The sequence below is a fragment of the Anser cygnoides genome, chromosome 5 (assembly GCF_040182565.1).
Source record: "Anser cygnoides isolate HZ-2024a breed goose chromosome 5, Taihu_goose_T2T_genome, whole genome shotgun sequence".
Lineage (NCBI taxonomy): Eukaryota > Metazoa > Chordata > Aves > Anseriformes > Anatidae > Anser > Anser cygnoides.
Genome location: NC_089877.1, coordinates 51,248,604 through 51,320,692, shown reverse-complemented (window position 1 = coordinate 51,320,692; position 72,089 = coordinate 51,248,604). Strand labels below are relative to the sequence as shown.

At 39.3% G+C, this 72,089-nt stretch overlaps 1 protein-coding gene and 2 long non-coding RNA genes across 3 annotated transcripts; 2 read left to right on the top strand and 1 right to left on the bottom strand.

Annotated features, from left to right (window-relative positions):
• The first annotated feature begins 12,044 nt into the window (after nucleotides 1–12,044).
• On the top strand, nucleotides 12,045–14,874 carry LOC106033751 (uncharacterized). Its single transcript, XR_001205533.3, has 3 exons — nucleotides 12,045–12,113; nucleotides 12,545–12,717; nucleotides 14,118–14,874. It is a non-coding gene; the product is annotated as an uncharacterized lncRNA (long non-coding RNA).
• Nucleotides 14,875–36,940: 22,066 nt separating this feature from the next.
• Nucleotides 36,941–40,945, bottom strand: LOC136790974 (uncharacterized). Its single transcript, XR_010831983.1, has 3 exons — nucleotides 40,466–40,945; nucleotides 40,279–40,370; nucleotides 36,941–40,045 (listed from the first exon to the last, which is right to left on the bottom strand). It is a non-coding gene; the product is annotated as an uncharacterized lncRNA (long non-coding RNA).
• Nucleotides 40,946–41,273: 328 nt separating this feature from the next.
• Nucleotides 41,274–42,901, top strand: GSC (goosecoid homeobox). Its single transcript, XM_048070376.2, has 3 exons — nucleotides 41,274–41,743; nucleotides 41,957–42,216; nucleotides 42,581–42,901. The coding sequence occupies exons 1-3, from the start codon at nucleotides 41,416–41,418 to the stop codon at nucleotides 42,731–42,733; spliced, it is 741 nt and encodes a 246-aa protein (XP_047926333.1). The 5' UTR covers nucleotides 41,274–41,415; the 3' UTR covers nucleotides 42,734–42,901.
• Nucleotides 42,902–72,089: the final 29,188 nt, after the last annotated feature.

The window sequence follows — 72,089 nt, the reverse complement described above, 5'->3', positions numbered from 1 at the left end:
TTTTTGTGGTACACACTGAACACCAGATAGAAGAAGAAAGCTAGTTTATCTCTGGAAGTGCATTGCGTAATTGGCACAAGCATATCTTGTTTGTTCCTGAATTAGTATCCATAGCTGGGTCACAGATAGAACGTCAAATTAGTTGGAGGGATGCTCTGTTTTGGTTTGCATTTTGACTGAGATTTTCAAAGGCACTCAGTCACACTGTCTTGTGCAGCCCCTCTGGAAATCCCAGCTGTCAGTTCAACCACATTTATGGAGGCAAGAAGCTCTCTGTGGTGCAGTCCAAGTGCACTCATCAGTAACTACAGTTCTTGGTGGAATTCAGCAACAAAGCATGAACCTCAGTGAGAAATGTAGATGTCCTTATCCTGAGACAGGGCATCTGGAGGTACCTTCCTTCTCTCTCTCTCTCTCTCTCTCTCTCTCTCTCTCTCCCCTTTTTTTTTTTTTTTTTTTTTTTTTTTTTTTTTCTTTCCAGAATATGTGGGGGAAAAAGAGCTGAGCAGGCAGGAAAGAGCTGCTTTTCCAGCAGTTACACTCCTCATAGCAGCAGGCAGCTAAACCAATGCAGGTACCCTGGGCAGAGGATTACTGCGAGGAAATCCTGTACTATTTGTTTTGTGAATAATTTTTTTTTTCTTCCTCCAGTGGCGTGTCTTCATGGAGTCTGGAAGTTGCCCAGTTCCTGCGATTTCTGATTTTCACAGGGTGAGTGTGGGATGAATATGAACATCCCCAGGACCCCAAGGGGACCTGTGGGGACATTGCCCAGCAAGTCCCGCCCTCTGCTGTTTACATTTAGATGTCTTTGGGGGAAATGTCCTTGTGAGGAGAGAAGGCGGGTATCTTGGGGCTGAGGGAAGACCAGCCCTACCGGTGCTCTAGCTGGAAAAGGACAAATGCCTGGTATCCAGCTGTGTTTACAACCTTGTCCCATCTTCCCTTGGCTTCTATGAAAACCACAAGTGGAGAAAACCTCCAGGCTCAGCCCAGGAACTGTGTGCTTTTTTTGCATCAATCCTAGCTGAGGGCTGATTGAGAAGCTGCCCTAAAGGTCTGCTCAAGTGCAGTTTCTCCCCTTTGGGCTACACATCACTTTGCTGTGCTCTGAGCTGCTCCTGCGCTTCAGTGCTGGTGAAGCAGAGGTTCAGCTTGCTCCTGGGCAGGGCTCTGAGGGGCTGGGGATCTCAGTGCTGGAGAAATGCCCTCTCCATTTCTGCATGCACATCCTGGTGAGCACTAGGAGAGGTTTCTCCAGAGCTGTGGTGTTAGGTGTCTGCACGCATCAGGCTTGTGAATAATTCAGTATACGAAGCCATGGCTTGCTTACAACATTAAACTGTTGAAACAGACAAATGGAAATAAAATAATAACTTGAGCTTAAACATGTAGGTTGCAGCAACTCAAGAATTTATTATGTTATCTGCTACTGTAGAGCAGAATTTTAAATGGATATGTCATGTCAGAGCCTTTTTATTGTTTTTACTTTTTTTTACATGACTGTTGAAGAACATACTACTGTGGAAGATATCAGCATTCCAGGCCTTTCCTATATTTGATTATAGCTGATAGCAATCAAAGTAATTTTACTGCCAATAATAATGCTGGCAGCAGCTTAATTTAATAGCATGGAGGCTAGATCTTATTTATATCATTCTTCAAATGTTGATAACTTTAAATGTAACTACAAACTATTTCTGCAATGAAAACTTAAAATATGGGATATTTAATTTAGTGGCCTGGCCTCACTGCTTAAAAATATTCAGACTACACAAACACATACTTACACCAGTTATTTTACAGATTATTTTTCCATGAAACATGGGCTTTTTTCGTGACAATCTGAGAACTGCTGATCACTTTATCACTGTAAAACATGTGAAGGCTAAAAACATGACAAAACTTGAAAAATCAGTCTTCTGTGAATAACTTTGCACTTTGCCAAAAGTAAATAAATAACCATGGGAAAAATAAATCCATTAAGTGATTTATTTTTCCACATTCAGTTTGCTTCCCTTACCTCAGTAGTCTCAGAATTGCATTATTGCCACACCAGATTACTACCACCAATTTTGATAACTACGTCAGAGTTACACCACTAGAAAGGACAGAGTTTTATCCCATTATAATTATGGGATTTATGCCACTAACTTCAGATGAAGTGGATGCATTTATAAAAAACAGCAGGTCTTGACCCACAGGCCATGCCATCTCTGAGATGAATGCTGTAGCTGTTAGTGATGTGGTGCATGAGCACTGTTTTTCTTTGATTTATTTAAAAATATTTGCTCATGTATAGTCTCGCAACCACTGCCACTGAGATCTTACTGACATACCCATTTCTCTGTGCTCAGCACTTCCAAGGCTGGAGCAAGCAAGGTGAGGATGGGAATTGCTGAAATTTGCTCTGCTTCCCTTGTCTTCTAGAACGTCTTGAGGTTTAACCAGAGCAGCATTGAAATGGTCTCCTGTCACTTCTAGTTTCTTAAACTCCATGAGCTAATTTTCTGGAAAATTTCATTCACAAACTGACATCAGGTTTAAATGCTGAACAGGAAAACCATGATATTTTCATGCTTTCAGAGCACTTTGACACAGCTGGATAATTCTGTGATAGGAGATAATGTTATATCCTCTGCTACGGAAGAAGAAGCAAAGCCAGAGGAGTCGCATGTGAGATGCTCAGTGGCAAACAGCCCCAGGTGACTCTGGGACTCCAGACCATCTCGGGGTTTGATGCTGTATTCAGGCAGCCGAGACAGGCATCCTCCCCTAGGGGAAAAGAAGTTCAGGGAAAAGAGCAGTCATGCTACCTGTGCATACACAGGGTATGCAATGCTGTGAGATGTCCAAAGTTGCCACCATTTTTCAATATGGGTATATTAGAAACAGTACCGTCCATTGTTGTGGACAGATGATGTAAGCTTGATCAAGGAAAAGGCTTTTCTTTTTTTTTTTTTTTTTTTTAACCTTCTCCTCCACCATTCTCTTCCCTTATTTATTTTTTTTTTCAGTGAGGTTTTTAAGATGACCTGCCTACAGTACCACCTGAAAAACATGCAGCCAAAAACTGGAAAAAGCAAGGGAGAACAACTGGTTTAGAACTGGGATAGAATCATACAATTATCTAGGTTGGAAAAGACCTTCAGGATCACCAAGTCCAACCATCAACCTTACCTACAGAGTCCCATCACTAAACCATGTCCCTAAGTGCTGTGTCCACACATCTCTTAAATACCTCCAGGAATGGGGACTCCACCATTTCCCTGGGCAGCTCATTCCAATGCTTGGCCAACCACTCAATGAAAAAATTCATCCTAATATCCAGTCTAAACCTCTCCTGGTGCAGCTTGAGATCATTTCCTCGTGTCCTACCACTTGTTACTTGAGAAAAGAGACTGACACCCTCCTTGCTTCAACTTTCTTTCATGTAGGGTGATGAGATTTTCCTTCAGACTCCTTTTCTCCCGACTCAACAGACCCAGTTCCCACAGCCACTCCTCATAATTCCTGTTTTCTAGTCCCTTCACCATCTCTGTTGCTCTTCTCTGCACAGTTTTGAGCAACTCAATGTAGTATTGGGTCCAAAACTGAACACAGTATTCAAGGTGCAGCTTCAAGAGAGCCAAGCACAGGGAGACAATCACTTCCCTAGTCCTGCTGGTCACGTTATTTCTGATGCAGGATGCAAGGAGGAGTTACTTATGCCAGCATTGCCAGCAGCACTCTCATGTTGTCCTATAACCTGCCTCTGACGTACCAAGCAGGATTTTTCTGGGGAGTGGTTTGACATCCTCTAGCCAGGATCTGAATGGTAGCTCCTCATGATAACACCACTTCAGATGTTAAAAACAGACAAAAGATCTCCAAAAAATTGACAGGAGGTGGATCAAGGAGTGCAGAGATCATGAGCCAGGGACAGAAGAACTGGAAACCTCGGTCTGCCCAGGGGATGTTTTTGCAGGTAGTCATCTCCCTTTGCACCACTTTTGGAGAAAGTACACCCTTGTCTACACTCCCTGCTCCCAGAAGAAGTTCCTACCTATGTCCATCTCCACACCAGGATGATATACCTAAGGCGGGATGGTCAGTGGGTCTCAGCTCTCTTGCTCTCAGAAAGTCCTCGCCTAAATACAGTATTCAAAAGATCTCACCAAAATAAGTTAAAAACAAACAATAAAAACATCCATGTTCTCACTGTGCAGTGAATTGCTTGTCTGCATTAGTAGACTTTGTGCTAAAAGACAGAAAGAATTGTGTATTTATTTCCAAGATTATTAAATTACATATAGAATATGCTTCCTGAGTATTAGCAGAGTTTATAACTGAATTCATCCTATCCATGCTCTGGTTACGTCTAATGAGGATAATTATTACATGGCTTAACTATAATTCGGTATTGACTCTTTTGTGCATGAAAAGCTTTTATTGGCAAGCATCATCCGAGAGCTTCAACAAAAGACATCTTTAGCTTGTGTAAACATTGTTGTTTGAAGGTCTCACCCTAACCTGCTTTAGGCTAAGTACTTTCTCCTCAATTGAGTTAATATAGCCAAAATGATATAAGGATGGGATTAGATACTGGCTTACACCACAGGAAAAAAATGAAAGTTGGACAGGGAAAAATGCAGCTAATTCCATTCTGTCAGCAGTGGATATTAAAGATTATTAGTTGGCACACTCAATTATGTGTGAATCACAATAGTAGTACTGTTACTTTTTGATTTAATTTTACAGGGGCAGGTAAAAGTGTAAGTTTAGGATCATCTGCAGTGATTGTTTTTTGCTTGCAGGGATTTGAGGAAACATCTATGTGTAATAAAATGTCCCACTGTTTACATGGGTAAATGTAAATGGGTAGAAATGAAAAAGTCTGCCTGTCAGGAGTTTGACTTTGGCTGCCGTTTATGAATATATTTCTTTAGGCAGTAACTAGTTATTCTGTTTAGTAATTGTTAAAATGATAAACCAACAAAAAAGCTCTCTTTTTGCTGCTTCCCTCTGCTGGATAGAGCCAGTAGTGCTTAGCTCTGTGTCAGTCTCATTAACACCAACAGCCACCATAGTCTACGAGCACCTTGAGAATGGAGAAACTGGATTTTCAGGGCAGAGTTAAGTCTGAATCTCCTTCTGAAACTCATGGTGAATTTTTCAGTCTTCAGATTAATCAGCAGTCACAGAAACTCACAACAATATGAAGTCCTTGGGTCAAATAACTCCCAGTCTCCATGCCCCTGGCCCTAGGGTAGGCTGAGAGCAGGGCAAGGAGGTGTACTGCACGAGAAGTCTAATTAATTATTGAATTTACATGTTGAAATTGGTGTGTTTTGTTTGTTTGTTTGCTGGCTTTTTTTTTTTTTTTAACAATATAAACCTCTGAAGTGTTGTTTGTGCTTTGTTTCTTTTTGTAGGTTTTTGATAACCAAAAGAGACCGCTGTGACAATGCACTTTGAATGCTTGACTGCAGTTCCAAGACCAGTAACAACACTAGTTGAACTAGAGCATATATTTTAGGAAAAACAAACAAACCCAACCTTCTAATCTTGGTTTCCAGTTTCCAGTGTCAGAAGGCCTCCCACAGCATGGTGACATTCCCATGCCAGAGTCCCCTTGTACAGTTTACATCCCCTCACATGGCAGATGAGTCTCATTTGAAGATTTTAAATACCCAGATTCCTCTTTCATCCAGTGGATCTTGTACATTTTTTCTCTCCAAAATTGACAAAGCCAGTCATCATATGTGTGTGGCCTGTATGGGTACTTGATGTGAAGCAGCTTGGACAGCTGTGTAGCTGTCTGAGTGCCCAGACGTAGGATTTTACAACCTCTCATTCAGTTGTCCCATCAGTGCCCACTCCAGAGAAGGACTAACACTTCAGAGACAGTGGTGGAGCTGATGTTCATCTGAATATCCACAAAGATCCCCAAGTCTCTTCAGAGATGCCATTTCCCAGACTCATAAGTGAAACCTATGTATTTTGTGCTTAGATGTCTGACTTTTAAAGTTGATTGCACTGAAATGTGTCATTTAGGCTAAATTTACCAATAAATTTAGACTGCTGCTCTATGTTCTTTTAAGAAATGTTTGTCTTAGATTTTACAGCCTGAGCAAGGAGTTCCAAAACAATCTTTTTGTACATTTTTGTCACATGCTGTCCTTCAACCAATAGTTTATTATGGCTGGAGTCATCCTGAGCAGTTGCTTCTACCACTGATGCTAATGCCAAGCAGGAGTGGAGATCCTATTTAACAGAGAGTTCTATTTTATTAACATGTTAGTCTAGTGTCTTTGGTCTAGAGACATGCACAACACTCTTTGGATCATTGAGTTAAAGCCCTCAACTACAGCCAGCTCCCTGGTCTACCAAGCTTCTGCTCCATGTGATCTTCAAAGCAGCAAACCTCAACACTGTGTGAAAAACTGGAGATCTATTGTACAGGAAGAATGGAAATCATAGCTAAAGAAAAGACCACCTCCAATAGCTTTCGTCCCAATGACAACAGAGAATGTCATAACAGAACTGAAGCTCATGGATGCTCCTGGGAAGTAGCCTAAGCTTCAACTGGGTGGACCCATGTTGCAAGCTTCAATAGCTTTTGCTATTGAGCAAAATCAAATTTCCACTATTCCTACAATATTTATCACAGGAAATAATGGTCTGTTGGTCTAATGCTAGTGTGAACACTAAGAGTCTTTGACTATATCTTGTCCCTAGCCGTCAGTTTATTCAGTGCTTCAAGGGTAGGGAAAACCACGATCCAGAAACAACTTGTTCAACTGAAAAGTGGGGGAGGGGAAAAAAAAAAAAAAAAGGTTTCCTGGTCTCCCAAGTAATCAGTGAAAGTCCAGAAATATTGGTTCAGTATTATATAAATGTATAAATGTGTTAAGTATTTACTACCATTCAATCCCCCCTCTATGCCCCCTTTGTAACTGGACATCCAGAGAGCTCTGCTGTAAGTTTAATTCTCTATTTCCAGGAGTTGACTCGTTCTGTGCCTTGGTGGGGTTATCACATTTCTTCTTAAAACTTTTAATGTAACTTTTCCTTAATACCCTGTTTGGAAACCTACACCAAGGCTGAAATCTCCAGATGGGTAGGAAGGAACTTTTTTATTAGGCTTAACACTCTCTAAGTTTTTTTCCTTGATTATTCTCCCCAGGCACCAGAGGGTGTCCAGTAGTATAGCTAACTGTGCCACATTATCACTCTGCTCTTCAGGTTACCACTTCAAGACACCACTAAATCTCTGTTGACATTCCCTGCAGGGAGGATAAAGGCTGCACCAGAGCAGCTTGGACCCTTGTAGGTGAATGGAGCAAATGAGGAGTTTTGAGTGAATGAACCACACACTTGAAGTCATGTTCACATTGACACTCATTGACACATTGACACATGTCGATATGGATCTGGTTTATCATGTCACGTAGACTAAATGTATAGGAGCAGACTCTTGAAATTTAAATAAGTGACCAAAAAAACCCCAACTCATTATCTCCCGGGTAGTTCTGTACATGATTTCAAGTATCTGGTGCTGCTCTCCCAGTAGCATGCAGAGAGTGCTTTGGTTTCAGCAGGGCTGTGGTGGTTGCTGATCAGGCCAGAGAGCTTAGAGCTTCTGTGTCCCAGCAAGGACTTTTGCAGAGATCAGGCCCTGGGAAGGAAGATTTTCTCAGCAGGTGCAGGGTATTGCTTTCTGTTGGCACAGCAATTTTGGCTTGGCTAAAATGTATATTTACTTTATGTAGCTTTGAGTGTAATAAGAATGCTAGCAAAAACCACTTGGAAAAGGAAAAAAGGAAATGTTAAACCTTAACTCTGCATTCTCAATTAAATGATTACTCCTTCAGGATGAAATCGTTCTTGATTCTTATTGTAAACCTTTCAATTTCTTACATAAATAGCATGATTATATTTACATAAATAATTGCACCCTGGAGTACAACAATCCTATTGTACACAAAAATCCTATTAAAATTTTCTGAGAGAAGAACTTTCCTGGTTTGAGCAATGGTCTGTTATGCATGAAACCAGACCTTCTCACTCCTTTCTTCATTCAGAGCCAAATCGTGCCTTTAGATGTGTGCACCCAAATACAGCACTGATCCCTTAGAATTCAGTCCTAGGCTCCAGTATAAGAAAGCATATTCGTAATTGAACTGCTGATATTTCAAAGCAATATAATGCACTCCTGCATTTTTTTGGAGGCTGATTATGTGCATTTAGGGGTGACATAAAAAATATACCCAAAGGTATTTGATTCATCTTTGAAAGAAACAGCTACAACCTAGTCTTCTACCTAAAGAAACGATGATCCAATATCTAGGCAAGAAGGAACCTCTGTCTTAATTCATCTCCCCAGCATTTTGCTGCTCTAAAGAAAAAACCTTACAATAAAATCTAGATAAATATTTTCCCCCTCCGTAGAGCAATGTCAGCATATAAAGCTTTAGTTTTTAAAATGTGATGTAAAGTAAAATATGGCCCAGTGTTCTCTCTCAGCCACTTGGATCAAGACGCACATATCACTGATCCTAATTGCAAAGCAAAACTTTGCCTAAATGGTGTTAGATAAGCAAGTATCTTTGGATCAGTAGCTATTTATTGAATCAGAGAATTCACACTGTAGAACAGCGTATGGATACTGACTGCAACTGTGACTATGCTGACAAGTTGGTTATCGATCCTGCTACTGATATAGTTTGTGTGCATTCTGATATGAGTAGGGAAGGAAAAAAAAAAGTTTCTTCACAATCAAAGAGTATTTGGAAGATATAGAGGGTATAATAATATCTATGAGTGTGTCAAGAGTAATTGGTAGTAGTCTTGATTGCTGAAGTTAAAAAACAAACAAACAAACAAACAAAAAACTAATTGAGGGTTTGACTCAGAAAGACCAAACCTTTTTAATTCTCAGGATCTCTGCACGCATCCTACCAACTTCATTTCAAAGTCAGATAAAAAGTAATTTAATAGTGGGCAAATGTGTCCTTTTTAATTAACCTCCCCCTCTATTTAGCTAATACTCTCTGAAAACATTGCTTTTAAAAATTAAGTCAAAATCTTTATCTACAATCTTTTTATCTACAAATAATCTATCTACAAAATCTTTTTATCTACAATAATGTCTACAAAATAATCCATTTCTACTTTAAAAAAAATGAATAAAAGAAAAGAAAAAGATGGAATGAAAGAGAGAAAGAAAAAGAAAGAAAGAAAGAAAGAAAGAAAGAAAGAAAGAAAGAAAGAAAGAAAGAAAGAAAGAAAGAAAGAAAGAAAGAAAGAAAGAAAGAAAAAGAAAGAAAGAAAAAGAAAGAAAGAAAAAAGAAAGAAAGAAAGAAAGAAAGAAAGAAAGAAAGAAAGAAAGAAAGAAAGAAAGAAAGAAAGAAAGAAAGAAAGAAAGAAAGAAAGAAAGAAAGAAAGAAAGAAAGAAAGAAAGAAAGAAAGAAAGAAAGAAAGAAAGAAAGGAAGAAGGAAGAAAGAAAGAAAGAAAAAGAAAGAAGAGGAAGGAAGGAAGGAAGGAAGGAAGGAAGGAAGGAAGGAAGGAAGGAAACCATGAAACCTCATTCCAAATTTTACCTGAATTTCTGATAAGTTTTTGTTTCACCAAAATTACAAATTTGGCAATCAGTATCCAGCTGAGAAATGTAATCCAAACATCTAGAGAATGAATTTCCTGGTATTGTCAAGTAGCTCTGCAGGAAAGATAACTTTGGGTAGATTCTGTCATGACGGGGAGTACTCACAAGGGTCCTAAAGAATTCTGTAATATATTGAAACCAAGCAGTTGTATGCACAGGAATAAAAGTAAATGAAGCAAAGGTGGTAAAAAGCATTTGTAGTCTGAAATGCATGGATCAAGATGCCCAGCAGGCAGTAACCATAGCAGGTGAGTAGAGCTAATATCCCATGCTACTGCAGTCTGGACACACCATCCAAATTATTTTGTTGAAAGCTGACAAATCTTTGATTTTGAGAGCGATGGCTAGTGACAATATATTTTTTATTTCCTGACGCAGCATGAATCTAAGAATGTTTCTTATTTCATATGGGAATGATTTCAGGATGCTAGCAACATAACATTCAGGGAATGAACAGTCTAAAATTTCTATAAACACCAGAATCAAGGCATTTATGAGTTTTAGTAAAAATTTTATTGAAGTCTGGTCATGTTGGCATATTGTGCATTTTAAATGTAAATTAGATTACTGGCAGTAGATTCAATTTAGTGGTAAAAATGTAAAGAAAACAGTTGGGCTACAGATGAAACAATAATGTAGCTGTTCTTTAGTTAAGAGAACAGTGAAATCCAGAAACAAATGGTGTTTGGGAATATTTATGGTAGAGGAAACATGCTGCATACGATTAACTTTGTCAATTTTATGCAGCACAGTAGTTTTTGTTCAGCTTTGAAGAACAGTTTCTGATAGTGAACATATGATAGGGTGAATGGATGGCTCTAAGGATTTACAATGGAAACTGAAATCCTTTCATCTTCAGCTCACTTGTTAAAATGCAGCCCAGGCTGCGAGAGATCAATGCTGATGGCTTTGTGTGTACAACTTGTTTGACATTACACCAGGTCTCCTCCTTCCTCCATTACAATGTTTCATGTTCAAAGCCTGTGTGACTAAAAAGGACCATACCTCTTTGTATTGCATTGGCAGTTGTAGGGGAAATGCACTGTTGGGGTGTGGGCAGTTGTCTTCTCACCCTGCTTTGTCCCATAGTTCGGATGGGTGGCCCTCTGCACTGCTCTCCAGAGACAATACACTTGCTTATCAAACATGTCATAGTCACCTTTCAAAAGCTTCCATATCTAATGGAGGAAGTTTAGGGTGTGGGCAGAGAATGTGCTGTTTTATTGGACTGTAAAGAAGCTTCAGAATATGTCAGAAAGCAAATCTCATTTGCCTCAAAGATGCAACTGTACTGGAATGTGAAGATTTTGCATGTACAGCAATCAGTGCATCTTGCAAATGGGTAGACTGGTACAGCTAAATGAAAGTTTAAATACTGATATTTAATTAAGTCAAATCTGTTCCAGGTCAAAAGCTATTAAAAAGAATAGCATTCTTTACACACACCTCAAATGTACCCCATTTCCCCGTTGTTATTTCTGCTGTAAATCATGAAATGGTAGGAAAAGAAAAGAGAGCGAATTAGTGAGAAGTCACCCTCCCATACCAAGCCACCAGGGTAAAGGCAAGTGTCAGAGTATTGTCTTGTGAGAAACAGACATTGAGGTTAAAATCCTGTTCTGTGATGAACTAAGCTAAGCTCCCTTTGGAAATGAATGGTTGGAGTAGCAAGAGACTCCCCTTAACCATGGATGAAAGATACCAAAACAAGGCTTGGGCAAAGACCCTGTGGAGGAGGGAGGATGCTTTTTATTTATTTATTTATTTTGTAAACCCTCTGGGGTGTTGCCTGTTTCTCTATGTATTGACTATAGTTAGCATAACTTCTGCTTGATTTTTTACGTAGCAAACTCTCCAACAGAAAATTTAAAGGTGAATACATCTTCCAGTGGTTTGAAAAGATGGACTGGAGATGGTGGGTTACAAGTGCACCTTGAATGAGAGGTGTTCAGGCACTGCAGTGACTGACAGTGTTAAGAAGCTCAAAGTCATGCAGAAACACAAGTAAAATGTGAATAACACAAAATTACTGGTTGATGTTTTTCTGATTGGAATAAGAGTAATTGCATGTCGTACTGAACTTCTGAGATCATAGTGTGACCACAATAAGTGTTTAGAAGATGATAATAAGTTTATTGGCTATGTCGAATAGCTGCTGCCAGACCCCAGTCCTGAAAGACAAGTCTGTAGTCCATCTGTGTCTGTGCTCTGCCCAGTGCTTTGCAAGCCACAGGTGGAGAGAAAGCCTGCCCTGACTGACAACAGAGGGTTTGCTAGTGAGTTCCCCATCTGCTGTAGATGCTCAGGTGTTTTGTATTCTTGAACATCATTTAAAAGTAATGAGGGAGAAGAAGAGGGGGACAGGGAAGTGTTATGACAAAAAGTTCTACAGTGTGCTGAGAGCAGGAGACAGTATACAGTTAGGGGACTTTGAAAAATTTCTCTTGCCTTTAGCAGCCATTAGAGGTATCTTTCTGTTTTAACTTTTGAAGCAATTGTTTTTGAATCAGTTGGGTTCGTAATGAAAAGTTGTATTTTTTGGTACTTTTTGTTATTTAAAATCTCATAGGCAACGTAAGGAGAAAAAAAAATAAGAAAGGAGACTTGCCTCTTAAGTTCGTTTCAAACCCTCTTCCCACAGGATTCATTGGTGGGAGAACAATTTCCTGGTCAGAATGAGAAACAAACATAAGATGTCATGAAAAATGATAAAAAGAAACTTCAAATGAAATAGGAAGTTTTAATGCAAATCATATTTGACCTCATTCTTTTATAAGAGCTCTTCATTCTTGTGTCTCAGGGAGTTAGCATTGCACATTGTTGCAGGACTTCAGAATTAGGATTTTGAAGTACTTGAAAACAACTGTTACAATATTAATTATGGTTATATTTTTAAGGTAAAAATGTGTGCTTTTTAACCTTGATGGGGTAGTGTGACAGATGCATGATGGGGCAAGATAGCACAGATGGTCACCTAGAACTGGTTTTGCCTTTGGATGTGTTATTCTTGTTGTTGGGACCCATGGCTGGGCAGCATCCTGCTCCTCCATTAGCAACACTCTTCTTTTGGGTGGGTATAGCATTTACATGCCTTACCTCTTCTCTTGTGAACTGGTTGTTTTTTGGGGAAGGGCTTCAAACTTGAATATCTCCCTTTGCTTCCCTCCAGTTCCCAACTCTGTAGTTATTAGTCAGCACAACTTTCATTGTTTTCTGTCATGTACAAATTGGAATAGTTTTGGCAAGAGCCTTCAACACCTCCTCTCAAGTGGAAGTTCACTTCAGTGGTTAAACACTAGCTGGAGGTTTGGGAGACTGAATTCAGTGTTTTGCTCTCCCATTGTTTTCTATATGCCTTTGGCTAAATCACTGTAGGAGGAGGAATTCATCTCATCTGGCTTCAGCTGTTATGAATTAGGCATCTAATCTGAGTTTGTTGTCTATGCTCCCTCTGTGGTCAATGGAGGGAGAAGGGCACCTCTAGGGGATGACTCATCCCTTTCAGAGGTGTCTGCTCTATCCAGTGATTACAGGAAGATCAGGCAACTAGCTGAGATTCATACACCTTACTTTCTGACATGTGAAATAAGTCAAATTGAATCCCACACTTAGTCTCTGTTTTCTGGCTGCTATACAAAAAAATGGAATCCATTAAGTCCATTAAAACAATGCAATACTATGTGGTTATTCAAATTACACCAAAAAAAGGGGAGGGGGGGGGGGAAGAAAACCAATCTAGAAAGGAATGAATAATTTTTAGACCAGACCTTTTAAAGACACTTAGGAGTCTAAAGGTGTAGAAAAATGCCTCCTGAGCCTTTAAATCTCCTATGACCTATAGAAATTAGGAGATAATTAATTGAAGATCTCACTAAATGCCTATCTGTACTTGAGGTATATAAACACCTATAAAACCCTGTCTCTAGTATTATTAGGGAGAGCACTATACAAAAAATATATACAGGTCTCCAAACGCCGTTTTCCCCAGCTTCTGCACCCCTGGCCGCTCCTGCTTCCATGCTCCACAGCTCTTGCCCCTGGCAGCAGAGGTAAGCTTGGATGAGGAGCATATGTGACACACAACACTCCAGCTCTCCCCTGCTGGTGGATAATTCATTAGGATGAGAGCTGTGGCAGGGCTGGGGAGAGAATCAGTGAATCATAACCTCTCCTCCTCTTCAGCTGAACTGTGTGGAAACTTGGCATGGTAGAGAATCTCGTACATAAACCATATTTTATTACTTGGAGTTGACAATTCAGCTGTGACTGTGGAACTGGCAAGTTATAGGCATAACACAGAAGATGTGAACTTAATTTGTCCTTTCTTTTGGGCTGCTTTGTGTCTCTCACTCCTTGCTGAGTGTCTCTATCAAGACCAGCACGATAAGAGTTAATGTAAGGTCTGGGAATGAATGTGGTGGAACCCTTCCTCCCTTCTGATTCTCCCTTTCCTTTCCTTTATGTGAACAGACTCACTTGCCATCCCCAAGAGTGCAAGAGGCAAAGGTGAGAGGAAAGCTGACAAACAAGGAAAATAATCCCTTTGCCCACCCCTAGTGGAAACTCTGTTAGCTACAACATGGCAGCTGAGAGAGAACAACTTAACCCAACCAAATCTCTTTTATTATGTTCCTGTGTTTATTTTTCCGCTGTATTTATGACTTTGCATGTTGTTTTTGGTGTGGAAAGGACTCTAAAGCTGTAGATATGTGTTGTAATTATACAAATTCCTCTGCATGGAGTCTGTTAAAAAGATTGATCTATTTTTATGAGGACACACACAAATACTCATTTTGATGGACCTCATTGGCATTTATTGCAGGCCTGCCACTACTAAAATTTAAAGCCAACCTTGTAAATTTTATGGAAACTACATGCTGCAATTATTAGCCCGAAGACCTCCTGTCTCGCAGGAATGAGTCAGATTTTGCTTTCCACGTACATTGTGGTTTACACCTGAAAGAGATTAGTGGGGACCACCAGTAGCTTGAAAACCTAATCTCCAGTATTTTGTTTCCAGTTTAGCTCTGAAAGATACTCCAGGTGTTCTCATTAATTAGTCATTGTAAGTCACTGTGTCACTATTGTGCATAGAACAGCTGTTTTCTCTGTGAACTTTTTCTGCAGGAGTGTTTTAAATTAAAAGTTGTTTTATATACTTTTTAATGTTTAGAAACAATTCTTGTGGCTGCTGAAAATGAACAAAACCAACCCCTAACAAATCAGTTTAGGAAGACAAATTCTTGAGTGTTTCCTGTAATGGTGTAACTTTATAGAGTTCTACCTGAGTGGATGAGACAGCTAAACATCATAAGCAGATCTTGACATTTTTTTCTGTGGCAAAATTCCCACTAATATTAAGAACTGGCTATAAGTATTATAGACTGTACATGTTATACTTCCCCCATTATCTTATTTTATAGTGACAAACACTGAGGTGGACAGAGATGAAGTGGATTAAACCTACCAATCCCACTAATCAAAAGGGAAAAATAAGATTAAGGATAGCTGAATGATAAGTCTTAATAGTATGCAGTTAAGAATAGCTGAATGATAAGTCTTAATAGTATGCAGAGTATAAATACTACTTTGTATACTTTGTGCCTGTATACTGTCCTACACACAGTCTTTGCTAAATCTTTATTCATTGCTTGGAACCTGTAAGTGAGATGGCCTGTTGCAAATGACAGTTCAGTTGACAACAGGCAAAACATTATTAAAGAGGAGAACTTGGGAAGAATCTAAGAACCATGAGTTATGTTTATTATGTGGCCCATTATGGTTTAGACTTCAGAAAAAAAGACATTAATGTCAAGCCTTCTCATCCTTCATTTCAAAATAAGCCTTTGTTGTTTGTCAGATCATTTGGACACCAAAGTAGAAGAAGGGAAATATATTTATGGACCCTTCATCTTGGGATCCTATCTCTCTCCCTTAGAGAGTCAGTGCTGTGCTCCAGAGCTCCTGACCCTGCACCTCCCTGTTCTTAACACAGTAGGCCTGGCCATGTCCACTGCTGCATCCTTTACTGATGGCTATCCAAACATCTTGAGACTGCTTTTGAATGGCAGAGCCTGACCCTTTCTGGCCTTCCAAGTAGCAAAATTCAAACCTCCTTGTTTCAGAGTAGACTCAGAACTGGTACATGCCAGAAGTCTGATTGCAAAACTCCCACCTGCAAGTTGCCAAAAAAAAAGACCAGTATCTATCTGCAGTTACATTGACTGAAATTTAAAATAAAAGAGAATTTCTAAGCTTTTTTTTTTTTTTAATCACAAGAAAATCAGTGAGGAAAAAAATGCTTTGAGCATTGGAGTAATACAAAGCTTGTTGCACTTACTTTGCAGCATCCAGTTTGGGTTGGTTTTGCTGGTTTCAGAGAAAGTATCAGAAGAGAGAACTTTTCTAAAGCACAAAAGTAGCTTGTCAGAAGCCCTCTTGTTAAAGAGATGCAATCTGATGTTGTCTTTTTCACTACTCTGAATCCTACCCAAAAGCAAGAACTCAAAAGAATTTGAGTTGACCACACAAATGAAGGGGAAGATTCTCAGAAGTAAGCTGGGTAACAGGGAGAAAGGGTGACATGGGGTATTGGTGAAGTTATGTTGTGGTTTAGCCCTGGTAGGCAGCTAAGAGCCTTACAGCTGATCACTCACCCTCCCCAGGTGGGATGGGGGAGAGAACTGGAAAGGTAAAAGCAAGAGAACTCATGGGTTGAGATAGGGACAATTTATTAGGTAAAGCAAAAGCTGTGCACACAAGCAAAGCAAACCAAGGAATTCATTTGCTATTTCCCATTGGCAGACAGGTGTTCAGCCACAACCAGAAAAGCAGGACTCATCTGCATAATGGTGTCTTGGGAAGACAAACGCCATCACTCTGAATGTTCCTCTCTTCCTCCTTCTTTATTCCAGGTTTTATTGCTGAGCATGACACCATGTGGTATGGAATATCTCTTTGGCCAGTTTGGGTCAGCTGTCCAGTCTGTGTCCCCTCCCAACTTCTTTGGTACCCTCAGCCTCCTCACTGGCAGGGCAGCATGAGAAGGAAAAAAAAAAAAAAAAAGTCCTTGGTTTTGTGTAACCATTGCTCTGCAACAACTCAAAACATCTATTTTCATCAAAAATCCCAAACAGCATTGTGTGAACCTCTATGAAGAAAATTAACTCTAGCCAAAACTCCAGCCAAAATTATCACAAATTACCACAGAAATGCTTGAAAAAGTTCTTAGCAATATGGAACAGTAAGAGATTTTGTCAGGATTAGAAAAGGACAGTAGTAGTCCATCTCTGCTGTGAGGAGAAAGAGTAACTCAGCAAAGCATTAGTCCACGTAGTACTTAGAAATATATTTGCTGAAGAGCTCAATTCTTGGACACAGCAATGCTAGGATGATAGGTGTAGTAAAGGTATTGCAGTTTCACAAAGGGATATGGGCAACCTGACCTGGTCTTTAGACAAGGAGGTATTAAAAAACCCAACAACTTGAAAAGACATCTTGAGTGTCCCTGACAAATGGTGGGTCTATGTATTTTTGTGAAATGCCTTAGATTAACTAAAATAAATGTCAAAGAAAAAAGGTTTAATGTAAAAAGTTGAAATGGAGATGAGCCTTTGAAGGAGCGTTTTTATTGTTGTCACAACACATATAAAGAGATCTTCAAGAAAATGGAAGCTTAAAATAATGGGCTTTCATGGCCATGCTGGTTTACAGTAGGTTTCCCAAATTAAGCAGTTAGGCCCAAATCTGTACAGGTACTTAAATCTTAGCTGGGGGGTGGTAAGAAAGGGGGGGATGATGTTGATATGAGACTTTTTAAAGAGGGTGTGTCTGCATCTCCACAGAAAGCCCAGTTCTAACACAGGTCTGGCTTTGCGGTCTAAAGCAAGGTGCCGAAGGCCTTGACAGCTGTGAGATTTCAGGTACAGTCTGCTATTGGGTCAGGGTTGGTGGGCTAAGAGGGACAGATGTCCTCAGCACTGCCAGGTGGCTCGATCATGGATGCTTCTCGAATCCAAGTGGCCAATACCTCAGTTCTGAGCTCAGGCCTCATGTTCTCCCAGAGGCCTATCCTGAGTTCTCAGAAGTCATCAATGTGTACTTACACACACACACACACACATACATATATGATGGGTATGGATCTGTTTTCCAGTTCTTCACTTTTCTGACTTTCAAGGTTGGACTTTAAGGGTAACTGCATGCTGTTATGTCAATATAGATAACTCCATAGCATCAAATTACATAACTGCTCTTTTGTTGCATGTCTGCGGTCTCTTGCAGGTGAAGTGGGATTAAGGCAACCTAGTGCCCTCCACTCACAATGCACAAAAACTCCTGTTGGTCGACACAGTGTCCCAGTCCATTCCTTGGACATGTCAGTTGGTCTCATTAGGTCTATAGGTGCAGCCAGCAACTTATTAACAAAAGAAGTTTATCCCTCTTTACTCTAAGTTGTCTTTGTGTTCATGTGTCCCCATACCAACTATTCTACTTATGCCCTTGATCTTTTCCTCACATCCAGAAGAATTATAAACATTTAGCTAAGTAGTATTTAATTTTTCACCTTGCAAATGACAACTCAGATGGGGCCAGACTCAAATTTTCTGCTCAATGAAACATCTACACAGAGATTTATCTCTTCTAAACTGAAATGCAACAAGGCATATGAGGAGAGCCTTTCTTGTATTTTAGGATAAAGCGTATGTAGAGGACATAACAAAGATACCAGCTAACTCGATGTACTGTTGCTGGAAAGAGGGTGATACTCTTCACTTGTCTATAGAGAGATATTGTGCTGATTTATGGTGTCAAGTAAGCAATATTTGCTTTTTCCCCCCCTGTAGTCATGAGGAATAAATAAAACCTTCTCTGACATGTGGGCAGGACTTCAGTACGTGAATTCTTTCCAAGTTTTTTTCAAAATTTTTACTTCACCTTGAGTAGTTTCTCCTTGGAATATGATACTCCTTTCCTTATAAAAGAACGGATAGAGAATCTGTTTGTAATAAACACTCTTCTAATGTAATAAATTTAGCAAGTAGCTTGATTCTAATTGAATACATCATTGTTGCTTTGAAACAAAGCAAGTCATTTGTGCTTTTTCTCTGATTTCAGAAGTAGCTGTGTCTACATAGAATGTCTCTTTAGCTTGTAAGTAGTCAAGATATTAAAATGTGAAAAATGCAAATAGAATTTGCACCATAATGTGCTTTAATTTGATTTGACATTAGATTTCTGCTCCTCATCTTTCATGATAGCTATTGAAAAGATGTAATTTTATTTTGAAGACTTAAATTTTACCTTTGGTATGTTCCAATAGATGGAAATTGAGGAGGGAAAAGTTACAGTGCCGAGTTGTGGACACATGCAAATTAAGTTTTGACTTTGATTATATTTTTTTGCACTTACTATTTGAGATGTGCACTCATTCTATTTTTCTTTTTGGTGAATATTTATCCTGATGGCTATCACTAAATAATTGCTTGGTGTCTAAAGCTCTTTTCATATGACGGGCAATTCAAAACCTTGATCAAGGTCAATTGTTAAGGTGTCGCAATCTGAAAATTTAATCATCACTGAGAGTAAAATGATACTCAGAATTATGCCTTTAAGAAAAGCCACTATTTACCAAGGAAAGTGTTTTTTATATCCAGTGATCATAGTAATTTCTAAAGTGGAGCATCTTAGAATTTTCTTTGACTTATTCACTTGAGAAAAGGGCTGTCTATTCATTCACTCAGGAAATTCTGGACAGCTAGTCAGAAAAAAACAGACAAGATCTGGTCTGATCAAGAGTAACTCAGGTTTTGTCTACAACTTAGACAAACTTGGTGCCCTAACCACAGCTTGGTCTGCTTCATAAACTTACAATACATTTCAAGTCCTTCTCCAAAACTGGCCCCCAGCTGAATACATGAATTCACAACCACATTTGGTAAGACTAGTGTGAAATTATGCAAGCTGGAGTGTGGTCTTCCATGGATCTCCTCACAGATCCAACTTCAGTTCATGTGGGATCACAGTAGCGTCTGGTGATGCGAGTATTTCCCATACAACAGACACTTTTATTTGGTTTGTTTGACAGTTTTCTGAACCCAACTCTGCAATAGCTCAAGATTTCTGATAGTTACTTGCATGCATGAAATAGGTAAATGGGAATCCTATTTGGCATATGTAGCAATTAATTTAGATATACAGGTGACTGACTAACAGCATGACATGTGGGTTTGTTCATCTGGATGACGAGCCTCTTTCTAGCTGGGGAGCTGCACATGATTTGATAATCGTGTTTCAATTGGAGCAGTGCTGTCACTTTTTATGGTGCAGTGTCTCACAAAATGGTGTTCACTGTGGAAAGCACAGAAAGGTCAGCATCCTCATACATGTGATGACATGATTGCTTACCCAGGATCTCAAAAACAGTGCAGACCTCACTTGCTGCAGTTGTCCCAATGCAAATCCAATGCTCCATCCTGTGGAAATTCAAGGTCTGGCATATCTAGAGGATGTGTATTATTTCAACAACAATAACAGCAATTTGTTAGGTTATCTAGTACAGAACAAGGTCCCCAAAACCTTCCTGAAATGATCTCAGGTGCTTCGTGAGTGTATCTCAAGTTCCCCAGATTTTGTTTTTGTTTATTTATATTTGTTATTTTTTTTTTTTAAAGATGTGCTCCCTGATTGTCACGTCAAAAACTTGACAGGAGAATGTTCCTCTGTGGATGTTGAGTCTTCACCCACAGCTCCTGGGCTTCCCAGGGCTTTTCATATCTTTTTTGATTCCTTTTTGATACCTTTGATAGCTCAGAGAAGGCAGGACAGCAGAGCAACAAGATGGCAACTATTGGATAAATACCCAAGATGCCACTGCAAATAGCAAGCAAAACTGAAGACTACATGGAAAGACACTTTACAAAAATAGCACTAATGTATTTGTTCCTAGTGTTTAAGGGTCTGCTTCTGGATAAAGACACAGGAACCTCATCTGTTAGGTACTCTACATAGGACATCTTTATTCAGGCTAGTACCATACCAATTTTGCTAGCACCTTTCAGTCAGATGCATGATTACAGCTTATGGATGTATATCCAAAACAGCTTAGATATTACACTTGGTTGTGGTAGCATGCAATGCAAAATATTTGCAAAATCTTGCATCAAAAATGACATCAAATATTTGAGGAAATTCGTAAATAGTTCCATGCTGTTATAACTTGTTCAGCTAGCAGGTCTTGAAGATGGTAGATTAAAGCTTGCTTATTGTTCCTATCCATAGGAACAACTGTCACACCTTGGGCTGAATGTACACAGTGAAGGCAGGACATTAAATTCAGCAGTAGCACTTAGAATGAAAACCATCATCCTTCTAAAGGAGAAAAAATGTGGAAATTAGATTGCTCTAATGGCATAGAATTAAAAGACAAAAACCTCATCAACCCAGAGACCTCACAAACTTCTATCCTTGGCATGAAAAGGAGACTTGACTCATCATAATCACATCTGATCTAACTCCCCTCTCAAAGTGGGGCCAATTTTACTGTTCGCTTCTTTGCCAAGTTCTGAAGATCAACAGGTATGGAGAAGCTTTAATCTCTCTGGTCAACACATTTCAGTGTTTTGTGAAGATTTTTTTTCTTATATCTAACTGAAGTTTCCCTTGCTGCAACTCATGTTTGTTACCTCTTGTCCTTTTCTGTGCACATCTAGGAAGAGCATACAGTTACTATTCATTGCCTAAAAAATGCTCTTTATATCAAAGGCATCACTTTAAATCTTTTCCTTTCTGCAACGTGCCATTAAATATGTATGAGTGGGAGGGGGCAGAAGAAGGAGGGACAGGAAAATACAAGATTTTTTTAAAATATAGTTTCCTCTAAGGGTCACAAAGTCTATGCTGGGTGCACGTCTGAAAGTAGCGGATCTCTTTGCTTCACAGAAATATGGCATCTCTGTAAAAACTGATGAATAGTAAATCACTTTACTTGCCCAAAGTCACAAAAGAAATTAATCAAATCAAGAGCCCCAATTACCTGCTCCAGTTTTCATTTTATGCTACAAAGTCACCCTTCATTTAAAAGCAATTGAGATCGGAGTATTTGAAATGTTTCTGTGACTGTTTTTTCTTATTGTCCTGCTTCTGAAACATTGCTCCAAATACTTTTAGCTTGAAACCTAAAAACACATCAACAGCTATGAAAGACTTTCTTCTGAAAAAAAAAAAAAAGTGTTTCATTTTCTTTAGGGTTATTTATTTATTTATTTCCCCCTTTGGTAGGCATTCAGCCATTTTTACTAGGTCACTTCTTGCCACCTTAAATTAAATTCATAAAAATGTCAGAACTCAAGTGATCAAAATTCTCTTCTCATCCACACTGTGGTTCTATAGGGATTTTTTCCCCAGATGATGTTATTTAAAGTTGACTATTGACAATAAATTTATTGCTTGCAGCACTCCAAATGTGTGATGTCTTTTCCTTTACTTTCCTGACGTGATGCTTGCAACTTTTTCCCTTTCAGGGAAAATATTGCCACCCACAAAGCACTTTTCTCCATTTAGAAGAAGTTCTGTAGTCCCTCCCATGAGAGGGTCACGTAAGGTAAAGCTTTGAGATGAAAAGTCAGATTATGTCCATAGTAAGTAGGAACAAGAATCATATTTGATTTACTAGTCTGTTTCCTTTCCTTGGTCTTCGAATTATATTGTTTTTTAGCAACTGAATTTTGTTGTCATGGCCCCGTAAATTGTTGTGGTATGAAAAAAGCAGCCATATGACCCTCAGCCTACCATTGTAAGTACAAAATGTAGAGGTATTAATATGAAAATGGTTTTGCATGCACTATTTTGTACTTTACGAGAATTGTTGTATTCTGAAAGCAGGACTATAACAGTGCTTCCAACACTTCTGATTTTATTACAAGTCTCATGACGTTTGGTGTTTTTCTTTCGAACGCCAGCTCCTAGAGACATCTCATTACCTGTGATTCTCAGCTTTCATTGAAAAGGGATGCTTTTAGCTCTTGTGGTTGCAGAGAAAAACATGCAAGTCTGAGCCCCAAAGACTTAAAAAATAGAAGACAAAGGCCAAAAATTCTTAAAATTCCAGTTCTTAAATTAATCTTACAGTCATTGGGTCTGACTGTGTTTCCTGAGTTTTTGAGGCTGGCAGTAGATCTATTAAGTTCATGGATTATTATTTTTTCAATAAATTTCATACCTATTTGTAACTATAAAAGATTTTATAGTCTTTATGTTTGCTATTCTAGATCGAAGGCCTGTAAGATTGACTTGAAAGGTGCTGAGCCTTCACAGAAGCAATCATAGGTGAGCTGGGTGAATAGCGTATTCATATGTCCAGTAGAGATTTCTGCCCCGGAGTATTTCTCTATCTATGAACATAACATATGAAAACATTACCAGGAAGCTTATTTTGAACATAGTAGGTGTTTGTAGCACTTTTTTTTTTTAATAGAAAATTCTGATGTCATATGTTGTGATAGGAGAATCCTTTAATTTTGGCCATGTGTGCACAGCTGCATAGGAATGGCAAAGGAATGGGCGGGGAGAGAGTGATAAGCGTAATGAATTTATTTGCAAGATATTTTGAAATGTTTCAATTCCTTTTCTACAAAAAGTGATTGGAATCATTTGTGCTAATTAGAGGGTTTACAAAATAATAAAAAAATAAAAATAAAAAAAAGAATACATTACAAATATGACGTTCAGTTCCTGAAGGACTCATTTTTTTGTCCTCCAAGAAGAGAAAAAAAACAGTTCCATGTGCCTGAGGTGTTTTGTTATGAGTCATGAACAGCAACCAGCAAGAAATACACAACAAACAGCTTGCAAATGATAAACACTTAGGAGTGTATTTGTCTTCAAATATAAAAATACTTTGGAAATAACTTTGATCGGAAAATTCATAAATTACAACAGTGTGTTACTATTTCAACATTTACTCATCCATCCATGTTTACTCAACCATCCATATAGTTTACCAATCAATATTTAACTCAGCTCACGCTCCCACCACGTTTTATTTATACTTATGTATCTGAATCAACTAAAGCTTTTACAGCTATGTGGTAAATTCCAGTCATGCAGTTTATTTATTTATTTTTATTAGTATTTTTGGTGTGTGTGTGTGTGATTTGCTTGAAGAACCAAGCAACTGAAACAGATGAACAGAAAAAAAAAAAAGTTTAAAAATAATTTCTTGCTAGAAAATGAGACATTCAAATATCTGAATAGAATTGGCTCCAAATAAAGTGTATTTCTTCTTTTCTAGGGTTTTTCTACCAATATAATTATAGCTTGTTTTTTAAAAAAGGACTTGTAGTTTAGGCAATGCCAAACCAAACAGAGCTGGCTACAGTGTTTTGATCATTTTCTCTGGCCCACACAAAAGCCTATCTACTGTATTTATTACAATAGCTCCTCAGGGCTAGTCAGAAATAGTGTGTTCACCATGTAACTCATTTTGTTCCACAAACATCAATTAAGAAGCAGAACTTCACTCCCTGCTACCTCTTTACCTCCTCTCCCTATGAGTTTTACATCTTAAATAAAATGGTCAAGGGAAAAAATGTAGAAGAAAACTTTCTCATATATGCATGCATATATATATGTGTGCATGTATGTATATGTATGTGTACATGTATTTCAGAGAAGTTATGTTACACTTCTGTGTCCCTACTCTCTCCTGTACAGAAAGGCATTGTAAGATGTGGCAGAGTTCTCCCAGCACCATTGCTGGTATTCTCCCAGCACTGGTGCTGATGAAGATGCCGAGCTGCCACCACAGCTCTGTGTACACTGGTTGGGTCAAACATCTGTAGTGACAGCAGACAAAAAGCTTGTAATATTTTCTGTATGGTGCAACCAGGAGGAAGCTCTTCCCCATGCTGTGATTTGACCATACAGCCTCATGTCCTCCCTCCTTCCTCTCCCTCATGGGGTTACCCCTGGGCTCTGTGTGAAGCATCGCTTGCAGTCACCACTCAGGGGAAATCACATTTCAGGATCAAATTCCTACACAACCACTTACACCCAGGTGCAAGAAAATCCCATTGCTTCTCTACTTCTCTGCTTTCCATTTCCCCTTACTAACTTTGTTTTGTGCTCTTAATATATTAACATACTGGGGTTTGCTCTATTAAAATAAACTATTTGACTAAATTTCCAAGCAGTTAATCCCATTATTTTTTTATTGGATTTGAAATGGATTTGTCAAGGAAAGAGTATTGCTGCAATTTATGAACGCACTGCAGTGCATTTAGGAGACAACTGTCTCTGCATTTGGAACAGGAAATGTTAAATGGAAATTGAGAGAGAATTTGTAAGATTTATTTTCCACTACTGCAAGCCTTCAAGAGCTTGATCTGAAAAATAGATTATTCCTTTTTCTCCTTGTGTCTAGGAGACAATGCTATAATTTTTTAATAAAGATCATATAGCCTTGGAAAGCCATTTAACAAGCTTCCTTGGGATATTACAGTGCAAGTAAAGTTCGTCTATGAAAAAATATTAAATGTGGAAAATAATTTTAAATTTTGGACAAGCTGTGGCTCACTTATTTGATTTTTTTCTTTCTTTTTTTTTTTTTTATGAAGTTACAAAATAGATGTTGTCCCCAAATACCCTGATCTGCAGTGATTAAATTCAGTCTTGTGTGGAGGCCTGGCACAAATCCTTTGCATCATAGCTTAATGATTTATTTTGCTTGGAAAGTAACTGTGGTCCTGAACTTGTCCCTATTTAAGTCCAAATGACTTCCATGGTAGCTGGATCAGACCTTATAGATTGTGTGATAAAAAATGAAATCTGCTTTGAATAAACTGTGCTGGGTCCAGGATATGGCTGGGCATGGCTGGGCAGGCATGGATGTAAAATATATTTTTATTTTCAGAGCAGCTGCAACATGCCTTGAGGTAGACCCCAGCCTCATGCCTGCTGTGGGAGGGCTGCAAGACCAGGCAAAAAACAGCCTGGCAGCTTCCGGGCAAAGCTTCTTGTTTCCATCTGTTTGGGCAGGAATCCCTCATGGGGTGGCTGCTGGGGAGGGCAGGAGGGAGGAGAGGGGTGACCAAGTGAAAACCCTAAGGCACCTTGGCTGCAGGGCATGACAGGGGGAGGTGGGAGGCATCAAGGCTCTGTGGCCCACGTGTGCGAGCCAGGCACTGTTTTGGGGATCTTCAGGGGTGATCCAACCTCTGAAGTCTCACGATCCCCTCTGGGCTCCAACAGAGCTGCGCACTACGCACTGATTTACTGTCGGTCACACGTTTTTTCGTTCCCTGTCCTCTGGGTTGGATTATGTCATCGTGCCAGGGCATTAACCTCGGGTTTTTTGCATCTAAATTTATTTTATTTTGGGTTTTTCTTCCCTTCTAATATTACAGCTTTGCCTCTAGTTTATAAATATTCCATTTAAGGAACTATTTAGCAGCAACAACATTCCTGAGTTCAATCCAAGGATTGAGCTAATTATGGCTCCCCTTCAAAAATCCGTCTTTAACTCCCCTCCCCCTCCCACCCTGCCTTCTCTCCGCTGTGGTCAGAGACACTGAAGATAATAAAGAGCAAGAAACTCCTACTTAAATAAACAGATTAATTAATTGGATGCTCTGTCTCTCACAGATTAGCAAATCCCAGTCTTGCAATCCTTATTTATGTGAGTCATCCTGCTGAGTGGAAATACTTGTGTAAGTAATACCCTGATTTTTGAGAATTATATTCAAAACCCATAAAATCCAGGAGGATTTTTTCAGCAGCTTCCATAAATGGTAAAAGGAAGAGTGGTAAGTAATATTTTAGTAATTCCTTAGCTAATCAAAGCATCTGGTGATAAGTATACTAAATAATGTTCCTTCTCTTGCAACCACATAACTGCTGCACTAATTCTTCACTTTTGCATCCAAGAAAAAGCATGTCAAAGTATCCTTGGAAAAAAAAAAGCCCCTTCTGTTTATAGGCAGCACAGTTCCACATTCTTGGTATATGGAACACCAAATGTCCTGGGATAGCCAGCGTCCTGGCAGGGAGCCATGCATCTTATTATATAGTAGGAGAGCCAAATTTCCTCCTGCACAGTATGTCTATAAATAAAGTGCTTCTTCCACAAGCAATTAAATGGAAGCATTTTTCCAACCAGCATGCAAATACCGTTTTTGTTTCTTACTGCAAGTAATAGCCAATTTGTGATATTAGTTTAAGGTCAGAATTATTTTAATGATGATATTAAAATGCCTTCTCCCCGGCTTGTTTGGGGATGATAAAAAAAAAAAAGTAGTGAAAAGTTTTCTTGAAAGGACATTTCTTCACTTTTAAAGGATCTGGCATAAAGAAGGCATCCGTCTACTCTATAGGCTGTCTGCGATTAAAGTGTTATATGTAAGTCTCAGCAGGAATCTGAAGTTAATTGTTAAGGGGTGCCATTCTAGCCTTGAGACTGTTTGCAGTCAGCCTGTAACTTCTTAGGGGCATTTGTGCAATTTATTTACACAGCTTCTTGCAAGATAATCTCATTTTTTTCCAATGTATCTAAGGAGATACTGGAAAATAAATTAATACTATATAATTCTTAATCTAAGATGTGGGTATCAGTAAACTTATTGAGCTGCTCTTCCCTGTCACTTTTATTCAGAACATGAGGTTGCATATTTATGGGACTGGGTAATGAGGTCGTTGGTGTAATGAAGAGAAAAGGTTAGGGCACCTTCATCTGATTGTTTTGGTAGCTTAAATTTAATGGCAACAGTAAGTTTTAGAAGGCATCTTTGTTTTTCAGCAGAATATGGTGGTATTCTGCAGGATAGTGCCACATCACCCCTTTCATGGGTGAGGGCCAAAAGGAATCTGAAATGGTACTGTCTCATTCAGCTTGAAAGACTGACAAAATTAGAATATCCCAACATACAAAGTCTATCTTATTCATGAAAGACTTTGTTTCATTACAAATGGAGAGACCATAGGAAGACAAGGGCTTTCTTTTGTCCCTTGCAAATCTCCAGTCACCATATAAAATAATTATATATTTGGAAATTCTTAGCTTCTTCCTTAGAATCACAGAATGGTTGAGGTTGGAAGGGACCTCTGAAGGTCATCTTCTCCACCCTCTCCTAGCACAAGGAGGGCTACCTTAAGCAGGCTGCTCAGAACCATGGCTTTTGAATATCTACAGGAAGGGAGACTCCACAACCTCTCTGGGCAACAAGTTCTCCTCAGAAGAAAACTCTCTTTCTAATTTTTGTTTGTTATTGTTTGTTATTGTTTGTTTGTTTATATTTTTGTTGAGAAAAAACCATTTCAAGCTACTTTTTTCTTGTCTCTCCCAGAACAAAATCCATGTGGCTCTTCTATTCAACATCCTTTCTTCTCCCTTATGAAAGCTCTTCACATGTAAATGGTATCTCCCACATAGAACTAATTCCAGAAGGAAATGTTTGTAGTAGTGGCATCCCATATAGTAAGAAGGATGAAGAAGTTATGATATTTAATCAGAGCTGGAAATTAGATTTTTCACGTTGCAGTTAGAGGCATTATTAGAAAGAGCTTTGAAAATATGCTGACTATAATACTGAACACTGGAAGAAATTAATATTTTTCTCTCTAATTACTTTCTGATGAAAAAATGTTTTTTGAAGTATTTTGATCTAGTGTGTGTGGAATGGTTTCTCTGTAGCCTTGCCTGTGCCTCACACTTTGAATGGCAGCCAGAAAGGTGTCATACATAGACCTAAATGGGGCCATCTTTTCTTAAGACAAAGTATGTTCTTAAATAATAAATGATCCTGGCAAGTTGTTTATTACCAGCAGTTAATGATCTGTTTATTAGTTAAAGTCTGTGGCTGTTAACACTCTAACAAATCAGTTCACTCTGTTAAACATCAATTTTGAGTACATTATTGGTATTAACCATACAACGAACTAGAACTGTTGCAGACAGTTGATTTTATTGCTACAGCAGAATTGTATAATAGGAGGCAAAGGTGTTCAATAGGATGCCAGTGATCTTGAAAAGAAAAATAGATTAGGTTACAGTTGTTTGTACTGTTTAACAACTGGCTTTTATTCATAGTGAATGTGTATTCTGTTTTCCCAAATGTGTCTCAAGTAGGAACAGTTTGAAGTCCGAGATTCTGTAATTTCCATGTTTTTAAGACTGTAAAGATTACTTTTGTTTATGTGCATATACTTTAGAAAGAAATATTTGATGGGCTTAAAAATTAGTTTCTAGAATGTGTAAGGGATGATCTTTCTTTAAAAGATTGCTCAGAAACCAAATTCTGCTAACACCACTTGTTTGTCTGAACAACTGGCACGAGATCAACTGGTTTTCCAGACTAGTTGTAGCTACTGGGACGAATAGCCAGAGACAGAGTTTGAAGACTCTGGTGTTGGATCTGCATTAAGCTGTGCTTCACTTACATCATGTTAAATTCCCACAAGTGTCTTCAATAAAATAAAGTTCCAAATGGAAGACCTCAACTATTAGGTGATCTTGATGAGAATACTTGGTTTTGAGTGGAACGATGCTGAACACAGTTTTGGCTCTGCCTACTCCCAAACCATAAAATACATGTATTGCAATTTTGCATCTGATCAGGAAACTAAGTTGTAAAAGTAGGTTCACTCCTAGGGCTCAAGTAGTGGTAATAAGTCTGGCAAGGCAGGATAAATAGGTGTGAGAATTACATTCCAACCCACAAATTCAAGAGTTCAAATCTGTTCTTGCAATTTTGGCCCACTTCTCATAAAAAGTAGCTCTGATACTTTCAGCATTTAGAAATAATCCTCTGATACATTAGCAGAAAGTAATCCCCAAAAGCTTTTCTCTAAAATGTTTCAAAAATACTTTTTTTTTCCAATCTGCCTGACAACTAAAATGTTCTTAGTTTTTCTCTAATTTGAATTAATTAAATTGATACAAATCATTATATAGGCCCAAAAGTATTTTTCTCAGTTCTAGAATATCTCGTTCTGATTTGAGTCTTTCTTAAAATGGTTGAACTCAGCTAACATAAACATATTTAAAACAACCATCAGTGTTTCATAGTGCTCGGCTAGTGTAAAAGCTATCTCAAAATAACATTTTAAAATAAATCATGCTGACTTTATACTGATAATCTGCAATTTGCTTGAGGTAGAACAAATTACTTGAAAAAGTATTCAACTACCACAGCTTCAGCAGTAGTGTAAAGGGTCAGTACAGAACAAGGATTCAGTAACAAAAGTGACTCTTTGGACCCTGCACAGCAGGATGTCTAGCAGAGCTTTCTGTAATGGTATTAAAGTGTCTGGCTCTTTTTATGTTTGCCAGCCTATTTACTGCCCCGTTGAACAAGGAATAGGAGGACCTGTGGTTTACCCCTAGTGTCAACAACAAGATAATTTGCCTGAGAGTAAGTACGGATTTCTTGAGAGTTTTAATTCCCCCAGAGGTCCTGTGGTTTCATCTATCCCTGCAATTAACCTGTTATCATGCGGGAAGGTATTTGCAATGTAATCTGAAATAAAACCTGACCCAACACCTGTTAAAATCAAAGGTGCTGAAGATTTGCTGAAATTCTCTTGCTGTCAGTTCGGTGCCAGCATATCTTGTTTGGGGGCTTGAGCTTCTCCCATGCACAGCTGACCTGTCACGGTGGGCTTGTCTGCCCTGGTCCAGAGCAGTCCCAGAGAACAAAGTGACAGCAAAGCAAGAGGGGATGAGCTCAGCTCTCACCCTTGCTAGACGATGGCGCAGACTTTCCCGGCTCCCTCTGGGAACACTGAATCATATTTTAATCTGGCAAAGCATGTGGAGTTTATAGACCAATGATATCAAAGTGATCTTAGCTGGACACACGTCGCTTGCTGTAGCCCTTGAGGATTACTGACTGCAGCCGAAAGTTTCTCTGGTTGGCATTCCGAATTACTTAATTCAAGGGGTGCATTATGGACACAGCATGATTACACAAAGTCCAAATCATCCGAGGAAGAAATCTGTGGCAATGGCCATTTGAGCTGATTTTTAGTGCTATAAATTCAAATGCACTGACACTTGCTTCTTGCCTGAAATGTAACAATCTCTTCTGTATGTATATTTGTACGTGTTTATGTATTACAGCCTTGTGTTGGAGGCATGAATGTTAAATGTGTTTTTTTTTTTCCCTGACCTGAACAACTTTTACTGACCCTTACTCTACCCTATTTATACAGTGCTACATAGCAATGAGTGCTTTTAATAGAAAAACCTCAGAGTTGTTTCTGGTAGTAAGTATTTTTTCTTTTCCATTTATGCATTGCTATACAATGCTTAGCCAAGTGCCAAAACAATAAACTTTCCCTCTACTTTTATTTTCCTTCAAGCTGTAAGATCAAGGCTCCATTTAAATCCCACTGAATGAACACTGCAAATGACACATCAGAGAGAAGCACGTGTTTTACCAGTCAGGCTTGAGAATGTTTGAAATCAGCCCTCAGTTTCAAGTGACAGGCAGACAGCAGCCAGGCTGGGAAAGCAGCAGGGTAAGCGGAGTGTTATGTAGGCTGGGGGGGGTTAATGTGACTTGAAGAAATGCCAAAATTATGTGACTTTATGCCATAATTGGACATAGCATTTAAATAATGACTAGCATCTTTAATATTGCAGAAACCCTCAGAGCACAATGGTGTGGTTTGCTGTAACTTTGGTCATTGAAAGAACCGGACTATTCTATCCCACATTTCATGAACACTCAGCACAAAATCGTTCTGTATTCTATAAATAAGCAGAAAATCCAACTGCAGATTCAGAATTACTTTGCAATTGCTAAAGTTTCTCTTCTGGATTTTCACAGAGAAATATCACCAGTTCAATCAAGGAGTACATTTGTCAGTAGAGCTGCTGTGTGTAGACTGACTCCTGGGTTACCTTGGAAGAGTGAATGTTTCAGTTTTCCTCTTTGGGACCCCAGAATACACAACACAGCAAAGTTTGTTTTACAGTCCAGAAACTTTTAAGACACAATCCAAAGGCTGTCTATATATCACTCTCTCTTTGAGTATAGAGCAAGCAAATGTCATGCTAAGCCAACATTTACATTAACCATAGTCAGTTTTGAAGTCGAGGTACTCTGTGCACAAGATAGTCAATTTCTTTTAACATAGCTCTTTCAAGAGCCTGATGGTCATGTTGAAATCGTCTTTGTATTAAGAATCCAGTTGTTGGGGCCAGAGTATAGGCTGGGGAATATTTGTAGAAAAATATTTAGAGTTATGCGCTGGTTTCCCTAGATTCTGCTAATGTTTCAACACAGGCCAGACATCTTTTGCTAAATTAGGGCAGGCTGAGGTTAAGAGAACCTAAAATTAGTGGGATTTAAACTCTGATTGCTAGACTACAGCATTAGTCATCTGGTGACCAATGACTTCAGAAGTCTTTGTAAAGAAAATATTTTACAATCAAAAGAAACCAGAATACTTTGCTACCTGTTTTGGATGAACGGAGCATATGTATAATGGGGAAACTGTAGGGGTTGCAAATATTCTGAAAGTTTCCCTACCATTCTGCAAATATTCTGAAAGTTTTCCTTTTTACCATTTTTTCCAATGTATATTACAAAATATATACATTCTGGAACTTCACATCACATCCAACATAGGTTTTGCAATGCCTTAAGATATTCAGACAGATAAGATTTCAGATAGATGTACAAAATAGCAATGAAAACAAACAGACATTGCTGCCACCAACTGCTGTTTCAAATCCATCTTCATGCCCTGTTCAAAACAGCAAATTTTGTAACCAACATCAAGTTTAAAGGTCTGGAGCAACAAAACTGAGGCACAGACAGACACTGTGACAGCTGTCACTGAATTCTGAAAAGTCACCTCAGTAAGATCATTGCTACTAAAATGCATTTCCTTATCTTCAGGTAATTTCTGATAGTCAAGTAATCCAGAAGCCCACAACTTTACCTTAAGGTAGGTCTTCTCACCTTCAGTGAAACTGTGGACTTTCTTTAGGAGCACACAGTAAGATTTGGATATAAGTTTGCAGCTCATTGTCTTCATCATGATGGCTGTGCAGGTGCTCATGGCATGCATGAAATGTGATGGCTGAAAGGTTCAAGGTATTCTCAGTCGGAAAAAACTTTTCCATGTGCAAATATAGTGTAGACTGAGAGAGCTCTATAAATTCACATTCTATGTACACTTACTTTCTTTATTAGGTCTGCCCCTGCATGTTTTGTGCCCTTTGGATTTTCTCAACGTGGTGGCTAGTGCATATATACTACCCTGAGGTTAAAGCATATTAAAGAAGTGGCCTAAGAAATGTTGATATCAATCTGTCAGAGTTTTGAGCACATTTAATTCGCAAATGAGTTGCTGATATATGCTGATGTATCCACTGCAAGAAGCAGAGTGGGAAGGAGTCAGTATTCCCTCTCTGAAAATATCTTACCAACGGCAAAAATCATGTAACAATTCATCTTTACTCTCAAAAGCATATGTTATATCATGTTGGGACATAAACAAAGAAAATGTCCTTGGTAAAACTTCTGAAATATGAACTATTCTTGACTTTTGGCTGCTGCACCAAGTTCTCAGCTAAGTTCATGGTCCATCTACACACCACACCAACCTCCTAAAACAGGCAACAGGCCCAAACCATGTTCTTGCATATCTTACTGTAACTTTGGAACAAATCCATCAAGAAAACTCAGAGTTATCATAAAAGAACAGACTTTCCTTCCAAACCAAAAGGTTGAAGACCAGACTGCATGGAAGCTATGCATAAGAATTAGAAAGAAAGATGAAAGGTGAAAGATGAAAGGACAAATTATCTTGTCCTGAAGACAGCTACAAATGTGTAGATACTGGCATAACATTCCTGATCCATGGGAGTAGCTGACACAGTTGTTGCCCCTGAACATGATATAATTCCCAATTATAAAAATGCCTTATCTCATTCGATCAGATTGAAAGTATAAGAAGTGTTAGCTGCAAGTATTTAAATATATACTGCAGGAATTTGAAACTCTAATCCTGGACTGGGGATGGTTGAGTAGGAAGGGGAAAGCCATCAATTAATCTAGACTTCAAGATAATCCTATTTAATTTAAAATTTTTCTGTTAACTTTCAGAAAGGTATCAAAACTCTTATATGTACTAACATTACAAATTACAATGGGTTTAGAAATAGTAAGAAACAAACCCAAGCTTTATTATGTCATATAAACATAGCTTTTTACTTCTGTCCTCTAGTGGTTTGAGTCTTGTGTTCAATTCCACAAATTAACTTTGCTGTAAACAGGCTGTTTTTCCCCATAGTGCATAAATTAGAACTCAAATAGTTGACTGACAGTCGTGTGATTTAATCTAGAGACCTGGATTAAGGTTGAGAGCATTAGAAGGTAAGTATAATAATTCTTCTACCTGAGTTGTTTCACTGGATGATCCTATTTTATCTGTCTAGTGTAACCAGTGGTCACTGAGAACAATTATAGTGATATTATTAATTTCATTAATTCAAAATAACTTCTAACCAAGGTAGCAATTTTGTAATTCCTTTTGGAATATTTGCCTCACTTGCCTTAAATCCATTATCCTTCATTATATATTTCTCTATTATATCTATCCAGTATTTTACTTTTGACCTTTGCAAACATTCATTTTTAATATAATTTCCTGTGTTCTTTAAAAATTGTAAACCTTCATGATATATATCTGGCACAATTAAGTCAAAGAGAGAGAGAGAGAGAGAGAGAAAGAAAGAAAGAAAAAGAAAGAAAGAAAGAAAGAAAGAAAGAAAGAAAGAAAGAAAGAAAGAAAGAAAGAAAGAAAGAAAGAAAGAAAGAAAGAAAGAAAGAAAGAAAGAAAGAAAGAAAGAAAGAAAGAAAGAAAGAAAGAAAGAAAGAAAGAAAGAAAGAAAGAAAGAAAGAAAGAAAAAGAAAAAAGAAAGAAAAAGAAAGAAAAAAGAAAGAAAAAAAGAAAGAAAGAAAGAAAGAAAGAAAGAAAGAAAGAAAGAAAGAAAGAAAGAAAGAAAGAAAGAAAGAAAGAAAGAAAGAAAGAAAAAGAAAAAAGAAAGAAAAAGAAAGAAAAAAGAAAGAAAAAGAAAGAAAGAGAAAGAAAGGAAGGAAGGAAGAAAGAAAAGAGAAGCAAGCAAGCAAGCAGTCATGGAAGTCTGTTAAGTTTTAGTTACATGGTGTTTGGTAATGATAATACAACATTTAGTTGGAAGATCCATCTCTCTCTCTCTCTCTAAGTTCTGATTCAAAATCCATGGCAATTAACAAACAGACTTCCATAGATGCAGGAATGAGCTCCAGTTTTAGTCCTACTAGAGTAAAAACTATTAGATTATGCTAGAGTGATACTCATAAACTCTGGAGTTCCTAAAAAAGTATAAGTTTTAAAAAGACATCATGTATACTTTAAAGAAAACAATGCAATAGCTGTCTTTTGTATGGTTCACTTATTTATTTTTAAAGCTGACTTTGTTTCTCTAACTCCCTAGAAAAGCCTTTTGAGTCTCTTTGCATTACAAATAAATGACTACTTTGGGTGTAATCTCCCAGGGCCTTTTTGGAGAGAGGAGACATTAAGTATGTACAGTTTATACTACAAAGAAGAGCTTTAGCCAATATAATAATGCTTGTGCAGAATGATAAGTGCTGACCACACACAATTTCTGTTGACTTGATTTGTAGCTGTGTGTGCTCAGGATCTCTTGTGGTTTAAAATCCAGTGTGCTACATGATGATCCAAAAACTTAGTTCAGTCACTGGAAAAAGGCAAATCAACAACAGAGGTCTTAGTTTGGTTTATGTTTGTCAATCAGGAAAGAAGTCTTTTGGCTTATTTTGTTTGTGTGTGTGTATTTTTTTTCAAATGCTATACTTATACTAGTATAAACCCTAGCATAGAAAGAGGTTTAATAACATAATGATGCTTAAAATGAGCGCAGTTTAGGCACATTACATGTAGGGATTAGCTACATGAACAAATGTCTACCTATGCATAGCTATATGTGACTGTACGTACAATATAGGTAAAATTAGAATTATCCTTACAGAGAAAACCAAAGTACTAAATACTAAAATGTTGGAGTGAAGCCACCTTGTCTTTGAAGCTTGTAACTGTACTGTTACAGTACGGTTCAATTTTCAGGAGAAATCTTGGCTGTTGGCTCTACTGTGACAGAGAGCCTCTTCCTAATTGTGGGGCAGTCATGTCTCTGCAGGAGACTTGTGCTGTGTCAGCCTCTACAACACTTCCTTCGGAATGAAACTTTTTCATAACATTGATGTCCACATCATCCCACTTTAGTGATCTTAAACAAATTTGATCACAATATCAATGAGTAAAGCATTTGACCCAAACTGCATCTAATGGAAAGCAAAATTGAAAGAAAAAAAAATTGAAAGTAAAATTACCAATTACCAGGACATCTGCTCATTGACACCTGTGGGTGCAGTCAAGGACCAGAAATATTTTCCCACTGTCCCCTTGAAAAAAATACTTTAAGAGTCTTCTTTGCAATGATCTGCACAGATTATATGTAGCATAATTCCTTTGTTTAGAGGGGGAAACAAATATATTTTTTTCCTATTATGTCAGTGGTGTTACACCTCCTCATTTGCTAAGTTTGTTTTATGCTGGAATATATGAAAAGGCTGGGAAAAAAAAAAAAAAGTCTTTTGCCTTTGTTCACATTCATGGACACCTTTAAGAGATTCTACATTCTTCACTAGATTACCTCACATCAGACTGAATTCATATCGATTTTTAAATTGTTATAGCATCCGAATCGTCTACAACAGAATGTTGACTCATTACAATTCTGAAAAAAAATCACCTCCGTACACTAACAAAAGGGGCAGTGTATCTTGAGAACTCTGTGTATGACAAACTGACATATACAATAAATACTAATTTTACTACAGAAACAGATTGAAATTATATAGTTCATTTGAACATTTTTCCAACTTCAGCTTAGTCCCAGCTAAAGCACATAGGAAATAAACATGTTGAGCTGTCTAGCACCAGGCAACTATCCAGGTCCTGTGCTGTCTAGCGCTGGGCTAGGCTTATCCATCCAATCAACATTAGGAAGTTTATTTATGTGAGGCAGATATATTAGTAATAAATGGATTTATTCAGTAGCTTGCTGGATTTATACATGTACAAAATCATTTAAGTTTAAGGAGACTTAAAACTGAGTGACCCACTATTTGTATGCACTGTAGGCTGAAGCCCTTATAGAAGGTCTACCCTGCTCTTCACCAGGAAAAAAAAAAAAAAAAAAAAAAGTCGATGGGATGTTTGCTGCAGGAATACCTGCAAAAGACTTGGGAACTGGTGAAATGCAAGCGGGCATGCAGTTTGCTAAATGGCGAATCCAAGGATTATGGTGTATTAGTATCCATTGTAGGCAATGTTCCATACCTAAAGGTCCGTTTTGATTTTTACAGACCCAGATAGTTTGTAAAAGAGAAAGAATTCATAGAAATACATTCAAAAGGGATATTTCGGTTTCCTTTCTCACACCTATTTGTACTTCAGGCAGATTTTGTTCTAAGGCATGTATTTGAATTGCAAGTCAGGTCTGTGCTGCGTCGAAGCCTGTTTTCACTGATTCGTCTGTTGTTTTTTGGAAAACAAGACAGAAAATTCACTTTAATGCTATAGTTTAACCAATTCAATCAGATAGTGAGTGGCACATTCTCACCTCATTTGCAGATTTTAATTCCAATTGGACATTGCTTTTGAAATGTCCCTTCGCTTTTCCCCCCTTATGCTGCAACTTGAAAGTTGAAATGTAGCAAGAATGTAATGTTAGGTGCCAGTTTTCTGAATTACAGGGTGACTGCTTTAGCTGATCCCAAAAAGCAAGTGTCTTTTTATACCGCATAAAAGCCTGAAATGTTTACATATCAAAAGGCTATAGGCCAATTTCTGTCAAAATTATACATGAAGTTAAGCAGTACAAGCAATTTATTTAAACACTAGTCATTGTAGAAAAATTCAAAACCATATGCTCTTTTAGCAGTTTTTCACAAATGCATTTGACCCATGACTTGGCAAGACATGCATGCTTCATAATTTACTCTAAATTTCAAATCCCCTTGACATTTAAATAAAAGATCTTCATTAATAAAGTTTATATGAATGAAAACTTTAGAAGCTGATATTGTTAGAGGGAAGCTTTAGAAAAAAACGCGTTTCTGCCTCGTTTTCAAATGACTGACTTTCCTAATCAGTTCAAGATAAGTTTATTCTGGGAACAAATTACCGTAATTTCGCATTGTATGATTTTTTACTTTTTTTTTTCGGTGAAGTAATGATGCAATCAATTTGAAACAAACTCGGGGAACGCCGAAGGACGATGGCATCCGCACGTGAGAGAGGTGCTGCGAAGCGCTCTTTCCGAGAGGTTTTTCGGGGAGGGTGATGCACTAAACCCTCCGCTCCGTCTCAGAATCCCACCGGGCAGCGGCAGCTGAGGCTCCCCGGTCGCCTTCTCCGGGAGGCCCCGGTCTGTGCCGCTGGGGCTGCGCGGGGCCCCGCGGGAGATGCGCGGCTGCGGAGCCCCCGTGCCCTGCGGGTGCGCTTCGCATCCCCGGCATTTAGTCCTTAATACCTTAAAATAAAAAAACCCGGCCGATTTCTCAACAAGCGCATTTTCATAGACTTGTGCATGGTGATTGCTTTGTATGAAATCGTGTTGGGGTAATAATATTGAAAATCAGTGCAGTGTTTACTTTATTTCATACCTAACAGCTTGTTTTGCGCGGTGCTATCCTCCTCTTTAGATCTCCCTTTCAGCCCATGCTGTGACTGTCCTCTGGTAACAAACAATTGCTTAGCAACACTATGCAGCACAATTTGCTTGCGTTTCATTTGTTATTACAATTTCATCCCGACATTGTGTGACAACTGATTGTTTGTTTAACGCAATTTTACGTTTGCAAAGTTAGCGAGGAGCGGATGTGAAATGAGAAACTCCTAGAGCAGGTTTTGCGAAGTGGGTAGCAAAACCGGGGTTTGCACGGCAAGATTTCCCAGATTAAAACAAAACAAAACGAGAACTTTCCCAACGGGGGTGACAAGGTCTCTTGAAAAAAAAAAAAAAAAAAAAAAAAGCTGTCAATTGGGAAGAAAGGTGAGCATTGCAGCGTGGCAGATCATCCTTCAGCAGAGCCTCATAGATCGAAAAACTGCTCGGGAAGCTCAGAAGCTGAGCTCTCGCACAGCACAAGCGGTGCATGCCCTGCCAGCCCCCGGCTGTCCCCGGGGGGGACGTGGCGGGGTCCCGCGATGCCCGCCCCTGCCCCGCGGTGCAGCTGCCACCTGGGAGAAGCGGGACGGGAGCGGCGTGGACTCCCCGATGGGAGCGGGGCGCAGCACCCAGGGAACCCCACCGCGGTCCTGGGGTCACCGGGAGGGACAGCAATTCGGGGCGCCGAGGGGGTCCCCGACAGCGCGGTGTCCCCGCCGCCTGGGGCTCGGCACGGCTCGGCCCGTCCCGGCCCGGTGGGGTGGCTCCGAGGAGGCCCCCAGGGCACCCGCGGAGGAGGCAGAGCCCGGGAGGAGCCGCCGGTGCCCCCGCGGCTCTCCTCGGGCTGGGGTCACGGCTCGCCCGAAGCCCCCGTCCCCGCCGGGAGCTGCAGGGGCCGCCGGGGAGATGCTACCGAGCGCTGCAGCAGGGCCGCTGGGGACGTGGACGAGCATCCCGATGGAGGAATTAAGCCCCGCGCTGCTCTGTGTGCGGCGTGACCGAGCCAGACCCCGAATATTACTTACCAAAAAAAAAAAAAACACCACCACCAACAAAAAAACAACCCAAAACAAAATCACACACACACACAAAAAAACCCCTGAACACACACACACACAAAACTAACAAAAAAAAAAAAAAAGGAAAATTAAAAGTAAAAGAAAACTCCACGTCAAATAGTTTCACTTTATATCAAATTTGCAAAATCCGCACAAAGGTCAGCTCCTAAATACCGAGGGCGGAAAGAAATTGATCAGGGAATAAATGAAGTAAAGCAAACGACGCTAATAATTTGTCTCATCGCTGTGTATTAATAAAGTGAGAATTAAGTCCTGGGGTTCTTCTTCCTCCACGTTCATACGAGCCTTTTACTAGAAATAGGTTTTTGGTTGAGATCATTCTCAGATGCAGTTATAAATCCCGGAATTTCGAGGAAAGGAAGGATAAAAGTGCGAGTAAGTGCTAACGAAGATATTCTTTGTTGAGGCAAAATAATGTGTTCCTCACAAACGGACCTTAATGGGTTGTTTTCATTTCATGCGTACAATTTCCTACCTTCTTTGATGGAGGGCTGATGGGGTAAATAGTCTAATCTTATTCAGTTCACCTCCTGTGGATTCCCAGTGACAGTCGTGACAGACGAAGTATTCTGCAAATCACAAGAGCCAGCTACCAAGAGAGCCAAACGTCTTAACAGGAAGAGTTTTAGGGATTTTAAACTGCTCCATTTTAAATTCTCGGAGCATGCAAAATATAAAGTTTGCCGTAATATCGCAACTCTATGAGCTTCGTTTTCTAAGCTAGGAAAGAATTTATTTTTCCTTAGAAAAAGAAAAGAGAAAGGCACCGGAATGGACATCAAAAGCGAATCGGAACACCTACCAGACCCGGGGATTTGAGATGGCAGTGGTCATTAACATTTCCACTTTCTGGCTTGTTTAAAAATAGAAAGAGATACCTGTCTGGATCTGAATCTGCAGAATAAAACACAATAAAACTGTTTACAACATTCACGTGTCCCAGTTCCGCCAGGTGATCTATGGAAAGAGGAAAAAAATAGTTCATTTACTCAGCAGAAGACGTTGTTGCATCAGTGCATAAAGCTTAAATCAGAGCAACGCACACTCCTCAATGCCGCTTCAGTTCTCCGAGCCGGGGGACGCAGGACTCAAACCCAGCTAACAGAAACACTTGGGGGGAGGGGGATTGCATGCTTATACCGGAGTTTATTATTTTTTTTTTAAACTTGCTTCTTAACCAATTCGGAGCATAAATAATGAAACCGAGCTTCAGACGGAGGAAATCGCACCCACTAATGTGAACTAACACGAGCAAAGTAGGTGCATAATAGACGAGGCTAGGAGCTGCTAACCACTTCTGCACAATGGCATTAATAAGATTAACCTCGGCAATTAGCCGGTGCAGCAGAGATCAAGCCTAAATCTGGGGCCTTTCAAAAAAGCCCACTAATGGAAAGGATTACGTTAATTTCATTAATTCTCAATACACAGACCCAGGCTCCTTTCACTCCTTTGTGTAACCCCCACCTCTTCCCCACCGAAAGGGGGGGGGGGGGGGGTGCAAAATCAAATCTGGTTTTGTTTGTCATCTGCATATTACCAGGAACTAAATCCAGGATGACGTCGCCTGGGTATAAAAAAGGGAAGAGGTTCAGATGGATTATACTCCGTGCAGCCCTCTGGGTTGAGATCAGTAAACAGGCGAGAGTTGAGGGGGGAAAGTTCCAGGGGTGGATCCAGCGCACACACACGCGCGTTCACACGCACAGCGGCGCGCAGACACACACGCACACTCTGCCCGCCAGCTGCCCTCGGAAAAAGCTCCGCTCTTTTCTCTCCGAGCCCCCTCTTTTTTTTTTTTTTTTTTTTTTTCTTTCCAAAATTCCTCCGAAAAGTTTCGATTCCCCGTCTCCTCCGGCCTCCCCCGCCCTCCACCGCAACCACCCTCCCTCCCCCCCGCGGCCGGTCCCCGCTGCCCTGCCCCGGCACGGTTTGGGGCATGCCTGTGAGCATGTTCAGCATCGACAACATCCTGGCGGCCAGACCTCGCTGCAAGGACTCGGTGCTGCTGCCCCCGAGCGCCGCGCCCGTCGTCTTCCCCAGCCTCCACGGGGACTCGCTCTACGGCAGCGCCTCCGACTACGGCGGATTTTACTCCCGGGCGGTGGCACCGGCCTCGGCGCTGCCGGCGGTCGGCGGGTCCCGGCTCGGCTACAACAACTACTACTACGGGCAGCTTCATGTGCCCGCGTCCCCCGTGGGCCCCTCGTGTTGCGGGGCCGTGCCGGCCCTGGGAGCCCAGCAGTGCTCCTGCGTCCCCCCCGCAGGTAAGGGGCACGGCGGGGTGGTGGACGGGTTTGGGACGGGATTGGGACGGGATTGGGACTGGATGGGATGGGACGGGACCGGACAGGACCGGACGGGCTTTCTTTGTTCCCGGAGCCGCGGGGTTAGGAGGGGGTGGCGGGGAGCGGGGGCTCTCCGGGGGGAGCAGCAGTCTCATGCGAAAGCCTGTCGTCGTCTCGTCTGTCTGTCCGTAGGTTACGAGGGCACTGGCTCAGTGCTGATGTCCCCTGTTCCCCATCAGATGTTGCCCTACATGAACGTGGGCACTTTGTCCCGGACGGAGCTGCAGTTACTCAACCAGCTGCACTGCAGGCGAAAAAGACGGCACAGGACTATCTTCACTGACGAGCAGCTAGAAGCGCTGGAAAACCTCTTCCAGGAAACCAAATACCCGGACGTGGGCACCAGGGAACAGCTGGCCAGGAGGGTGCATTTAAGAGAGGAAAAAGTGGAGGTATTTCGGGCCGCCCCCTCCCCTTGCCTTTAAACGCGCGGGGTGGAGGCGCCTCTGTACGGCTCCTCCAGAGTAACAGGTTTGCCGGGGGGAGAGGGGTCGAGATAGGTTGGGGGGGGATTTTATTTTATTTTTTCCCCATTTCCCCAGGGTGTCCTTGTGGGGGCGGCGGGCGGCAGCCGTTCCCCCATGGAACCCGGGCGGGAGAACGCCCGTCGGAGCGCGGCGGCCGCCTGCAAGGGGCTGCGGGTGGAACAAGGCAGGGCAGGGCCCGGGAGGGGGCCGGGGGCTGCGTGTCCCCTAACCACCTGCCTGTCCTCTAACTGTCCCCCTAACATAACCACTCGGCTTCCTCGCCCGACAGGTTTGGTTCAAAAACCGCCGGGCGAAATGGAGGAGGCAAAAGAGGTCGTCTTCGGAGGAGTCGGAAAACGCGCAAAAATGGAATAAAGCATCCAAAACTTCTCCGGAGAAGAGGCAAGAAGACGGCAAAAGCGATTTGGACTCCGACAGCTGATACCTCGCGGGGGGCCGCTTCCCGTGGACTGTAGGATACGCTCTGGAGGATGCTACTATCTTGCACAGGCTCTGCCTTGTCGGACGGGGAAACTATCTGTATATAATGTACAATACCCCGAGTTGATTGCGTGTAAATAAAATGTGGTGCGGAGGTGTTACACAGGTAGACGGCGGCGCGTCTGCGGGCCGGCGGCGAGCGCGGCGGGCAGGGGCGAGGGGCGGCTGCTGCGGGCGGGTCTGCGCCGTGGGAGCCGGCGCAACGGGGCCCGACGGGACCCCGGGGAGCCGGGGGGGAGCCGGGGCGGGGGGCCGGGGCCGGCCGCCTTTCCCCTCCGGGGGCCCGAGAGAGCGGCCGCCCCCAGCGAGGAGGCCGGCAGGTGCCGCTTGGAGGGCTCCGGCGGAGCGCTGAGGCTTGGCACGGCTCGGCCCTGCTTGGCTCGGCTCGGCCCGGCCCGGCCCGCCCCGGTTGTTCGCAGGGACCCTTGGGGGCCGAGGCTGCGGGCCGTGGGCCGCGGGCGGCTGCAAACTTTGCTCCTTCTCTCGTCCTTCTTCGCTCCAGCCGCCTGTGATCATATCGATCCGGGATTTATTAGGCCCGCGGCAGCACGCCTGCCTCTCTTCTAGTTTATTTTCTTCTTTTCTCGCCCTAACAGCCCTGGTGGGTAATCCCCCGCCCCCGTTGCTGCTCCCTCACCTCCTTTGTGTTCCCGGCTCGCAAACCTGAGTCAAGCTGGAAGCAACGGTCTTCGAAACTATTTGCAGGCAAAGCAAATCCAGCCTCCCACTTGTTACTCTGTTGTATTTCCTTGCACTTTTCTCTCACTCTTTCCTGCCTTCTGGACCTATGCCCTGCTGAGTTTCTGAAGAGTTTGTCTCTGATGCCCGATCGCACGAGCACACAGCAGTGTTCAGATCTGCTGTTAATAAATTTCAGCCGCTATCTGAAGCACTATATGAACAGACAGTATGAGCACTTGCATGTTGCTCTTGGGGGATGTTCAATCAGAAGTTACAAATGGATGTTTTGTCCCCTTTGAGGCAGCACCTTCGCTATTAGGAAAGCAGGTCTCACTTGACTCTTCCCCTTGGGAGGCCCTCGTAGTAGAGACACCTATTCTCACTGTAAAATTCATGCCTGTTTGTCCTATGCATTTTTTCCTATGACTCCCAAACTCTGAGCACTCGTCCCTCCAGAGCTGAGCTACCTCTCCGAGACAGCCGTTTCCTCAGGTTGTTTTGTTGAGAAAGGCCTTTCCCTCTCCTTGTCAGTGAAGACTATAAATTGAAAACAAATGACACGAAGGTGTGAAGTCAATGCAGAAAACCTCCAGATAGAAATCTGCACGTTGTGTCTTTCCTTCAGAAGTTAAGATTACTTAGCAATAAGTGAGATGATTTTCCTTAATTACAGCCAATGCCTAAACTCACCTGTATCCATTCTGCTTGTCCAGGTTAGACAAGATATTTGTTTGTACAAATGATCTCATCATTGCTTCTGGTGACACCAGAAATGTTCTACAGCAGTGTTGCTTGTCCTCATGCATTTTCCCCCTTGCATTCTTTGTTTTTTCTTTTTTCTTTTTTTCTTCTTCTTCTCTCTCTCTTTTTTTTTTTTTTTTTTTTTTTTTTATGGGTACTGTATCACGGTGCATAGAGTAGGTGCTAGTGGAACGGGGAGGATCTCAGTGGTTATCTGCTCAGGTAACATTTCCTAACATACTCGCGTTTCCTCACAGATGTGGTATCTCTGAGCAAGCTCTTAGTGTACCGAGCTGTAGGTATATCTGCCGTGGAAGAAATTAACTCTGGTTTTGTACAAGTCAGTCCTTTAGGGGGCTTACAGTTTCATAGCTACTACTCTCTTGAAGAAAAAAAGAAATTTAGCCTCTTTTGTTACTTAGCACAGCAGAGAAGGAAGGTGAAGAGCAAACTTCTCGATGGATTCTTCTACTTTGATACATATCACAGTCTGGTTCTACAGAGCTGTTGCATTTTGGAGATGCTACCCTATTACTATAGATGCATATCTGATCTCCATAAACTATATTGAACTGCAGCCAAGCAGCACTGAAAATTAGTTTCCAATTTACTGAAAATTAGTTTTCAAAATAAGTGTTTGTTATGTTATATGCAGGAAGTCTCACTGAGTATGTTTTAAATCCATCATCTCCTATGTATTTAGTCATTATTAGGTTTTTAAAGTGGCAAATTGACCAACAAAAAGCCAAGTCTAAGGAGAGCATTCACCAGGATTTTGCAAATGCTTAAATATTTCCTTTATTTCCCATGTATAAATAGCCTCACTGCTACATTGGGAGCTTGGCAGAGTTTTGTTTTGCTTTTTTGCTGTGCAAGTACAGGAGGATGGTAATTTTGGAAGTCACTGTTAAGGATTTTAGCCTACTTAGTTCGATGTGAGACTTAAACTGGATCTGGATTTGTAAGGGATGGTATTTAAATACATTTCTGATAACTAGTACTAGTTATTTAAAATTGTGGTTCATATCTTCAGAGGTTTAGACTTTTCCAGGGGACCAAGGTGCTCAAGAGCTGTGGGAGTTCCAGGTCACAGAACTTGCCCATTTGTGGACTTATTTTCAACTTTTTGTTCTGTGGAAGCAAATGATGTTACATTAGAACAAAAAACTTACATTCCAAAACTAGCTTTCTATGCTTGAGGCTGTAATGAAATCACCAGTGATTGCTTTAAAATTATATTGTACCTTAATCTGAGTTAATATCTGAGTTTCCTATGAAATCTTGATTACCAAAGCCTGATGTTGCAGTCACTGGTATCTGCTCTTAATACTACATGTAGATGTAAATCTATTAGAGTTGATAATATTCCTTTAAAATCTAATTGAAAAGCAATTTTAATCTTGATCTAAAAGCTTTAGATTACTTACTAAAAATGGTATTTGTACCATTAACCAGTAGGAGTATTGGCTACTCTTTTGAAAGAGGAGTATTCTCTCACTCTTTTTCTCAACAGTGTGTGGCAAAAACCTAAAGGTTTTGTTCTCCCTCTCTTACACTATCAAATCAGATCCTATCTAGCCTGGAAGAACCTGATAACTGAAAAGTAGTGAGAAGATGACATCAAAAGGATCAAGAAAGTAGAAAATAAATGCTTCACAGGGTGAAGATGATTGTAATAAAATCTCTCTTTAAATTGTTGTGTTTCAAAGGCATAAGCAGGCTCTAGATGTTTGCCTCGATTTTTATTTTGGATGAACTCCTACATGCCAAAATGCAAATCCCACAAAACAATTTTCATTATTTTCTCTGTTAGTGTAATAGGGTAAGGCAAGGCAGGGGACCTGAATACTTGCTATGTTCTAACAGGTTCAGTTCTGACAAAGGAGCTTTGAAAAAGCTAGTTGCAGTGTTGTATGTTCATACTTGTATAAGGAGTCTGAAACAGATTTTTTTTTTCCTTTGGTCTGTGTCTCCTCCACTGTAATTTACAACCTCACATCTTGGTGTAAACCCATTCTCAGAAGATTTAATATGACTGAAGAACTTGCTTGGCACGCTGTTTGGTTCATGGTATTGACATACTATCTAGGTTTTAGAACACAAGTTCAGTTTCTTGCTGAAACTGATTTTCTTTCACCAATTTTCTGTGAAGCTTAGGACTTTTTATTTCTAAATTTGATTGTAAAATGAATAATATTCCTTTCAGATCTCACAGGAGAGAGAGAGTGGGGGGAGGCTTACAAGAAGAAATATAAGCTACTTCAGAGGCATGCTGTTGTAGTGAAGAATTATTCCAGATAATGCTATGCATTATAAAAATAATTGAATAATTATACAATAGGACCATACACTAAATAAATCTTCCTAACACTAAGCTGTTTCAGGTTATGAAATTTTCTTGAAACGGAAAGTCATAACTTGGGACATTTAAAGCTAGGGAGAGCAGACTGAAGTAAGGGTACTAGACAGAAACATTCTGCTGTGTAGAGTCAGCTTGAGCAATCTGATGGATATCTTCATCTGTGCCATCTGTCTTTAGATGGCCAAATTTTGTTCCTGTTTAATACACTATTTAACATATCTATTCAAGTAGTCTTGTAGTAAGTAAGACTGGAAAGCAGAGGTCAAATTATTTTGGTTGACGTAAAGTGATTTATTATCATCTGAAAATCTCTACTCCCCCCCCCTCCCCCCCCCCCCCAGCCCCTTTTTCAATTTTACTAATACTCAAGTGAACTGTTTCTGAGCTTTACCATAATGGGATCCTGGGAGTATAAACCATGCAAGCTCTTTCTTACATGACTTGTGAAGCAAGCATTTGGATTAGTGAAAGTCATAATAAATAAATAAATAAATGCAACACGAAGGTGAGTTCATATATTTTTGTGCTCCGTCTGCATTTATTGGTTCTCTGGGGTTATACACCATGGAGCATAAATGAACAAAAACCCAAAGAGTTTTTGTTTTGTGTTCTACTCCCTTAGGGTTTCATTCCATTTACACTTTATGTTTTCCTACTTCGGAGACTTGACTAAATCTAGACAGAGAAGTTCAGTCAAATTACTTTGTTTCTCTGGGGCTGCCACTTACCATGATTTGATATACAGAGTCTGTTATACAAAGGTAACAGTTGTAGCTGCAATACCTTAGATTGTAAGCAATTAATACAAAGTTTAAGTGACCTATCTCTAAAATCTCTGACAACTTTAAACATAGAAACCTGTGTTGTTTTGGTGCAAACCAGAATATCGTAACTACACAGAGAGGGTGGAGTGGAAGTTTCAAAATAAATTAAAAAAAAAAAAATCAGGCTTCTTTCACTTTTTGTTTTCAGGATAGAATAAATGTCTGCAGAGAAACATAGCCTATGTCCCTCAAGGACATAAAGCTAAACCTAATGCACAACTGAATGGAATAGTATAGAGCCTCAACAGGAGAAAGGCCACGACACTTATAGCTTGAAAGTACCTGTGCAGTTGAATGTTGAAAGTTACATCATCCTTGTCTTCTAAATGATGTCTGAATACTACTGTTTGCATTTCTTTCCTTCTCCTCATCTGGACAAACATGCTTGCTTACCTTGGAGATTTGGAGCTTCACCTAATTAGTATACCTCAAAACATATTTAATAAGTGTGCCAGCTTAGAAGTTCTAATTGTCCCTTTACATTATATCCAGACAAAGGGCCTTTCCCCAGATTTCTGAACTAAGCATTGAATCTTCACCAGAGTCTGCATGTGTTTATTTATGTCAGCACAAAGATTATGATAAATCTTCATGAGTTTCAGTCTTTGAGGGGATTTATTCAGTGGTTGCTATCCAGTAACTGCAGAGTGCTTTGCTAACATTGTGCATGGTGTTTTGATCTTGGCTGCACCCTGGCAAGAGGGACAACTTAGGTATATGGAACCCCTCCTCTCTTTACTCCTCCATGTAGAACTGTCTCCTTCAAAAGAGCAGCTTCCAGCAGGGCTTTGACTTCCCTTCCTGTGCAATGTAGGTGGACCTGTGGACAAGGCAGATTTAATACATTCTTTTCTTAGGAGAAAAAAAAATAAATCAGAATTCAGAGCCAGCCTCTGACTCTAACGGTATCATTTCAGTGATCTGGTTTGCAACATAGCATCACAAACCATTTGCTCTGTACTGCAAACTACAATGCTGGGATGAGTTGCTGAGAATGAGGGTAGGAATTTCTGAAGCTAGCATCACTCATGACTCCAAGGTGTTATGAATGTAGAATCTGATTATAACTATTTCCTTTATTTAGGACTTTTGGCAAACTGTCAAATAATTTAGCTGTGATTTTTCTGAGTAGTCCCAAGGTAAAGAGCTACTTCATTAGCATTAATCCATTTTACTGTTGGAGAAGCTTAAGCACCCCGTCCTCAAGGAGACATGCAGGAAATTTTTGGCACAGTGTGGAGAAGCAGAAGTGATGTCATATTTTTGGTGGTGAATTTTATACTATCACCATGATTTCCTTTCATCCTGATGGTAATTTGGCTTTTCTGGTAGAAGTAAAGCCTTCATGGTTATGCTTTATGTGATTATATATAAAACTTCTGCTTCATGAAGAAATGGCACATTTTTGCCATGTGAGTGAACCCAAACTGAAGGCTAAATTAATGGAAGATAAATGAAGGAAAGTGTAATATATTTTTGGTGTATGAAATATGTATTTTAAAAAGTTACAAAATGAAATCCCTGACTTGCTTTGCTTGCACACCCAAAAATTTGTCGAGAGTGTTGCATGTGCAAGGAATGCAGTGCCAGTAGAGAGTGAGTAACATTCTATTAAGAACAGAGAATGGAAAAGAGTTATTTTAATGCCAAATTTCACCCCATAGTGGATAATTATAGCCAAGTTGTAAACCCCTTAAAAGCTACAAGGCACCAGCATAATGAAACACATAACCGAAATTTACTGTACATGTGTAGATTGTGAGCTTACTCTTGAATATTTAGTCTTCAACTTCTTAAATTTGTAGTTTCCACAGAGGGCTTATAAGTGCTAGAATTTTGATTAACTGTCTCAAATAAACTACTGCTATTGTTATCACTATAAATCTCCCTAACCTAAGAGCGTTAAGGAGGCTGATATTTTCTGTGGAACCTGTAACGATTCATAAGGGCATGAACCCAGTACCCTTTATGTGGAGCTTCCTGTCACTGTACAGAAAGTCTCAGGCAATATTTACATGAGTTATTAGGTCTTATTTGTTTAATAAAATACTTCAATTGTTTTTTGTACTCTGCTTATTGTGCATGTTTTTAGAACATACAGGATTTTTAATTTTGGTTAACCCTGATGTTAAGGAGACACATCTTCATGACAAAGCTTTTTCACTGTCGTCTCCTTTAGCCCAATCAAAAGGATAAAATGGAGGCCTGACCCAAAGCTTTTATGAATTAATGGAAAATATTCTTCTCAGGTTGGTAATATTTCCCATTTAGGTCAATGGATGGGATTATTTTGTAATATATTCCATGAAGATAGGGCACTAATCCCTAGTCAAAAGGTGTAAAATGATTATAGGACCACTGGTAATTTTAGGGGAATTTTATCTCCTTAGAATTTTCTGTGTTCTGCACTGACTTAACTGAAGTGGTTCTACCCACCTTGTCCAGGTGGGTAGATTTTATTAGTAGAAATGGGTTTGTATTGCTAAAGTCACTGCAGCTAATGCTATTGTTAACGGAATAAGGTTTAAGGATGTATCTGTATTCATGACAAAAGTTTTAGTCATTTTCATTTGGGGATAAAAGTCATGTTACTAAACTGAAATAATTATACTAGTGCAGCAGTATTTAAATGAGCAAATTAGTTCTGCTTTTCAGAGACAGCAATATTGTTGCAAGTGTATTCTTGATGTAGAAGTATTTTCCATGCAATGAGGCTTGACTAATATCAACATTAAGCTCTCAGGCCTTGTGTAAGGTTTATCTTCACCAGCACAAAAGCAAGGTAAAAGTTTACTGGTACCCATAATGCTTGCCCTTAGAGGAACAGCTGATTTACCAGATGTTTAAGAAAATCCAGAACAATGTTGCTGAATTGGAAAGCAGCTGTGTTTTTCTCTGCTCACGTATTCATTGGTGCAGCTGCTTCAGATATCCGGGCATCTAAATTATTCTGACATCAGAAGAAAAAACATCGAAACAGGGACTGATTATGGCCATATTGCTTATGATGGTTTAATGCTATGGCTGACTGATCACTGGGAAAACTGTTCAGCCACCAGACACATTGCAGTTAAAGAGCAAGTAGATTTCATGTTGAGGACTAAGAGCTAGGACATTAGGTGCACTAGAATCATTCTTACTAATATCCCTCTCTTTGAAGTAGCTGTCTTAGGAACAGGATCAGTTTCCATTGCAGCTTCACAGTCTTTTCTCTTGAGAGCTGAAAATTTTAGTCTTGTCTGGATGGATGTCAGATGACCTCAGAATTAAAACAGAAAAAGGAAAAGTTTCTATATTAGATCAGATGTTAAAAATAATCTTCTTGAAAGTGTATTAGTCTTGCCAAATTCTGCATGTTTTTGCTTTTCTTTTCTCAGTCACAAATCTAAGTTTGGTTAAAGACCACTGGACATTTAAATGATGACTAGCTACTAGCTTAGAACTGGTCTACTGATCCCATTCAGTTTATCTGAATCTTTAAATCACTTCTGGATCAGCACAAAGTAGAAACAGCTGTCCCAGAAAAATGTCTAAAGTCATTTCTGGACAAAAAAGGACTTGGTGTGGCCTGGAAGCAGTACTCTTCCAAACTACATTGCCAAGCCACTCATGGCTCTAGATCAAGAAGGAAGAAAAGCAGGTAAGAGATGTCTCCCCAGCTTTCCAAGTCAACAGTAGATTTAAACTGAGTGTGGCTATGAGTGGCTATGACTATTGTTAAGAGGATTTGGACCACAGATAAAACCAATAGAGTTATTGGGAGTTTTGGCTGAAGATTAAAACCATTTAAGGTTTGATTGAAAGTATGTTTGTACAACTGATGTTTTAAGAATTTTTAAACAATATGAGATACATTTCAAGTTTATTTTTGGAACAAAAAATTGAAATGCAGTTTTGTTTGTATACCATCATGTGTTTTTGTTTCGTTTTATTTATTTTTACTTCCCTTTACTGGAAGTTCTTCCACTGTTGTTTCAGCATAAGTTGTGAAGATAGGAATTTACACTTGTAAATAACTGAAGCATTCTTGCTCGTTTTAGAAACCCTAAGATTTTCTGATAGCTCATAGTTACAAATATGTGACTTTCAGGTTGTAAGGTTCCACATAAACCAGTCATTTTTCAGGCAGCTCAGGAGACCTATGGGATGATATTTACTATAAAACTGAAAACATCCAAAATCTATCTTTGGTATTGAGGAGCCCTTTGTACAGAAAAATAAATGGAAGGTCACACAAAGGCTAATGATACATAACTGTTGCACATAGCACTTGTAAGGACTGAGGTTGTTATTTACCCATTTCATAAAGTTTGAACCCATAACTAGCAGATATGAAGTGGAACTCAGTAACAATACCAAAGTGTTTAGAAAACTTGTTAGGACCAGAAGGGGCATTCCAGGCTAGAGTCTTCTTGAGATCTTCTAGCCAGATACTTTTCAATGAAGAAAAAAATATACTTACAGCACAAACTAAGAATGAGTGTCACAATTCAGTAGACAGAACACCAATATGAAGGTAGTAGAAGAGATATTATCCATAGTGCTGCAATTATTAGAAACTGATGGATGCCTATAATCTCAGCTAGGCCACATATGTTTCCATCTGGAAAATAGAAGTCATTCTATATGATACGCACAGATAGGAGGTACTAGGTATTATTTCTCCATCAGGGTATCTTCTGGGTGAGTATTCTCCCCTATTCACTGCAGGTAGTTAGAGCTATGTTTTAGGTTGGAAAATAAAAATATTTAGATGGATTTGTACTATCAGATCAAAGAGATTCTTGAGAATGAAAAGGCTGCAAAATATGACTTAACCAGAAAACATCAGTAGAGTCACCAGCAGTAGATAGATTTGTAAACTGGAACTTACTTCCCCTCCAAAATCTTATTTAAAAGCCATCCTGAAAGAGGGATAAGATGACTTTAGAACTCATCACAGAGGCATCTGAACAAGTGTGAGATTCCTAAATCAGAATATCTCGAGTTGGCCCTCTGCCATATTTTCTGCAGTTCTAGGGGAAGGGACAGTGCACAGGCTGTAGAAGAGATTGCAAGAGTAAGGGGGGAACAGAAGCATATAAATCTGTGTTCTTTGTCACAGTGAGAGTTTGAAGCAGTTTCTTTTCTGAACTGTTTCCAATGAACTGTTAAAGAGAGGGATTGGAATTAAAGGGTTAATCAGTTGGAGTGGAGGCAGAAGGGTGGGGAGTAAATACATTGATATGCCCTAACCTGCCAGTGCAGGCAATGGTTAATGAGCTTGGCAACTTCTTGATCTGTATCTACAAGTGATATATTTTTTTTTCTATTACATATGCCTGTTTTTGCATTTTCAAGAAGAATAGCTTTTCTTTCAGTATTGTCAGCATCCCATAGAGAAGTCTTACAGCGTACAGTTATCAAATGTGCTTGTAATCACTAATAGCAAGTTAAATGTTATCATTACACATTGTAATTTCATTAATGTTTTGGAATCTTTTCTGGCTTGTCACTTGCTCCCTATCAAAACAAATTACAAGGCAGTAATGTTCCACTGTGGTAAGGTGGATAACCACTTCATGGCAGGTGTTGAGCTGAGCTGAAAATTATTGTGGCCTCAGAGCAACCATTTGGAACATTGGGTTTTAGTCTGTTGGTACGTGAAGTAGCATGGAGGCTTTGCCCCAAAATCAAGTGTACTTTATTCATGTAAAATAATTCTTACTATGGGGATGGTTCATTATTGACCGACATTTCCGTGTCCCTCCATCTTTTTCCTTCTCCCAGAGAAAGCAACAACTAAGAGTAAAATGGTTGTAAAGGGGCTAACTCTTTTGGAATGACCACAGGGCAACCCTAAGAAACAGAGCATGGGATCTTGAAGAACTGGCTGCACGTGACCTTCCAGCTGACTGTATTCTGGAACTGCCATGTTCTTGATCCAAGGCATGGGACACAGCAGTTGGGATTTGGTCAAATGTCACAGCTTGCTGACCTTGCTCATGCCATTACTTTGTCCTTGCACTAATAGAGGGAGATCAACCCCATTACACCTGGGGACTTCCCCATGCCAGAGAAATCCCTAAGGAAGTAATTAAACTGAAACAAGCTTCATAGTAACTTGCCTTTTAGCCTGTGATCTAACTTTATAACTCATAATCGAAAAATAAGTAGAATGCTGCTTATTTTCTCCATAATAGTGTGGAGTTTTACTTGCTTTATTTTTCCCCCTCCCTAAGTTCTGAGAAGATAAACTATATACATTATAGATAAGAATAAGTAACTTTTTTTGTGTGTGTATGTAAGCATATGCAAATATGTGTCTATATTAAGTGAATTGGTAAAAAATAATTAGTAGTTATTATTATTTAATTTTATGAAGCAAATTAAGTTTCTTTACATACCAAATACAATGAAGACATTTATTTTGGAAATGCTTTAGGAACTAAATCATTTACTGAACTGTGCTTCCACTCGATGGTGACTAAGGTGTCTTGTGTGGGCTTGTAGCATCTCTTGAGTATGCTTTTCCTTATAATGTCTTGCCTATGTGATTAATATCAGTTGAAAGAATAATATATTCTGTGAGTTTTTGTGTCTTTTAGTGGCAAGAAAGATGGTTTCTGTTAGACAAAAAATACTCCTATGCATTTATAGAATACAGTTTATAGAAAAATTGATTTAAACACAACTTCTGTGTATTGAATGATTCTCTTTTGTTACTAGTGGTTGTATATTTGAGCTATTAGAAAGTAATAGGGGAAGAGGTGAAGCAGAGGCGTGCAGGGGAAAAAAACACCTCCCCCCCCCCCCCCCCGAAAAAAAAACTTAGAGTTTCCAAGGCATGTAATATGTCCTGGTAGAAGATAGATGGTCCATAGCATCTTCCATCAAGACAGGAAAACTGGAAATATCCTGAACATTTAGTGCTTTCATTACCAGTACCACATAAGTGCAGGTGGATGTCAGGGCCATGTCATGTTTCAGATCATTTCTGGTTTGCAGGTCTTGAGGTTTTTGTACATTTCCAGTAATGTCACTGATTTGCTGAGTGTCTTTACTTTTTGCTGCCTGGAGAGCTTTACATTGCTGCATTTTCTGTTTGTTTTGCAGTTATACCCATTTGGTCTAAATCAGCTTTAGGAGTTTTGTTTTGTGTGTGAGTCTGGGAAAAGAAGGGGGAAGCTTCAACTAAAAAAAGTAATTAGTGGTTTAGTATGCATACATTTGGTAAGATTAGCTACTGCCTGTGCTTTTCTTATATCCAGACAGTTGAAAGTGAAAGGACAGAATTAATAATGACTGACTTTGCCTCCTCTAAGAATAGAGACATATATGTCCTCAGATGATTATTCTCTACACTAATTTATATTTGTGTCTTTCTATAGCTCCATTTTATTGTTGCATGTGCATGTGTTGCAAATCTAGTATTGGTTTCAGATGAATACATGTGTTCTCTTAGTGGGACGTTCTGGTTACGTCTCCAATAGCTGCTCCTAAAAAGAAGCTAAAAGGATGTTGGTTGTGGTTACAGAACTCAGCTAGTGTTCTGAGACATTCTTCCAAATTATGGAATGGTCCAAATCCACATCTTTCTTTTCTCAGATAGTTCAGCTCCAGAAATGGGTATGATTTGGCCCAAAAGGGCATGTTTGGTGCTGTGCTTTGCTCATTTAATTTATTCTGTCCCAAACCACTTCAGTGAGGTTCAGTTTACTCATGCGAGATATTTTATCCTTGTGGTGGAGAAATTCACCCACTTCTGATGTGGAACAGTTATAAGAAGGCCAACTTCTAACATGTGTTTTTATAAATACACATGCTGGTGTAGTGATCCCTTTGTAAACATCTGTACTTAAGAACCTCATTGGGTTTGGAATCTCCTTGGAGTATATGGGGGAGGATTTTTAATAGAACTGTAACCTGCAAGGCAAACAATCCAAGCACAGATACTTGTTGATACTTTAAGGGATATTGCGTTGTTTGCCTTAACCCAATGTTTAGGTGAGACTAACAATTGAACAATATGTTGTCCCAATAATATGTTAGTAATACAACAATATATAATTTACTGGAGCAAGTGCAGACTGTTTTTTTTTTTTTTCTTTGAAGTTCTGTCTAAATTTTAAGATCCAGGTACCTTAGGTTTATCATCTTAATTAGGTACCAATAAGTGTTTCTTGTTTTGAAGTGCTGAGCATCTCTGTAGGTCAGTTGGGGGTGTCAAACCCCTCTGTATCTCTAGGCTACTTCAAGTTACAGAATTACTCTGAACTTATCGGTGGCCTTTTGAGTCAGATTGTGCTCAAGCTTTGACAGGGGCAGTAGGTGCTGATGGCACACCAAAGCCATTTCTTCATCAGACACTTTTTGTGATAAAGGTGCTACTGTCATAAATGGTACATTCAGTTGATGCACAATTTGTATATTCAAAATTTGCAATAGCACGATATTTTGAGAACCTTCCAAAAGACAAAAATTAATTTGGTAAGACAGTGTTAAAACTTGAGTAGTGTGAAAACAGTCATGTATCAACATGTATGTCAGCCTACAGCTGACCTAGCAGAGATCCTCTGCAGGGTTATTGTCACATCTGGTAGGTCATGGAGACTTCTTAGTTAAATCTTGACCTGCCAGCTTTGTGTAGCTTCTGAGAGCTTTGAGAGCAATGAGAGCAAAATGGAAGGGATTTCTGTGCACAGTATTTCTATATTTACTGTGTTATTCCAAACCTGGGAGACAAGAGGGGAATGTCACTTAAGACATTCAGAGTTCAAAATGACAATACTCACTTTCTTATATTTTCCTATTCCTGTTCATGTCGTTATTGTTCAGGGTGTTTTATTGTTGTTGTTTTTGCCAACCTTAGCAAACACACAAGTTTGTAATGAAGTAATATGGTTGATACTTTCCTTTTGTTTTAGCTTTCACTTTTCTGTAAATGGCAAAGTGTCCATGACAGTTTATATCTTAGAAAGACGAGTCCCTACCCTTAAGATGTTGAGAAATTCTGGGTCCTGATCCATGATGGAGTCTCTGAGATTGTTTTCTTTATGCTTCAGTAGCACCCAGCATATACAGCTCACAACATATAATGTCAGGCTCCTGGAACATCTAGGTAGAATGAAAACAGGAGAAGTAGAAGATAGAATTTTGGCATGGAGCATGATGGTATGCTTTATTCCCTTTTTTCTTAAAAAAAATATATATCTTAAAATTGGTTAGTGAAGCTTTAAATTGAGATGTTAGCCACACACCAGCCTCTTTTGGTGGCGAAGATAGTGTCCATATGTGCCAGTGTTAAAATGTGTGCATACAGTGGGCAAGGTGAACTTTCTGAGAGTGTATTTCAGTAAAAAAAAAAAAAGAAAAAAAAAAAGCATGTTTTAAGGGGGATGGGTGAGGGGAATTTATGTAATGTAAACAATAATATTTTCCACCTGTAGATTACAGGCACAAGGCATGTGCCTGTATCTCTCATGTGTGCAGTTTTTGCCTGTGTACACAATAGGCTCCCATATTAATAGTTGCTCATCAGTAATCTGGGGTTCTTTGGTGATTTCATCTTGTCTCTGATAAGAACCTGAACAGAGGAATTCTACAGATAAAACAAAGTAAAACAAATAATCAGAGTTGAAGGGAAATTGAAATCATGGATATTTATACTTTTAAACCTACATGCACTTGTAGAAGATGTGCTAGAACTTTGGTCTTGCACACAATTTTAAATAGCAAAAATGTGTTTTGTATTCTGGGGGACAACCACTGGGTTTGCTTTGTGTGGGATGGAGGTCAGTGTAAGTACAAAATGAGTGCCGTGCCTTGGAATGTATTACAGTTTTGAGGGATAGGTCCTGTATGCTCATTTTTGGTTTTGGCATTTAATGTCTTCCTCCCATTCAAATATGTGGGAGGAATCAAATGTCAAAATCTTCACTATATATGATATATAATTTCTCTCTTGTATTTCAGTGGGAGGAACATCAGACCCCAAAATGATTATGTGCTTACTGGTAAAGAATACATCACTGCATATTTTAATGTCAGTTGTGGGAATTGCAGATGGGGTAAAATATTGTTGTCACCTTTCCCCCTTCTGAGTTTCTGGCTATGTTTTTCCAAGTACTCCTGCAGGATGCCAGCAATCCAGAACTTTAATTCTGTGTCCCAGGCTTTGGTCCTGGCTAAAGTAAGATTCTAGAGACAAATGTGTCTTGCGACTTCAGAATTACGGTCCAGGTGTAGGCTCTAAGAGTGAAACGTAGTATTTATCTGTAAGTAGAACTTCATATACCCAAAACAATTTGTAAGTTGTCTTGAAAATTCTCTGATATAGGCATGTTATATCAACATGTCTATTTTACAGCTGGAAAAAAAATGGAGTCACGGGGAGGCTAAAAGGGTACTTGCACTTCACAATGACTCAGTGGCAAAATTTATGGGAACTCAGGATTTCCATGGCTCTGTGATTCTTAGGAACAACTGAAGTTCAAGGATCAGTAACCTTTCTGTGTAAATTATATTCTTAAGTAAGAAGTCAGTTTGAATGTTGGTGTAATTTACAGAGTGAATCCTCAACTTGCAGGGAATAAAATAGAGAGAATGTGTGGGAGACACTGAGTTAGATATGAGAGAAATATTCCACACCCCAACAACATAGACTGCGGACAGCTAGAAGGTCACTTTCTGAGGGTCCTCTGGCTAACTTCTGAATAGAGCTTGGAGGGTGTTGTTAAAGCCTCATCCAGCAAATGATGTTAGAGAGATTGGGGGCCATGACACGGTTTGGACAGGCTCCTGTGACTGTTAGCATTGCATCTGGTTCTGGAGAATGCACAGAATAACAGAATGGAGACCCCAAAAAAAAAAAAAGCAGTCCTTTTTTTTTGGTTCCTGGGCTTTGTTTTACATCTTACAGGCTTAGTTGAGTTCCACGCTGAGCTGTTTTGTGATTGTTGTCTGTATGACTGGTTTTAGACACAAGCTTCATTTATTCATGGCCCCATCGAGACAAGGCCAGTCGCTGATGCTGCTCCCAGTTCATAGTGGGTGACCCAAGCCAGGCAGAATGTGTGCAGAAATCTCCGTCTGTCAGTAGCATGCAGCAGGACAGAAATCTCTTCTGTGCCTCTGTAAGCGTTGTTTGAAATGGTGATTCTGAACATGTTTTGTGGATGGGGCCTGATCCAAAGCCTATTAGAAAGGAATGAAAGTCCTGCATCAACTTCAATGGGGCTTGGATTGGGCCTTATGTGTCTGTTCTTACTCCTAGTGCAGTCTCTGGGAGTTTTGCCAGAGATTCATTGGGAATCATTTGACTTCACTGGGATCAGGACTGGGTCCAAGATGAGCAGACACAAGGGGAATGAACAGTCATCTTGACCATTTCTAATTCTCTCTTAAGGCTTCACAGCAATGTAAAATGGTATAAAGCAGCATAAATAATTACATATCCTAGGAACAGTGATGAGAATTCTAAGCACATGCAGTTTTATTGAATGTTATCAAGGTTCCCTAGTAGTTAATTTGATTAAATAGGGTCCCCTGAATGCTTTTTCTCTAAAAGTGATTTACAAAGTGTTTTAATATGAAGAGTTTCCAAAGGCTCTTGTATGTCAAAGAAGAGCTATTAATCTTTATATTAACATTTTGAAAAACAGCATGTGTTCCTTGATTAGCTGATATTCGTTTGCATACTTCTTTTCTACAGAGGATTATCGCTTTGACCTTTTCTAGTATACTGTAGCTCGTTTACCTATAAGATAGGAATATTTTCATATTTATAAACTAGAGTTAATCTGGCTTTTCACTGGTGTAAATAGGGGGTGAAGCCCACAAAGAATATTGAAAAACCTCAGAAGTGAATTTTAATAATCTTTATCTCATGAAGCACATTATTGATCTTGCCAACACACCATATGTATGACCATCTTGAACAAGGTGCAGTGGGGCCAAGCTTACCCATTGTAGCCTGTACTGATCATCTCACTGACTTCAGCAGGGCTGATCATGTGAGTTGAAGGATTTCTGCCTGCTGCCTTTGCTAGCAAGGAGTACTTACTAGTTCAGAGAGAGTGAACGAGATGGGATTGGCCTGATCAGCAGATTATAGGGTTTGCGTGCAATGGAGACATGCTTCTTTCATGATTTTAAGTAACTGTAAAACATACTTTTAAATGCTGTCTAAACAGAAAATTATTAGACACTTGATACATTATGTGCTGCAGACAGTTATAATTCCTTGTGTATCACAGTGTTTTTTTTTTTTTTTACTATAGCTTAGCAATGTATTTATTAATGATGCTTTCTCTGTCTGCATATGCAATAAAAAGTCCATCAAGTTAACACTGCTGCAAATTGATGACACTGTCAGCTGCTTAGGACTGAGAGTGTTGCTTGAAGTTGTAAGCAATAATGGTACTGTTAAGTAGAGGCAAAAAGAAGTAACGTAAAGATTGATAATAATAAGAAAGGACATATTAGATGAGATCACAGCAGGAATTGTCAGACAATGTCACAGAAATTAATAGCAGAGTCCAGAGTTCTAGCACATACCCTCGATCGAAAGTAAGTAAAGTACTAGGCCTAGTCCCCATGGTTATAACAGTTGGCTTGTTGCTTCAAGATTTTCAGTATTATTAATTTGGCCCTATACTACCAGCTAAATTACATGTTGTTGTGAATTGCCTCATAGTATTTTAGTATTTCTGATAGGAAAAAAAAAAAAAAAAAAAGAAAGACATTGCAGATACATTATCTCTTTTATTAAGCTGCATTATGGGCCTCTGCTATTACTAGAGATCCCAACCATGATGACAGCCTCAGTACAACAGTTGTATCTTTGCCTACAGCTAAACACATGATCCTTGGCACCACCTAGCAAGCTGTCCTGAGGCCATCAGAGCTGCAGCTGGAAACGGCCAGTGTCTCTGCAAGTTAGCATGCAGAGTGTGACCAGGAGGGGCCTGGATGAAGAGCCACAAGAGCGTTAGCCCCACCTTTGAGTATAAGGGAGCCCTGCCAGGTGCTTAACATTTTTTAGGATGTTTCTATATTGTGTTTCAGATTTCTGTTGTGTACATCTATTTCCCATTTTTGCCTTTGGTTGGCACAGTCCTGCTCCTCAATGCGTGAATATTTTTTGCCGTGCCTTCCTGTTCAAACACGGGTTGTCACCAGTCTGCTCTGTCCTAACTTCTGGCTTCTTGCCATTTCAACTCTTGTACTATCTTCTGAACTTGTGTTTCATTGTGTAAGCCACAATGTGCTTCTGTCTTTCTTAACCTCCCTGTTTTCCTTTGTTCCTTTTCAAATATTAGACATGTTAAATCTGCATATAAATTTATATTTGCTCATAAATAGGGAAGATAAATGACTATTACAATGTGGAACTTCAAAATAAATAACATATGTGTCTTTCCCACCCCTTGTAGGGAAATGTAGGTGGTTTGCGTTAGCATGCTAGCTTATACTTGGTTAAAATAAGCACTTTACCTAACCCATCGACCTTAGTCCCAATCCCTGTTCCCCGGAGGACTTGGGTTTGGCTCAACAAACACCGTATAAAGGGGTAATCTGCTCCTCTCTGCCAGCAGAACACTGCCTTAGCCTGATAGTCATCTACTTAACAGGTTTTTTAAAGTGCAGAAATGCATGTTGGTTTGGGCCTGCTAATGGTGCATAGAGTTTTTTCCTGTAGTTAGCCCTGAGATGTTTTTAACAAAGCTTGAGGTCTGTTATTTTTACACAGTACTTGTGCAGACAGCTTGGTAATGGTGGGTGAATTCCCACATTCCCAAACTTGGGCTGGAACTTTCTACACCCAGCCACCTTTGGACTAGCCACAAGGCAATAATGCAGCACATCACAACTAGTGTTGTAGACTCTCAAAAACTTTTGGTATGCTGCCACAGATCCCACAGCCTATTGGCTGATCCATCACTGGCCATGAACAGCAGAGATAACCAGCTTTTCTATAGGGGCCACTATATTCACAAGGAGGTATTTTGGGTAGACCAGATACAGCCACTTCACTTTAGAGACCTTCCAGTCTCAATATGCACACTCTTTCCCTTTCCCATCCTTCTCCAAACAGCAACATTCAGCCATACTTGCAATGTGGTTGGCCTGGTTGAGGCTGAATACAACTGTGTTGTGGGCCATCACTTGGTGTTCCTGATTCACAGCAACTGTTCTTGTGGGGTGCTCATGGACGTTGTATGCTGGAGATTTCTCTCACAAGTAGCTTTATCCAAGTGTGACAAAAAGCCTGATACCGTATGGGATTTTCATTGACAGGAGGAATTCAGTGCTATGTCCTGTCTGTCACTTGATTAGCTGTCATTTGTTTTAACAGAATGCATAATGCAAGGACTTATTTTTATTGTGTAATGCACTTCAGTTGTGCTTAAATCCATAGGTAAGAGGAGAAAAAGATACACATCTACAAATAGAAATGAAGTATTTTTTTTTCCTAAAAGTATTTCAATCTGTCAATATGTCAATTTCAATATGTCAAATCTGTTATATTGCAGTGAATGTTGCACTGGGACTTAGTGGTTATTTACTAGGTGATTATTTAGAGTTACTTTCTTTTTAGTCTATCGTAACATCTTACATTTTGGGGACTTGACTGGTATACCACATCACATTTGATTCTAACTGTATTTCAGTAATTTCTATGTGAGAAGGAGCCAAAAAACCTATAAAAGCACCTGTTGCTGTCATTAAAATCATTACAAATATCTAGTTGTTGTGTCTCCAGTTATAACTCTGATAATTGTTTGTTAATTTTAATTACTCCCTAGATAAATATCTTGATAGGAGGAGCAGGTATACATGTCCAGTCAACCAAAATAAACATATTTTCATTAATAACTGGCCATTTGGGTAATGTGCTAAAGGCAGTAATACTGTGCAGTGATGATTAATTTATAATCCTCATCATTTCAGTGGGAACAGGATATAGTTAATGTGATATTGTTTAAACAGCCCCTTTTAATGACTTGTTTATATACAGATGTTCAGTATTACAAGGTGGTGAGTACACAATTTTTTAATATTGGGCAAGCTGCATACTCCACTTATGAATCTGTTTTTCAGGTGGAAGATGCAGAGTGCCTTTAAATCCTGCTTGTTTCATTAGGATCTCTAGGCCTTGAGCAACAGCAAGCTATTTTGTCTTTTCCAAATTGTGAAGTGCTGTAACCACATGGTGAGTGTCTGTCAAGTTTTAACAGATATTTTCTATAAATATATTCAAAATATATTCAAAAAGGTTTTGTAGCTATGTGGGGGCACAAAGTAGATGAGAGAAGCAACACAGAGAGGAATAGAGATTGTATCTTCAGTTTGCCACCTCTAAATCCTGGTTTCATTGCAGTCATCCACTGTGGGGTGCTGTAGTCAAGGCTCAGGAGACATTAGAAGAGCATCACTGAAGGGAGAAAAGTTGTGGGGGTTTTGAGCTAGTAACAAGTCTTTCAGAGTTGCATGCTGGAATTTCCTAATAATTGGATAAAAAGAGGGTGCTTTCATTTCTCTTGGTGTTTGTCTTGTTTTATTTGGAAAATGTTGTCTTTCATTTTCACAGCACAGGAGGAGGAAAAAAAATACTTTTTAAAAAGTCAGTATTGAATAATAGGTGGTATGTAAGGACTGTTCTCCTGTATGTCTCTTCCTCGGCCCTCTACTGGATGGAATTAAACTCAGCTGAGTATTGCATGTCAGCCTATAGACAAGGATGTTTGTGTTCAAGTGGTGAGAAGCAAGATGAGGGCACTACTTGACTAGAATATGCATAAATGTTCATATATTTATGCAACACAAAAAATGGGAAAACACAGTAAAACTATTTTAGTTCTTTAAATAACATTGCTCAAGTAGAGAGATCGGGGGTGAGGTTTTATTTTTTTGGTTCAGTTTGTAACTATGTGTAACAGGCCAAAAAGTACAAATACAGTGAATTTAATATTATAGGCAGGCAGATTAATCAGGCTGCAGAATGTTTGTGATGTGCTGAGAAACAGCAGAAGTGTTTCCTCATGAGCTGGTTTCAGTTTTCCTAACCATTTTCTTTACATCAGCTTGACCAGTTGTGCTTTGTAGTCAACAGAGTTGTTCTTCTCTCCATACTCTCATTATCTGTTCTTATCAAACTTTTTCAAACCTTTTTTTGCCTTAACTGGGATGTTCTATACCTCTCCCATTCCTCCATTCAGAAGAGCAATAATCATGTGAGCTGATCACAAAGGTCAGAATGTATTTCCTATTCCAAATTAAAAAGATAAATAATTATAACCCACATAAAAATCTAACCCTAACAATAACTTTCTTCTCTTTGATTGATTGTATTGTACATCTTTGTCATCAGAGGTCTAGTCAAGTAGACAGAGGCTGTGAAAGAAAGATGTTAAGATATTCTCGAGAATGAAAGTTATTAACTGAGGGTGTTTTACAAAGTATGGCTTCTACACCATGAAGCATATGCTAACAATTCCTTCAACATACTGATTGGATTTCAGTTCAAAATATGTTTTGAGTCCCTCAGCAAGTGAGATCATCTACCAGTTAAGAAAGACACAACGCCCATAGGATAATCTAAACTTAATACTTTGTGTATATTGAATAATTTAAAGAGGGAAATTCAAAGTTATCTCAGGTAGAATATGGAACTATGAGTTTGAGAGAGTTCATTGGTGCATATGCATATAGAAGTTAAAAAACTTTCCATACAACCATCCTGCCTCAAGAGCATACCTAATTCAGATGGAAATGTATGATTTTGGAGTATCATATTTGCCCACATTGTCTAAAGGCAGAAATTCAAACCAAACTTTTTACAGAAAAATTACAGTGCATGGATTCTCACTCTAAAGTTTTGGTTATACATTGCCTTTTAAATATCAAGATGATGCAGCTTTGAAAGGTTAATCAGAATATGCTTTTGGGATGCAGAATGTGCAGTCATGTTCTTTTAGAATAAAAGAGGTGTCACTGCAGAACAGAACCAACTATAATAATCAGGAACATATTTAGCCTTGTCTGGAGTCTACTTCATGGTCAAATTTATTTATGTGAATATTCTTACGGAACACAAACAGTGGAGGTTACTGCTGATAGGTATTTGGGCCTTCCACTGTTGTACATTAATGTAAGGACATCTCTTAAGCCACACATATCTAATATGCCAAGCAGCCACAAGATCTTCTCAGTTCATGTTGCCTGCAACCACTGTACACTTTCATTTTTTAATGATTCAATACATGCAGATAGATTTTTTTATTTTACTTTATTTTTTTATTTTTAGCTCAGTGTGCAGAGATTTAACTGCCATTTCTTATTGATGCTAATGCAAGTCAGGTGGCTAATACCCTGTACAGCTCACTGAAGATTCGCCCCAAGATGCCTTGTAAATTGCTTTTCATTGAAAGCACATTCAAAATTCACTTTTCTGTGTATGGTTATTGCTACAGCAGTCTTAGTATAGATATTAAGGTTGTCACTGAAGAGAAATCATAAAGTCAAACAGGGCTTTTAAAGAAAATCTCATGCAATAAAATTTTAAACTGTAGTTGATCTCTTGAACTGCAGCATTTCTCCACTGAAGGTCATGACTGGTGTGCATTACAATTGGCTCTGCACCTAGAATGTTTGTCCTTCCAGTTTGGCAAAGCTCAACTTTATCTGCATTTGCAACCATGAGTATTGCAAGATCAGATTTGGTTTCCCCCTTTAAAAATAAATAAATAAACAAACAAATAAATAAACAAAGTCTTCATGCAGCGATGACCTCCCAGACTTGAATCCTTAATTAAAAGGAAGTTTATTTTCCAGCTGTTTAGTATGTTAAACCATGTATTACTTTCTTTTCTTCCTTATTCCAATTGTGCAGTTCTCCTGATCTTCCCTACCTTAGTTCAGTTGCTGTTTCTGAAAGCTGTGCCGTGCTAAATTTAGCCCTACAGCTTTCTTGGGACTATGTTGATGATTCCTAGATATAAAATGATCCTTAATTAGAGTCAGTAGACTAGAGACCTGTTGCCACTGCCTGAAGATGAACAACCAAGATGACCATGTATTTCACTGCAGTCCATACTGCTCTTCTCAGAGAGAAGCTGCAGAGTACAGTAACAACTTCAGCTGCATAGCTGACTCTTGAAACGGTCAAAGTCTGATACTTGTGACAAAATTACCCTTATAACAACAAAACAAAGGTTGGCTTAGGTTCCTCTTTTCCGTAGGCATTAGAAGAGGCATTTCTGTGGTTTCTTTGCAACTTGAGAAAATTTCTGACTTTGGAAAGAAGATCCTTTTTTTCTGAGCACCCTGAGCATAACTTGCCTGTCCAACTAATATCATACTTTATTTTACTTAGCTATGTAAGAAATTAAGGTGATTTCAGGAGACCTATTCTGAAGAGAGAACTTAACAGGAAGATATTATTTTTCATTTAAAAGAAAACAGAACTTTTTTTTTCCCCTTATTTGAATGAAGAAGAAATACATTTTGTGTATATCTCTTGCAAAATGGGGATAATCATTTTGTAACACAATAGGAAGTTCAGAAGAATAGAGCAGATTACCAGCTGTATCAGTGAACTCTTTTGTATTTTTCTTGGACTATTTCTGGGACTGTCTCATTTTTGTAGAGAAAAAAATAAGTTTTGTTTTGGAAAACCAAGTTGTACAGAGTGTAAGCCTACATATTCATATTTTAATAAAGGCATCCTTCTCATGGTTGAAGCTTGTTAAAACCCACTATTGAAGTATGGATTTACTAGACTGATGCTGGAATGGAAACTGGGAATAAATCTTGGCCATGATGTAACCAAAGATCACTGATCTCAGGGAAAAAAAAATCTAGATGAATGGGAGCCTATATGTATATATAGGCTCTCATATATCTGTTCTGTATACACACACTATAATAATGAGACCTTTCCTGATAACTCGAGAGACTTGTAAGTGTACTTCGCCACTGTCAGAGTTAGACACTGTGGTAAGAGGTAAAATAAAGTTTCTTTTTTCTTTTCAGATCTACAAGAGTTAACTCATATATATATATATACGTGTTATTTTTTCAGTGTAATCATTTGAATATGGCTTCCCTCCTGCTAATTGAGCTTTGTTAAGCTTGATAACTAATCAGTATTTATAGGACTAATTCCATGTTACTTTCAAGATATGACTTCCCAAGTTTGTTTCAGCTGGCATCTCTCTCTTGAAAAGCTGTTCCAGTGCACAGAGCAAAGCATCAGATGAGGTAAAGCTGTTTACAGCTTGCATGGCTGTTGAATGGAGATAGAAATGGTCTTTCGGCAAAGAATAGTGTTTTCCTCCTTGTACGCCTTGAATACTGCAGTCCTATTTGTCACATGTGCTGAGTACCTACAACCTGTAACTTTGCGGGAATCTGGGGGAGTCAACATGTCTGAAAACTTGGACTTCAAACCTCCTAAACTATATGCTGTCTAGTGTTTGTGCATAGCCCCTTGAATATTGTGGTGAAGTGCACATTGTTCATAATAACCATTTATAATAAAGCATTCAGGGATGGGGAAGGTGCAATGCATTTCCTTATGGCTTGGGAGAACAGGCTTTGAATAGTTATAATATAACCTTATGACTGAAACTCATGTTGTGAACTTTCTCCATTCCAAAATGTTCAAAATCTTGCTGGCTCACAAGCACTTGAATTCCATTTTGGATTGCTGTAAACACTGTTGAGAGGAGAGGGGGACAGGGAGAAAGAACCTAAAGGTTACAAGTGTCCATAAAGTCCTGTCCCATGCATATGCTAATGGTGAGTTTTTAATTAGTTCATAATACTGCTGGGAGGATATTGCTGAGCTGTAATTACTATGAGAACCAAGGCTTAAAATTTCCTGACTGTTGCAGGTTTTAGTTCTCAAAGATAATATGGCATTAGTATATTTTTTTGCACTGAATGTTGAGTATGCAGACAACTGCTCTTCCTTTATACTGGTGGAAATACTCAGCTATATATAATTAGTAACATTCAACCCACTCTCCAAAATACCAGAGCTTGCCTGGGTCTCAGATTTTCAAGGTTTATTGCAGGCAGTCTAAGACCAGAGAGTTCAATTAGAAAATTAACTTATATGTTATTTTACCATATTAGAGAATTGATTTCCTTCCAATTTGAAACAGATGATACATTGTTATAAAGGGTTGGGGTTGCACTTAATATTCTCCTATAAAAGAGGTAAAGACATACAAGACTTTTCCGCTACATTGGGTTAGGGCTTTAAAAATAATATGCTTTTTACAAGCCTAACTGCAGTTTTTATTCGTCTGAGTCACGTGTGTTTGGTGGAAACCATGTACTTTCAGTGCTCCTCAAAGTATAAAATGTGCAATAAATTTTTTTTTAAAAAGTATTTATACCATGTTTAGCTTTGCAGGGAAAAAATCTTGTAAGTTTAATCTAATGTCATTAAATGTTGTGGCTTTCAGGTAATTTGTAATCCAGAAACCTTTGGTATTGGGGGCTAAATAGTAACAGAAAATTAAAGCAATAAGGAACACTGAAAAATTACCAAGATTACGTTTCGTGAGGCTAAATATTGACCATTAAAATGTTTGTACTTTCAACGAAGTGGTGTGACTGTTGGCTCACCAAATGTCTAAACTGAACCTATACCTTTCTCAGTGTTTGAATAATAAATTAAATGGACCTCCCACCTAGGTGGCCTTGCTGCTATAGATGGCACCAGGTAGGAATGGCTGAAGGGAAAAGAACTCTTGGTCAAGAACAACATCAGATGGAAATTCAGTATGAGTTGCTTAAGATATTATACCATCTAAGCTAAGCACGTAAATAGCTTATAGGTTGCAGAGGTTTTGCCTATACGGCTTTCTTTTTCAGAAATAAGCCAATATTTTTACCGGGACTCATGCTGGCAGACTAGTATGGATTTGAGATATGCCTTTTTGGTGATGTTGCTCAGCTTTTAATGCTCTTCTACAATGCAGCACTTCAGCCAGTACTGACAGTTTTAGGACTCATTAAGGATATAAGTACAGAGACTGTTGAAGATTTACTCTGGGGAAACAATGACTCTCATAAGGAACCAAAAGTATGCTTTGAGGCTGTGATGAGAAAAGATAAAGAAATCTCTTTCTCTAGGTCTTAATGCATATAAGGCCACTTGTGCTAATAAAGGGTTTAGTGGATGAGCTATTTGAGGGAGCGTGCCAGTAGTGTTACCTTTTAGGGATCAAATAAAAAGATATTTCAAATAAGAAGCAGATCAATAGACTCCCGGGTATTTTTTTTTTAATTTTCTTTATCATTACCTCCCAAGGGTGAATTCAGTAACAGAGTAACCCATGCTACAGATTGTACAGCACCTGGTGGAATATTATGAAAGAAAACAACTTCATATCTAAACCATTCTCCTTATTATCCCCCATAACAGCAATAGCTGTTTGCAAATTTCATTTCACTTGGGGAGTTCAGATTACTAACTTTCCAGCACTTCTAACCTGTTCTATTCAAAAACAGTCCTGTTTTTTATAAGCTAATAAATGGATTGAGCACTTTTAATAAGGGACTTTAACAAGCCAAAAAAACTGGAAAAGGAGATCAGGGAAAATTATCAATCTGTTGAATGTGTGATGTTGCCAAATTTAATGCAGAAAATAAACCTTGATGCTCAGAATCTACTTTTTCAACAAGCAGTCAAAATCCACTGGAATTCTCATTAATACCTGTGCAGAAATTACTCAAATTTATTTTGATGTTTTCTGCTTCTGATACAGGCTAGAATCAGTCAGTTTTAAATAACAGGCTTGAAGCACACAGTTACTACTCTGAGCATTTACAGATGCACATCAAAATAAAGAAAAATATATCAGTTATGACAGCTTTGCAGCCAGCAGGGAAAAATCAATTATTTTTATATGATGTTAGACTGGCGTAATTGAAAGGAAATGTAGATTTTTTTTAAAAAATTATTATTACCGAGAAAATTGCATACAGGACTGTTAAATAAGAATGGTGTTTCCCCAAGTACTCATACAGCCTTCCCTTCCCTTCCCTTCCCTTCCCTTCCCTTCCCTTCCCTTCCCTTCCCTTCCCTTCCCCCTTCCCTTCCTTCCCTTCCCTTCCCTTCCCTTCCCTTCCCCCTTCCCTTCCCTTCCCTTCCCTTCCCTTCCCTTCCCTTCCCTTCCCTTCCCTTCCCTTCCCTTCCCTTCCCTTCCCTTCCCTTCCCTTCCCTTCCCTTCCCTTCCCTTCCCTTCCCTTCCCTTCCCTTCCCTTCCCTTCCCTTCCCTTCCCTTCCCTTCCCTTCCCTTCCCTTCCCTTCCCTTCCCTTCCCTTCCCTTCCCTTCCCTTCCCTTCCCTTCCCTTCCCTTCCCTTCCCTTCCCTTCCCTTCCCTTCCCTTCCCTTCCCTTCCCTTCCCTTCCCTTCCCTTCCCTTCCCTTCCCTTCCCTTCCCTTCCCTTCCCCTTCCCTTCCCTTCCCTTCCCTTCCCTTCCCTTCCCTTCCCTTCCCTTCCCTTCCCTTCCCTTCCCTTCCCTTCCCTTCCCTTCCCTTCCCTTCCCTTCCCTTCCCTTCCCTTCCCTTCCCTTCCCTTCCCTTCCCTTCCCTTCCCTTCCCTTCCCTTCCCTTCCCTTCCCTTCCCTTCCCTTCCCTTCCCTTCCCCTTCCCTTCCCTTCCCTTCCCTTCCCTTCCCTTCCCTTCCCTTCCCTTCCCTTCCCTTCCCTTCCCTTCCCCCTTCCCTTCCCTCCCTTCCCTTCCCTTCCCTTCCCAAGATACTAGGGTTTATTTCACGGCCTGATGGGTTGAAATGTCTCCTGCGAACTTCAGTGTCTTGTATAGCTAGCATGCAGTTTTCACTTGGAGGCATTGCTATTGCATCAATCTAAGAAGCCTTACATTTTAGACAGAATGAAGGTAGAGAAGGGTTTTAGAGAAAACTTTTTTTTTTTTTGTATTTTGTCAGTCAGCAGGTATTATTGGTCTGACTGGTGCATAAAGGTTTGGTTTGCAGCTTTTGTATGCTGACCTAACTTACTTACATCAGCCTGCAGAATAATCAGTGCCTTGGCCAGACACTGAGCTTTGCTATTCCATCATGTAACTGGAGAGAAGTAGCTCCACTAAAACTTATACTGATGTCATACTCACTTGAAATCAGAATTTACAGAAATTACAGAATCTAGAACAGGTCAAAACTTTTTCTTTTTTCTTTTTCTTTTGGCGTGACTTGGAGTAGATCACTGAGGAGCTGAAATGATTTGTGTTATGAAGTGTGCAGCATTTTTATTGCCACTTTGCATTCTCATTCATCTGAAGCAGTATGGCTTCCACCAGCATTTAACACATTTGCTCTGTTATTTCCTGGGTTGTAGCAGAGCAAAGTAGTTTAGCTCTCTGTTTAATGTTTCTTTATCTCTAGTTATGAGAGAGGAGTAGGTATATATATATATTTGAAATAGGAGGAAATTTTTGAAATAGGTAGGAACACCTTTGTCCCAGTATAGAGTTCAGTGTTGCAAAAAGTAAATATTACACTGTTTAAGTAAGAGAAAGCTGATGGGAGTGCTAATAAGAGAGGACAAAATATCTATTCAAATAAATTCTAATCTAACTTGCCTTGCCATAATATAAATTAAAGACATTATAATATTGTTTTATTGCTTTCTCTGATTCTAACACTCTAGAAATGGGAAACCATATTTTAATAAATGTTTTATGTATAGGACTATCCTTGTGTCAAGTAAATTACCGATGTGTTTTTAGTAAGTGTGGGAGTTAGCTGGTTAAGTGAGCTACTGAAAAGAAAAACTTTAGAACAGATTTGTTGCATTTTCTTTGTAGGCTGACAAGTAAAGTGAATGTTTCTTCAGAGCATACTTCCTAGTATTTCATGAACCAAACGTTGAACAGATGTACTTTAAGTGTGGAAAAAATAAATGAAAGGCACATTTAGGATTTATAGAGCTGAAAACCAAAAAACCAATGGAAATTAGAACTTTGATGAACAGAAACTATGCTGTTAATGCAGATTTTTTACTGTAACTAAAAAAAAAAATAATAAAAAATTGGCTTCCAGGTCCCTGAACTGCAATCTGAAATCATATAAATTATGGTTAAAGAATGATGCAACATTTCTTCTGAAAAAGGTAATTTAGCTCTAAAATATGTTTTTATATTCATTTTAAATTAGCAATGATTAGTGCAGCTCCATAAAATTGTACTTCTTCCCAGAATCATGGAAATCCACAGAAATCTGAGAGCTAAGAAATGTAGACTTCTTTTTTCACATTTCAGAATTATGAAATCAAGACTACAGATGACATGAAAGCTGAAGATTTTTAATTCACAAAAAATTCCCTCATCACTGTGCTGCTGTGAGGAGCAAGCCCAGTGCTGCTGAAGCGTAGTCACTTCACAGAAGTATGGGAGCATTGGCCCTAACAGTGTGCCATTCATTTTGGTAAGACAGGCACATATTTCTAAAATGAGCTGTGGCCTTTATTCAAAAAAAAAAAAATCTGGAAAGCAGTCTCTTTAGACAATCACAGTTACAACTCTACTGCAGAAAGTGTTTGAGCCTGGGACTTTGGGAATTAAACACATGCTTAAGTACTTTTCCTGTATAAGGATATATTTAGACATGAATTGAGGCTTGCATTGACTAGTAAATATGGGAATTTTCAAATAGTTATCAGCCATCT

Excerpts from the sequence above, each read along its gene's own strand:
- GSC (XM_048070376.2), top strand. The coding sequence starts at position 41,416 with ATGCCTGTGAGCATGTTCAGCATCGACAACATCCTGGCGGCCAGACCT. Across the intron at positions 41,744-41,956 it reads CTCCTGCGTCCCCCCCGCAG|GTTACGAGGGCACTGGCTCA; the intron begins GTAAGGGGCACG and ends GTCTGTCCGTAG. Across the intron at positions 42,217-42,580 it reads TAAGAGAGGAAAAAGTGGAG|GTTTGGTTCAAAAACCGCCG; the intron begins GTATTTCGGGCC and ends CTCGCCCGACAG.